We start from the raw sequence: 72,089 nt of genomic DNA on the forward strand, positions 1-72,089 counted from the left end.
ATGGTAACATTCAGATATTTTTATTCCTTGGGGACTGACTGAACTAGATTGTTATCTACAAATGTTACATTTTGTGGTTTGTGGAGTAACAGCTTTAGAATTTGACAACAAAACTTACCAAAACATCATGAGTATCATCACAGCAAAATTGCTGTTTTTGGTGAACCTTTTCTTTTTATGATGGCCTAGACAGTTTTAACTCAACTCACATTCTCTGTTGGTGGGTGAACAATCTGGCCTTGCAATGAAGGAAAGAGGGGCACTGAACACTGAAAGAGCAAAAAGCAATATTGCTTAGAGCACTTGGCTTGATGAACCCAGGCATCCCAGCTTTTAAGGATTGATGTCTTTTTTTGATCCATCTCAGTCAGAAGTAACCTGTCTCTGGCGATAACTTTAAGGAAACAATCAGGAAACAATCAAATTTTGTCCATAACTTCTCCATAACATAGACTTTCAAAAGTAGCAAGGAATGATTTCAATCTCAGAAGCTATGGATCAAGAAACACAAAATAACCTTGAAAAAAGTATTTCTGTAAAAAATGTTTTGTGAAATAATTTATCCAATATGGTACAGACGTATGTAAATAAAGAATTGAGAAGAAGTACTCAGTGTATAAATTGGACATGGGTTGTGTAGAATGATACACACCTGGTATATTTTATATGTTATTCTCTCTATCATTTTACCTGGTTGATAATAAATACTACACAGTTAGGTGTCTATTACAGTTGTTCCTATTGACTATATGCAAATCGGTAACAGCTTTTTGTGCTCTGGAAATGGCTCATCTGAGATATGAGTTCTAGAAGGCTATTGTCAGTATTTTAAAGTAACATTGGCCAGTGACAGTTGAAAATTTATTGTCTAAAATAGATGCTTGGAGATAGTAAGAGTTCTTGGGGTTTGATACCTGCATAGATGAAAGCTTTGAATTTTTCAACTTGGTTTCTTTTTTCACAGGAAGATTTTAAATGCTTCAGACCAATATTTAATTTCAATTCATTGATACGGATACTTTTTAGTGCTCTGTAGTCTTCAGAATTGGCAATTGTACCATCAGAAATATGTTAAACTGAATGAAAATACTTGGGTTGTAATCAGAGCTAGAATAAAAAGATAAAAAATTGATGTTTGAGATACTGAGAAACAATAAAAGAGAAGTAATGTAAACATAATGTATTTTATTGCTAGTTTTATGGTTTTTGTCTAAGTGCAGATCATATCTATTTCATTCAGGTTAGCCCAGTGAGAACTATTGATAATAATTTGTAAATATTTACTATCAAAAATGGTTTTTATGAAGGCTTACATGGTTTATGGATAGTTAATGAGCAGCCTGCTATATTGAGGTGTTCCAGACTGGTGTAGATGTCTGTGTTTACATTTTAGTGAACAAGATTGAAAATGAAGTGACTAGTTTTTTCCTAATAGAGATCATGGAAAGTTGAAATAAAGCTGGAAAAGCTTGTATATAGTTTGTAATAGCTTGTATATAGTTTGTAATAGCTTGTATATAGTTTGTAATAGCTTGTATATAGTTTGTAATAGCGTGTATATAGTGTGTATATAGTTTGTAATAGCTTGTATATAGTTTGTAATAGCGTTTCTATAGTTTGTAATAGCTCGTATATAGTTTGTAATAGCTTTTATATAGTTTGTAATATCTTGTATATAGTTTGTAATAGGTTTGTGGTAATTGTACAAATACTTTTAAATAGCGTACATATTGAGTAAAAAAGATTAATAATAGCGTATAGATAGTTTGTAATAGCTTGTATATAGAGTGAAATTGTTATATTGCATATAGATAGTATATATAATAGTTTGTATATGACTTGTATACAATGCAGAAATAGTTCGCAATTGCTTGTATATAGTTTGTAATAATATAGCTTTGTAATAGTTGTTTAAATAGCATATATATAGAGTAAAAAGATTGTAAGAGTTTGTATATAGCTTTGTAATTATTTATTAATAGCTTGCATAAAATGTAACAAAGTTATAAGTTTATAATAGTTTGTATATAGCATGTATATAGTATGCAACAGTGTGCCAACTTCATGTAAGTTTATGACAATACCTGCTGATAGAAACTGCAGGAAAAGATAATTGAATCATTACTGAGGTATAATATAACAGTTAAAAAATGAGTAGTAAATATTATTGTAAGGAAGTTAATGATATTAAATGATCTTTCACACAATCTGCACCCATTAATCACTTTTAGAATCATTTACCATGCATTCCTTTCTAATACCTTGTAAATAGAGTGCTATTATTCTTCATTCAATGTCTGTCAATCATATTACTTGTCTAAAAACAGCTCATCTCATCTTTTTACCAGGTACACAAGTCACTTCTCCCTTATTTTTTTGGCCAAACTGTAACATTGGTTTACCTAGCTATAGAATAAAAATGAATTCATCCATTCCTAGACTAAATTAACCATGCTTTTAGAGTGCTATTTAGTCATTTTATTTGTCTAAGAATATTTCATCTCATTTCTTTATCAGGTATACAAGTCACTTCTTCCTAAGGGTGCCCATCACACAATAGCAAATCCTGGAAATATCAGTCATTGTACACAAGTCCGTTTTCTCTATTTCTAAACTTGTTATGTGTATAAAGGACACTGATAGCATACATGCTTAAAAATTGAAGAATAACAGACGTCTGATTGAAAATTTAAATAGTTCATATTGATGCTATCTGTAACCTCAAGGATTATCGAATAGTCAATTTCAAGGGTGTACGAGTCACAAACAGTACAACTTTTTGTACCAAGCTCTGGAATGAGAATGACTTACTCGACTGCTAGAGTCATAAGGAGCAAAGGTGCATTGAAATTCAAGTGCAGAGGTCAAAAAGTTACAAAGAATATATGCCTTCTGTATTAGAAAGATGAATTGCACAACTGGTATAGTCATATCAATTTTTATAAAAAATGTTCAAAGGCTGGAATATTCAAGTGCATTAATGTAGCAGAACATTCTTTTTGTGCTTGGGCAGTTGTGAAAGTCATTATTACTTTTACATTGCATATTCATAGACCAGAATTACCTGGTGCAATGGTTTTTACAGTCGATTTTTATAGCCAACAATCATTCAAATCTTAACTTTTGGCAACTGCCATTTTTAAAAATTGGCTTCTCTGATCTGAATTTTGAGAGTCTCTGGAATCAGCCTTCATGAAACAAACTTGTATTGGATCTTATAGAAGATAAGTAGCTGTAGAAGCACTGGCAAAGATCAAGAGATGATTTCATTTGGGTTCACCAACTTCAGCTCTGACATTCTACATTACTTATTTTGAAAATTGTTGTGATTCATGTATGATTAATAATTTGTGACACCTTTAGATGTGATGGCTATTGAACCTTCCATGGTATTCGTCCTACTTGAAACTGAACTTCTCTGAAACAAAATGCCAGTCAAAATACCTTTGAATAGTAAATGGCACCAATAATAATTTATGGCTTCACCTATAGATATAACAACTATTGAATTCTAGAATCCATACATATAGAATCTCATCATATAATTCTGACTTGAAACTTGACCATTGTGAGGTTAATCATACAGACAAATTGATGGTATTTACTGGTCTGAAAACCTCCCACTAGAAGTATTTGGTGTAGAACAAAAGAAAACAGTTCAATAACCTTTTACAATCCATGCATATCAACACAAACATGAGGTTAGACCTGCTGCTGTTAAAGGAACACTACCTCTTAGAATAGACATGAAATTTAAAGTCTCAAACTTGGTGAATAAGAGCATATTTTCATCAGTTGGACTAACAGGTACTATGACTAAAAAATAGTAGTATCTCTATATAACACAATATATCCATTATTTAATTATTGAAAAATACTTCTAAATATGTTTCAAGATTACATTGTTTAATGGATTATAGATGAATTCTCTTGTAATGTCCACTGATGAACAAAGAATTGTTTCAGCCATCCTATCCTAAGAGGTAGTATACCTTTAAGTTTGGTTAGTTTTATCAAAGGTCATCTCCAGCTTATTGTGGTAAAACTTGGTGGTTTGTTAATTTACCTTGCTAAAGTTATCTACATCAGTTAGTCCAATAATTACCTACTTCAATTACATTACATAATTCTTATCAGCAAAATACTTGTGTTACTAGGCACTTGGTGTTTAAGAAAGAATATGTATAAGTTCTAACCAGACCTCATGATATAACATTTTTAAAGTTTATTAACGGGTTTTCGTCAATTCCCATGGTGTGTGTAGGTTTAAAGGTAATTGTAAATGAAATATTAAAACATCATATACCCTGAACTCCAAGTTAATTACATTTATAATGGCTGCTTCACCGAAAGCACAGTGGCCAGTAAAACCACTGCTAGTGTTGAAACTATTAAAACGCAAAAATCCTCAATTTCAGATTTTCAAGTTTTTTCAGATCGTTTTAAGCTATCTGTAACTGTCTGAACAGGGTACATATTTTATTGGTATATGATCATTGTCTGGTTGAGTACATGGTAAAACTAGGTAGATTGTTACAAGGATAATCTAATGTTAAAAGCTTTCTTTTTAATACAGGGTTATCTGTGGCATACATATCACATGGGTAGAAATAATGATGCCAAATCATGTAGCATCAAAGAACAAGGAACTAAACAAGGTTAATGCTGATGTTATATAATATAAAGGTTTAAAGAGACAACTTGAATCTGGAATCTGATTATATTTTAATTGTTGGCATCTGTAAAGTATCAAAAGCCATTTTATAAGTTCATTGATAAAGGTGCTATAGAGAATTTGTAATAGTATAGAAGTTGAGACAAAATACCCAATATGGTTCTATATTGCATTACTCTGAATAAGGTAAAGTCAAAACTGTAACTGAAATGTGGAATTTAATTTCCAAATATGAATGTATATTGACAATGTGTGTAAACTAGAAGATGAGCTCTTGTGACAATCAAACAAACTAGTTGCCAATGATAAATTTCAGTGAGAGTGAAAATGATTTTTGGAAGACATGCATCCAATTCACTTACAATAATAGGGTTGTTTTCAAGCAAAGGACCATCGAAATGTACCCTGAATATATCTGTTTTCTCCCAAAGAGAAAGTTCATCAAGGCTGCTTTTATTATAGAGCAACCCTACCAGCTTTACAAACTGTTAATCTTTACTTTCATTTTATTTTTGCCTCTCTCTACAAACCAGTAAAAGCTAAAGTGTTTGTACCAGATTAGAGTGCAATGTATGTCTGTACTTTTGTACCAATGTAACTTTATACTTTGTTGTCATAATAAAACCATACCACATTTGAAAATCAGAAAGAAAACCACAATAAACTGGTGAGTAAGATGATATAAAAAGTTATGTGTTCTGTGGTTTTTAGATTTTTGTCAGTCTGACTGCTGTTTGAGTTTGTCAGTTCTGTATCAGTTTTGTTACAAGACATTCTGACATGAAAGGAAGGCCAATGAGTTCATCAAACTTCTGATATCTTTAACCTACTGATAATGATTGGTTCTAGATATCCTTTCTTGAATTATCAAGGTTTTTTTATTTTTGGTATTTTTTGCCAATCGTCTGACTTTTCTAAAATTTTTAGATATATGGCAATGATATTTTCAATGACCTTTTTTTAATGCTCCCTGAATTTTTCTCCAAACTTTAGAATGTTGACAATTGGGCTAGATATTTATTACAGCAAGAGGTCTATCAACACTTTTGCACTGAAATGTGAAAGCAGAACATCTGTATCAAAGGACTCTTTTTTGGGGTTGGCTTCTTAATGATTCCTAATCTCACAATGTATCAATGCAACCTGTAAAAGATAGATAAATAGACCAGCCATCACATTTATTACTAGAAAAATGTCCAATGAACTCCAGAAGGTTAACACTAGCACAAGTTTTTATTAACAAGAGATCCAGCAACACAGAATAGTGCATTTATCTCATAATAGTGGAGACAGAACACCACATCATTTCAACCTGTAACAATAAGGAAAATAGATCAGCACCCACATTTATTATTTGGATGGGACAATAAATCAAGGCTCCATGTGTTACAGACTGTTCACGTTAAAGATCCCTCGACACTTGGAAATTGAAAAAGAGCAGGCTAATGCCGTTGTCCTTGCAAAATTTCCCTCATTGTACCCTGCATGGTGTTGCCTGTCTTCATTAGTCGACATGGTGCAAAAAGTTGGACGTAAAACTCTTTTCATTTCATTTCATTCCCACATTTATTACAAGACAAATGCCATGAGTAGAATGTGATAAGACCTGCTTCTTATCAGTAAACAACCTAACTAGCAAATTAATTGTAGGAGTAAAATGGTGGTATCTTGTGGAGTTGAGATCTATTGGTGCCAAGATAACTCAAATATTCCATTAATATTTGGCCTTGAAATAGAGGATGTACACAGCAGGAGACTTGCAAGATGATTTGTTATAGTAGAAAATAAAAGATGTCTGAAGTGGATGAGCAGATTTGGCTGCAGGGAACAATTATTGCTTTTAGTCACTATTCCATCACCATTCAAGATGTCAATGTCCTCTAAGCAGATTTGCATTATGACTGCAAAAGTTTGAAGGTGTCTTCTTTTCTATTAAAAACAAAAAGAAAGATTTGTTGATCTTATTAATGGAGGGAAAGACATTATGAGGGTGTCCTCTATCCAATACTAATCTGTGTCAAAGGTTTCTTGATATCAAGATTGTCAAATCAGTCAACTTCATGGACACTATCTGCTCATCAGAAATCTTGATTTGGACATATTTGATTGGGCAGTACCCAATTCAAACCTTCTGTACCTGCTTGCCTATTAAAGAAAAAATTTACTGGATATTTACGGAGCAATTTTTTCATATCTACTGGTAGCTAGTTGCATTTTCATTAGAAATTTTGCTTTGAAGATATGTAATTGGTTCGTACCTTATTTAAACCTTCTGTACCTGCTTACATTTTCTTAGATTTCGCACCATTTTCCTTGCCCATTTCCTCGCCCTTTTCCTTGCCCATTTCCTTGCCCTTTTCCTCACCCATTTCCTTAACTTTCTTACCCTGACCTTTTTACTTGCTTTCTCGTGGGTGAGAAATTGTAAGTATGTAGTATATTAAAGAACAATTTTACTTGCTGATGGAGCAGTGTCTTTAAGTCTACTAGTAGCAAGCAGTTGAAATATTAATGTGCTTGTTACCATTCTTTATAAAGATTAATGTAAGAGTGAATATACCTAATCAGAGTTATATATTACAATTAGAATACCATTCTGAAGTTAGAGATTACAATGAAATCATTATGCCAATGGTGTTGAAAGGAATTTTTTATAAATAATTGGTAAATCTTGTAATTTGACACAGCTTTCTATAACAGATTGGTAGAATGTGATAAAATAAAAAAGGAAATTTAGATATAGAGGGGTATGTTGGGATTGGGAACTTCCAATATAGACAGCAATGGAACTTATTAATGCACAAAGCTACAACAATTTTAGGTACTGACCAATAACACTAAAATCATCTTACGTTAAGTTTTTCTGGGACAGGTCCCAAGTCCCAGGTAAATATGATGACAGATTCTTATTCTGATATGAACTGCAAAAGTTTCATCTGTGAGAAAATTAGATGGCAACATCCCTTTCAAATTAATTTGAAGTTATTTTAGTTTTTTGACAAAATACCAGTCATATTTGAGTACCTATTTCAGTATTAGAGATATCATACTGGTATTTGAAGTTAAATTAACCTTTACCAAAGTCTACAATGATATCTGGTAAATCATTTACTTTCACTATAGTACATGAAAAAAGTGCTCTTTCATCTCACAACAATTTAAAATGCAATAAGTTATGGCAAATTGGGGTACTTGTTGCCAAAATTGCTCAACTTCATTGGTATCAAAGATGAGTCTTAATTCGTAAAAAAAATGTCAAATTCTTTAAGTCAAGGCCCTGTGTGCTAAAAGCTTTGTACATTAAAGATCCTTTGACAATTAAAAACTAATAAATCATGATGATAGTTCAATAACTTGCAGAAAAAGTATAAACAAAACTAAAAAATGTTCATTTTATTTCTGTGATTCCTAGTAGAACTATGTTTTCTATGCACTATTTTGTCAACTAAATGCTCAAACCATCGAAAAATCATTGAAAATCAAAAGAGTTATTTCACTGAATGGATCAAAGAATTTGATGTGATAACTTGTTTTGTGAAATTATTGAGAAATATGAAGGGACTAAGTGCATTAGAATTATGTTGGTATTTTTGTTTAGATATGGTAGATTGTTCAGTTAATGTTATCAGTGAAGGGTGGTATAATAGACTAAAAAAGGTGTATTATACACGTCTTCAATGGTACATAGTAATAAGTATAATAAACTATAGACAATTGTGTCAGAATTATTAAAAAGATAGCATCTATTACTGGATAATAGAGACTCCATCAACTAGCGCTGGATGATAGAAAATCAACCATGGAGAAAATTACTTATCAATATAGAGTAGATTTTAAAGTGACATAGTCAACAAATTATCTAATGTAATAATAACAATTGACTGCACAATAGGAAAAATTATTGAAAGCTCAATTTTGCTAAATTAAGCAGTCATCACCCTGATTCAGCATCTTGGATTTAATGAAGATGAACCACACTTCAGGTTTCAACTTTGAAAGTTATTCTATCAAATGGTAACATAGATAAAAAGATGACTAGATCCCTTTAACTATACTTTGATCAAATTATGATTATCAAATATTTTCACTGTCTACTAGCTCCAGACTTCCAAAGGAATTTTGCATCAGATATTGCGGGTCCCTTCGGACAAAAATGTTTTCACATCATTGATACTAAAACAGCATAAAGGTATATCTTTGAATTGTAAAATACTAAAAGGTAAACTTGACATCAAAAGTAATTTAAAGAGATCAAATTAGTGAACTTTTTTTTAATGTTTTCTTAAGAATAAAGGGCTCAAATACATGAGAAAGAAAGTGGCTGAATGATTCAAAAATTATTATTTTTGATGTAAAGCATTCAAAGAGAAGATTAATTTTGTATATAATAAATATCTAGAAATTTTGTTATATCAATTTCAATGCTTTTCAGCTCTCAAACAGAATTTTTGTTGTTTATAAGATATATAGAAATAGGAGTAGGTAAAGAAGCACAAGATATATGGATATACTATTTCTGACATTTATTAACTCAAAGTTTCACATGCTCATACAAGAGAATTTTTGTTGCTGATCTCTTGGATTAAATTATCTCATTGCACACTGCATAGCTATACCATTAATAGCTTAGTAATATATAGTCAAATAAAATGAAAAACTCCACCTCATTTCATTAAACATCTTTCAAGGACTCGCGACACAAATGAAATATGACTAATACCCAAATTACTTTTCTACCATTCACAAAAAAAAATGAAGATTGTGAAAAATTATTTCAAAAAAAGGGTCAAGTTGATCTAGCCCTTCCTTTACTCCCCATTTTATTTATTTTATCATTACAGCATATGTTAATAAAATATATAGACAACTCCCCTATCTGGTGAATCAAAACACAGAAAGATAAATATTTTCATTGATTACTATTCATTCAACCAGAAATCATTAAAGAGAGATTACCTTATGCATATTTTATCCAAAAATTTAATTTGTCCATTTGAGATTATTTTATTCAAGATAGGCATAGACGTTGTTGTTAATTTGGCTGTTGAAGCTACAGAATTCTAGACTTAATTTACTGTTTAGGAAACTTAACATGAAAAATAGTTAGTTTATTTGATTATTTCACACATTTATATGAAAAATATGAACAAATCTTTATGTATATCTATGACAAATGTTTCTGTAAACTTTAAATTTAAGTAGTGCTCTAATTCAAAACGTATTCAAACTTAACCTTAAAAGTGTCAAAAAACATTTCAGATTCCGAAGGTAATGATGATTAAAATATCTAATTGGCGCTATACCTTCAATATTACATTAAATTAAAACATTTATTGCACACTTAACCCTTTATAACCCTTTATATTAACCACTCCACCTATTTTAAATATTGATGGTTTTTAAATAATACACCTTTATTTTGTACTCAATATCTCCTATAGATTAGATCAGTTAGTCAATAACAAGTTTTCATTGATAATTTTTTTTACTTTTGGTGAATCATTTTCTCAAAAATGTTTTAATTGCCTCTTAATTTGTTTTAATTTTTTTAAATTTATGTCCTGGTACCAAGATATTTATAGAATGACATATTCATATAAACTTTATTTTCTATATATCATTAGCTTCAAAATGTTTTAACCCTTTGAACCCTGAGTGTAAATGAAATACAACGTCCTATACCCTGAACTTCAAGTAATAAAAGTAAAAGCGTATGACGTTAACGTTGTGTGTAATGGCCAGTATACCGGCTGCCCGTTGTATATTGCGTTAGTGTTTGTCCGTATACTGGCTGCTAGGGTTGAAAGAGTTAATTACAGTTTAATTTATTCTCATTTTCACAAATTTGTCTTGATACCAGGGTGCTGTTTCACAAAACAACTTATAATCAATTTATGGTCGAAGGTATGATATTTATTAATATATAATTCCATACGTCTTATTGTAAGATTTTGTAGGAATGGTGCCTAGAACTCTAGATTATTATTTATCAAACAACAACTCCTACATTACTAATTTACTGTACTTATATAAATAAACACACATGTTCTATTAAATTATTGATGCATTATTGAACAGTGCAAGCTATGAATGAAAAATAGTTAGAGCATGGCAACATTTGGATGCTATAGATTCCAAAATCCTTCAAGGCGAGAACAATTTTTGATGCTACAGCCCATACCAATCATTTGTTCTGCATTGTTATCCTATAACTTGTCTGATGGGACAGTAAATTGAGGCCCCGTGTGCTACAAGCTGTGCATGTTAAAGATCCCTCGACAATTGGACATCCAAAAAGAGCAGGCTTATGCTGCTGTACTGGCAAAATTTCCCTCATTGTACCCTGCATGGTGTTGCCCGTCTTCATTAGCCCACATGGTGCTAAAAAGTAAGATGTAAAACTCCATTCACTTTCTCCACTTCATTTTCATAAGACTTGTTAAAGTGGCTGGAGAATTGGTTAAATTTTTAAATGTATATATATATACATTGATGTAACTCTTTCGTGATTCCATTAAAAATATTTGCTTGAAATCAGTCATCCACAACCCCCTCCCCCCACCTTTTTCAACTCCCCTTAATTACTCTATAATTTACTTAATCTTACCTCCACCCTCTATCAGTCAGTAAACAATGTAAAAATAAAGGAATCACTCAGTTAATGCCAGAAGTGCCGAAAGTTTGCTGACTTTTGATGATGGGAAATGATATGACTTCAATAATATGTCTATCATGTAGTGAAGGTGGTCATTCAGAACGCTAGGTGTTATTGTCTGTGAGGGTGTACCTACTGAACTCCTGTAGAAATACTTCTGCTGTATGGAGAAAAAATAAATAATTCTGCAGACTTGGAGAAACTTCTGATGTTTTTAATATATCCAGACCATTATAAAACACTCTCTTGTGTTGGAGGCTGAAAACTGATACTGGGTCGACTTTCGAAAGAAATTACTGTGGAATCAGAATTAAGAAAATATTCAAAGATTTAACTTTCACATTGAAATCTTCAGCTCAAGCCTTGTATTCTGAAGTATTGAGCAAGTGCTTATATTAGATCCTTTTCATTCAAAAGATTTCAATTTTTTGGACTTCTAAATGACCATAGGAAATGCAATGATTTTTATACAAGTTGAATGGGAAAGGAAAAATGTTAATATTCCATGTTTCCATGTCAAAATATAAATCTGAAGTGTTGAGCAAGATTTGAATTTTTTTCCTCAATGATATGTAAATAACTACAGGAAAGGAAATGATATAAAAACAGGTTGAATGAAGATAGTAATATCTGTTTATTTCCCACCATGTATTTAGTGAGATATTAACCCTAGGCTGTGTTTTATTACTCCTTTATTTCATTTATATTGTTTTATACAGTCATCAGAGTATGCTAATTCTAAACTTAATTATAGTCTGTCATGTTAGGTCAAAGGTTAATTCTGGAACCTGGACGTAAAAGTCCAGAAATCTAGGCTTAGATTTATCTTAGTAGGTGTCAGTGAATACTATATTTTCCCATTGAGATAGAAAATTAAAGTGATACTACGTCTTAGAATGAACATCAAATTTAATTCTCAAGAATGGTCAATATGAGTATATTCATCAGTGAACTTATCTGGTGTCATAAAGTTACAACAGAATCCCTGTAAAATCTAGAGAATTGGAAAATTCATAAAACTAAGTAATTATTGAAAAACGCTTAATCATAATATTTTTTTCAATAGTTAATTGCATTTTTATTAAGGTTTTTGGATTTATGGGATTATATAAGGATCCTGTTATGTTATTTATGACACCAGGTATATCTACTGATGAATATATGCTCTTATTGGCCAAGTTGTTTATTCTAAGATGTAGTATCCCTTTAATCAGGGCAAGAAAAAAGAGGACACCTGTATAATGGTGGTTATTGAGTCATATGAGATCTTCCATCTGAATGAAATTTTCATACTGATAAAGAAAATATAAAAGGACAGTGCTACATCTTAGTGTGCAATTAGGGAAACTTTGTTCCGAACCAGTCACTTCTTAAGAATATTGATTGCAAGCTAAAGCTAAAAGAAAATATGTTCTAAGCTTCTTCAAGAGTTTCAAAATATTAATTGAAAATGAACAAATATAAATTAAATATAAGCCAAAAAGAAACAAGAATTTTTTTTAATTCAATTGTGTTTATAACCTATATTAATTTATAATAAAGTTTTATGTTACAGTTTTTAGAAAGTTATGAAGTTAATTATAATCATATTATATTTCATATATCCAATATTTTTATTAGTTTGAAATTATTACAAGTCGTATTGGTGACTCTGTCGGGTGGAAAAAGCAGGTATTACACTTGAGCAAGCAGGGTAAAGAACATACTTATTATAAAGACTGCCCCCTACTGTTTTATATTAGTCCTTTCAGAGTTTTCATTTATTCTCTGTACCTACTCTAGCTTGTAGATTAGCTCTAAATATTTTGACTTGTAACGTCATTTTCTTAACAACCCGTGAATAATTTGGTTATAATTAAACATTTTTGACACATAACAATTTTCTTTTTTTTTTTAAGTATAATATTGGGGTTAGAAATGAAAACGATTATGGATATACTACTCCTTTCTTTAATTTTTGCAGAAAAAAGTGGTATATTCACAATAGTTTTCTTGTTTAATGTTCTATCTACTTCTAAATGTCACTTAAAGATGGTAGTAATATTGGTGTTCTTTGAATGATGTTCTCTATGCAATGGTGTTGTTTGACTGTGCTCGCCCAACTGACAACTTTTAACATGCACATAGGACACAGGGGCGCGTTATGTTGTACATTCCAAACAACTGCACAACACATTTCTATGTCTGCCCCTATGTTCGGTATCATTGACAGGGGAAACTGGGTTGAAAAAATCTAATGGTAAAAACTTGACCAATGTTGGGATCAAATCCCAAACCCTTAGAGAGTTAGTTAGTATAAACTCAGATGAAAAGGATGAGTTGTATATCTTTTAGTTGGTCAACAGAAGAACAAGACGTTTTTGACCCTTAAATTGATGTTGATCTGCTATTTCTACAGTGAGAGAGGAAAAAAACATATTGAACAATAAAAGAAAATAGAAATAAGTATGTGATAAAACTAACTGACCCTTGACCCCTAAATTTGTATCAGTCTTGATGTCAACCTGCTATTTGTACCTCAACTTCTAAAGTACAGACTGTTTGTACGAGCCTTATTGGGCTAATGAAGAGGGGTAGAGACATTGAACAACAAAAGAACATCAACAGAAGTATGTGATAAAACTAACCGAAGCCCTTGACCCCTAAATTAGTATCTGTGCAGTAAACTTGATAACACTCTGTTGTATCTACTGAAATACTTGAAAAGTGAAAAGTCAATATTTAGGGACTTGTCACAACAGACTACCATTTTAGGGGCATATTCTGGGTGAGGGGCAGAAAGGAAATTGTTTCTTTAATTTTCAGCAAAAATTTGAAATGTTTTGGAAATGCTGAAAGTCACAAAATAAGAAGTAAGGAACTTTTTGACTCCTGTTTAGAGCAATGGCTTTTCAGTACAATTTTTAAGTAAAACTTGATGGTGAAAAAAGGATCAGAAGAGCAAAGTGCTGTGGTAGGCTGGCTTTAACCTCTGAACACCATTTTATGACAAAGACAAAGTTTTTCAAACATTTTCCCCTCCCACAACTTATACCCCTTGCATTTTCATGGTTTCATACTTACAGTTGACCTTTTGTAGAATTTGATGGCCAATAAAACGTGTAATGAGTAGCCATTTTGAATGAAGTGAATGATCTTCTTGACCTTCTCAGTTTCTCTGTCAATTCACCATCAAACCTAATCAAGGCAATTTTAATCTGTAATAAACCATGGTTTCTCATGAGTAAATAAAGTCAGGGGTCCAGCTGAGTCATGGAGTGGTAGTTGATTTCTTCTCACTTGTATGTGAAGGGTTGAATGATGTCAATGATTTGGAGATCATCTCTACCAGGATCGAGCTTGGGTGAAAAGAGTTTAGTTTATTTCAACTCCTATTTAAAGCATTGTCCAAGGTCACAAATAAAAGATCTGCTTCTTAGAAAGTATGGTGGAGTTAGTTTTAGCATAGTTAGTATGCAAAAGTTAGCAAACCTTCATGGCTTATCCATATTTCTTACTTCTGTTGCATGGTTCTTTGAGCAGAGTTCAAAAGGCTGAGCAGTTTTAGTGAGTGAAGATCAGACAACTGAATTACATTTTAAGATGAACAGTGATCTGTTTAAGGAAGCTCAAAAAGTAGTTCTCATCATATCTTGTCAAGTGTTGAGCAGTTTCAGTGCATGAAGATCATGGAGAGGAGCGTAGTTCACAGAATTGAATTTATCATAACTTATCAATGGCTGAGCAGTTTTGCTTTTCCACCTTACATACAGAGAACATTGTGTAGCTGAAGAGTAGTTAGTAAATGAGATTTATCGAGACTGAGTAATTATATTAATTAACAATCATTGTTTAATTACTAGATAACTATCTCACACCTCATTACATTAGTTCTAGTGTACTAATAATCAACTGTGGTATAACAGATCATCTGATAATAATTAATGTTCTTGTTGTAATAGTGAGTGATATCAGAATAAATCATCTAGATTGGTTGTCGTCACATTCCTTCAGATGTCATGTCAATGGTATTAACGATAATTACTATAGGGAATTATATTGCAAGGCTGTAGCACATTCCATGTTATATTGATGCAAGGGGTGATCTAGGTGGACTTAATGATATATTTTAGAGCAACAAGACACTTGTAAAGTTTGGTTCTTGTCAAAAGTGAGGCATTTGGCTTAATTATGATACTGTCTTGCATGTTATCCATGTTATGGCATGAAAAAAGATTTTTCCAAACTCAACTGTTATAGTTGTCGGAATTGGTAGGAATATATATGGCAAGGTTCAGTTTAATACATATTATTTTATGTTTGAATAATAACTGAATGGTCTAAATATTGCCCTGAACTGATCTCACAGGACATTCTCATCTTGCTACGTCCTCTCATTGGTGAGCTGTCAGGGAGTTTCATCACCATCCGGTCTGAAAAGTTTTATTGTTTGGATCATGTATTGATAATCAGTGGCAATCAGTATGATTTTTGCAGTAGATTAATAAGGTTATCTGTCCTCACCATGTGGTGGGAAATCAACATTTCTCTTGCAGCTAACTCATTATTGTTTAAGGGTGACCACAACTCTTTGATATGAGTAAACATCATGTAACATTAATTTCTTTGAGTATACTAATGATTTTATCATTATCTTGATCTGATCTATATCAACCATCAACACATTCCTGTGGTTATGAATGGTACTAATGATAATTACTATAGACAAGGCTTGTCTACCTGAGAACAGACTACAATGTAAATATTGTTCAATTCTTAAATACTGTGTTAATGCTGATTCTTATAAGGAAATTTTGAATTCTATCGCTCGGGAAATCAAGTGATTGTCATTGCAAAAAAATTCAAATCCCTTTAATCTCGTAGATCATGTAATGATGGTTTTTCTATTGATAATTTTATTGAATTGATATTGACAAGATCATAGATCAATTTATAAAGAGTTAATTTGTTTTTTTAGTAGATTTGAAATGCCTTCCAAACCAGGCAGGATTTTCCTTGATGTGGGGAGCACTTTCAAAACTATTTCACTACCTTATCTTATAAGAGATTGGCCGATAATATAAGAATATTTCAGTGATAATTAAAAATTTGAAAGTTTGAAATCCTGGAACTAAAATTTCCCTTGTCGTGGATGATAGGAGGGGTAGGTTGCACTTTCAGGACCCATTCCTCGGTCTAAACCAACGAGTAATATGCTCAGTGGTATAATTCTAAAAGAGGTAGATACTGATAATGAATAACATTAAAAGTTTAAATTTTCAGGCACTTAAATTTCCTTTGCACTTTTCACCTTTCCCACTGTCCCATTGCCTTAACCAACAAGTAATCTGTGTATTGGTCTAGTTCTAAAAGAGAGGTATATCACACATCTAAACCAACGAGTAATAGGCTCAGTTGTATAATTCTAAAAGAGGTAGATACTGATAATGAAAAAAATTGTTAGTTTGAATTTTCAAGTAACGAGTAATCTGCCTAGTGGTCTAGTTCTGAAAGAGTTAGGTATATCACTGATAATAAAAACGTTATATATAACAATAACTAACTCTGATAAGCTTATCTCTATAATCACATAGAAAAAAGGTGAAATTATTTGAAATTGAAGCCAGTAAGTAGCTGTTAATGTAGGAAATTGAAAGTTAAACTGATTATTGTTGCATGGTAAATGTTTCTCGGTACAAACCAATTGATGTTAAATGAGATGGAATCCCTCAAGTTTGAGTTCAATTCCTGTACAAACCTTTCACACTTTCCAAGCAGAACTTTCTTTCACCTCAGATATTTAGGTGCCCTGGGTTCAAATTGGGCTGAGTCTGTACAAGGGCTAAATTTGGTAATTAGGTGTTGTAGGTTAAAATCTCCCTCCCACTTTTTCCTGTACACCCTTTACTTTCCAAGCAGAACTTTCTTTCCAGAGATAATTAGGTGCTGAGGGTTCAAATTCCCCTGAGCCTAATTCCTGTACAAGCCATTCACACCTTACTAGCAGAACTTTCTTTCACCTTTGGTAATTAGGTGCTGTAGGTTCGAATCCTTTCCAAGTGCAATAGTTTGGAATTCCTTCAAGTTTTTAAAAATTGCCTAAGTCATGGCTAACATTATCAAAAATTAATTTGAATTAGATAAGATTTGTTAGACCACAGTGCTCTGATTAATCTCTCCAAGATCACTTATGTAAAAACTCACATTTCGTAAGTTAGTGGAAAAATTATTGTATTTTGTAGGTCTATGAAATTAAGAAAATTGGTGAAATATTGAGAGTTGAAATAATTGAGAGTTTTAATGTCAAACATGGCACATTCATGTTGGTAATCCATCCACCCAATCCATTAGCCTCATTTATATGTCAGAACCAGTCACTGTCTCTATCAGTGATGTTGTTTGAACAGTTTTGCCAGTCATGAGGTAATTTGAAGAATTAAAGACCCAGAGAACTCCATTCTGACAATTTTGAGGTGCCAAAAAAGTATCAAAATCTATATCCTTTTGATTTTGTACGAAGACACTGTAAATGAATCAATCTCTGCTGAACTGAAGGTTTTGCTTGGGCAAGTTCTCACTTGCTGGAACCGAGCACCCACCCTAACGATGAGGCTCAGTAATGTAAAGAAAGGGATGTAGTAATTTTCATTTAAAAACTCACTTTGTACTGGTTTTCAAAATACAAACCTAACTAATTATCTTAATTTAGATCACAAGCAATATATTAATTATTTTACTTGGTGATTTTCAGAATGTGGGTGGTATTTTTTACATCTTAACCGAAAGTAAATTTAACTTCTTACCACAAAACAACTTTATTACCCATGACAATGATAGAGTACACTGATGATTTCTAACTTCTATACAGACTAACACTAGAAATATCAAATTCATGGTGATGATTTTTCACAGAATTTTGGGTGTAAAAATGTGAAGTTTTTTAATCTGTAGTGATGACAGTAGTAACATTTTTAGGTGTAAAGTTGAATTTTTAAAGTGATGTGATATTTGAGTAATTAAATTCTAAAGATTTTGAGAATTTAAAAATTTTACATCAGAAAATGTTGCTTTAGTTTAATGGTGTTCAATACTGACGATGGGCTGACTTTTGGGAGCATTGGCCCTGCAATTAGAATTTTTGTGTTTCAAGTTTGTTTTCCTATGTATTGGTGTCAGATGGTAGAAACCAGCAATGATGACATTAATGTTGCCTCGTGTATCGCTATGTACGAACTCAAACTGTAAGAACATTCATTAGGCCAGAAATCAGACAATCATAAATACAGCACAATTAATCCTGATTATATAAAACATATTTGATAATAAAGTATATTAGATCAAATTAATGACAAGACAGAATATTCCAGATTTTGTTGATAATTTGCCAAAAAAAATTAAATTTCCTACTTGTAAAATTAATTAGAATCTATTATATAAATGTCAAATGATTATTCAATTTGAAGTAAAAAGTGTACGCATTGCCTTTTCACCACGTAATAAAAAATAATGATTTAATATATGTAAATAGATATATGAAAATGCAGCCTCATGTTAAATTGTATTCTAATGGAGTATATGATAATATATTACATGTTATTATGAATGTTAATTATATCAGCAGTATGAATGGGTTAAAAATTTCCTGATATTAAAGAAACACTACCTCTTAGAAGGAACATAAAATGCATTTATGTCTTCTGTTTGCATTCCAATTTTCCGTCAGATGTCTGTGGTTCCTGTTATTATAAAAATGCTTTACTGTGGATTTCCATTTGCACTTGGTGTCTTTAAGGGTTCATCAGTGGATTTACCTGGTGTCATAACTTGATCTAATACCTTAAAGGGTTTAAAGGGGTTCTCTTGTTTTTGTATATATATAGGCAGGACATTTATTGCTTCTATTTGTATCATTCAAATTTTCCGTCAGATGGTTCCTGTCTTTATAGAAATGCTTAACTCTACATTGGGATACTTCCACTTAGTATATGTTATACAAATAAAAAGTTGAAAAGCCTGGTTACAATCCTTTTAAAGGAAGAAATGAGAAGAAGCTTGTGTTACAGTGACGGAAAAAATGTCCTTCTTTATAAGCTCAATCATTTTCATTTGATGGAATGGTGTATCATGGACTATAGATGGACTAGTTTTGACATGTACTGATTATTTAGAAAGCTTGTTAAAGGTAGAAAGTAAATAAACAATGTATATTTTATCAGTTGTATTGTGAGGTGTGTTGAAGGTATGGTATAGCCAAAGTTTCTTCAAGGAGTACAATAGGTACTGGAGACTTTTGGCATCACGTTAAATGTTAACAGTAACATGTGAATTTTAAAAAAATGGAACTTCAACTTCAAGGCATAAGCATAGGAATTCGGACATTGATTGTTAAAGCTCATATACTAACAAAATCAATTAAAGAAACATAAAATGTGTTGGGAACATTCAAGATTGTTGTATTGTCTATAAGGGGCGGAATGGAAGACAGGCCTATTGATTGTATTGTCTATAAGGGGTAGTATGGAAGACAGCCTATCAGTGTGTACTCAACATCTGATCTTAATGCTCATCCATATTGTATGGCCTAATTGTTTTACCCTTTTGTAATAAAGACATTAATTGACACTGCCAGGTGTAATTTCATTACATTTGTACAATTGCGTTTGTGTTTGTTCCATGCTGTGCCGAAGGTCTCTCCTGACAGGTGGAATAATAAGAGTAACCACATGTAATCTTACTGTAGACTGTTGATGAACATTTCAACAGGTTTCATTATAAATTACCTGTATTCAATATAACCATCTTTTTTCTTAAATTAATTGGGAATGCAATCAGTTTAATAAAAATTCTAAGAGCTTGTCATTAGATATTTTGACTCTCTGAAAATTTTCCTCTCTAACCAGCCTTTGAAAAGGACTTTGGACAATTATTGGACTTGTGCAGGTGCCCAGGTGGGCAAAATTCTAAGATTTTGTTAATAGAAACTGAAACTCGCTAACTGTTTGACAGAGACTATTGCAAGTTACGCGTGTGTAGCCAGAAGTTTCTGTTTCCCAGTCTCTGATTTATACTTTAGATGATTATTGGCTTTGTAGAGTCAACAACTCTGTTTTGATTCAAAAAACAGATTTATCTATGGGGAAAATAATGAAAACCAACATACATCTGACTCTCACAAGCGCTGGCCTAGGATCTCAGAATGAAAGGTATAGTGTTTCAATGAACATTAGCTGGAATGTAAATTTTACTTCAATTGTTTATATACTTCTTCAACAAAGTGACTCTGGTACCGTCTGTATGGTTGTTCTGAAATAAGGACTGAATGTTGAACAGGACCATGTCACATTGGTCGGAATTAGATCCATAACCATTAAACTAATCTTATTACATGTTTTCAGAGCAGCAGCTCTCCCATTTTCAAATTTGTTCAGCCATTTACCTAAGGAAGGTGTATTAATAAAACCACATGGAAAGCTGTATGGGTGTGTTTTGTACTATAGAATCACCCAGGGATCTAATATGTGTTTTATGCACACATGAACATCATAAAGTTACATTATATTCATTTATCAGAAGGATGAAATATCAACTTCATTATTTACATATCAATAGAAAAACCTGTAAGATATTCCCTATAGTGACTATTAGACTGATCTGCACATTAGATATTCTAGGTGTACTTTACGATGATTTTAGAAAACCAAGCAGCAGAAGGCAGTCTGAATGTAATGAAAGCATGTCCATAATTTATAAGTTTGTCATATTTCATATATCTTCAACATGTTCCTATTTTATTTACTAGTAATTATTAATAATTACTAGATTGATTTGTCAATTCTCTGGAATACTTTGAAGATTGAGGACTGCCTAGGAGAATTTGTAATAATAAGTTTCTGACAACAGAACTCGACTAGCTAGAGGGCAGTCTGGTTCTAATTGTAGCAACATCTCAGAGTTAAAGTTAGGATAGTCTGATGTGTTGTGTTTTAAGCGAAAGGCTTTCTTACTTACAGGGTAGGGTTCTAGAAACAGGCCTTAACCAGCTAGAGGGCAGCAACATCCCTAGTTAAATTAATATGCATTTGGTAAAATCGCATTGATATTCAACAATAAGTCTATGTAAAAATCTAGACACACTTATATCTGGATACTCTGGCAACAGGCCCCGACTAGCAAGAGAGCAGTCTGGTTTCAATTCCAGTAATATCCCCCTGTTAAATTAATATGCATACCGCAGTGTAAGGTTTTATAAGAAATGCTCTCTTATAGAAACATTGGCGTAGGTCACAAGTAGAGACTATGGCCTATTAGTGATATTCACCAATTTGTCATAGTTGAGTGTATCTTAAATAGTATGTTTTTGGCAACAGGCCCTGTCTAGAGGGCAGTCTGGTTCTAATTCTAGCAACATCCCCAAGTTAAATACCCATCATTTAATATGCATATCAAAAAATCTCATATCAACTGATAGATACAGCTTGTGAAAGATTGCAGAAAACATATGATTACCAGACATAGAGTCAGATCTGCAGGGGATATGAAAATCAATTAGATATTTTGGAACGATTTCACGAAGCTGTCAGTGTTATTTTCTGGATAAGTTAAAGAGATATAACTGTTGGTAATATTTAATCTTTTAAAAATCATCTAATACGCTAAATTACGCGTGTAATGTATTTATAGGTAGGCATTATGATGTAATTTTTCTCTAAATATTCAATTTAAGATTGAGTTAAGTTTTTTTTCAGCCACCCAGAACACACTGATATCAACTGTTATGTGAATTATGAAATTGAGAATCATGATATGATGCAATGAGTTTAAGAATCTTCCGCTGAGTTTTTTCAGTTCACCAGCTGATAGACCTCACTTATGCTATGTACATAGGCAAATCCAGTGAGCAGAGAGGAATTCTGCAATGAGCCATTTGCACTGGCATTGAGTTGTAACGTCTTGGTTAATGTATTGGTTAATGTATTTTTCGTAGAAGACTATATTATACTACATAGCAAACAAAAACCATTCTTGTGCCCTTAACATAAAGGTCTACTAGAATAAGTTTTGTTTTAATAACCATGATATTTACTATAATAGCAGTGCTTATCATGACATCCTCTACAGATAGTCTGCTATGCTAATAAACCTTGATAGTCCACAGTAATACACAGTACTTTTTGATAGTCCACATAGTTAATAACCATACTTTTTTGGTAGTTTTTTGTGTTTTTACCTACTTATATATTTACATCATTCTCAGTAATAGACAAATTAATTGTACTTGTCACATTTTATCCTAAAACACGATCCGACAAATGGGTTACTTTACTGATAACTAATGTTTTATGCCTATTATTTTTTACTGAATTATACAGATCTCATTAATACTATACATATTGATTGAAAGGACAAGGAAATGGGTTGAGTTTTTAAAACAGGATGGGTTAGGGCAAAGTCCAAGAAATTTAGCATACGACATGCAGTTGCTTGCAGGTACCCCTGATCTAGTCCAAAAGTTTGCTGTACAAAAAAAAAAATACCGAGATGATTTGGATTTGGACAAAATAAGAATCAACAAGTTATGTCCTCAGAAAATTTGATATTTCAACTATTATTCTAATAAAATGACTTGTATTTTATTTTTATACAAATATTTATTTTATGATATTTAAGTGTACATATTTCAAACACGTGTTTCTGAATTGTTTTTATCCAATCTAAAGTGTGTTTTATAAATTCCACATATATAAGACATTGTTATATTGACTTTAAAGAAGTGAAGTTTTGTGTTCATCTAATTTTGATGAAAATTCTGTCTAACAATTCTAAATTTACAATTTCTAATTTAACTTTAGCCAGTCTTTTCGAAGTGATCAACAAATTTGCAATTTCTTAGACATTTTTGGTATATTGCCCCATACTGTGTACAGATAGTTTATTTTTATGCTATTAATTGAAATTCTTAGACAAATGGTCTTCTACCTCTCATGAATCAAAGGATGACCAATCTTAATTATCATAACTTTGTAAGTTTTATCTGGGATGTGTCTCGCTGAAAAGCAAATAATGACCAATTGTGATGAGTGTAACTTCGAATTTTTCGTTTGGGATGTTACATGATGAGAAGCAATACTTATACAGGTGTACCTTTCTTATCAATTTCACTGAACGATTGCCTTCCTTGACAAACTGTAACAAATTTTCATCTGGGATGCATGCTTTGTGATGAAAAGCAAATAATGACCACTTGTGATGATTGTAACTTTGAATTTTTCATTTGAGATGCTACATGATGAGAAGCAATAGTTTTACAGGTGTACCTTATAGTGTCAATAACACTGTTACACAAACATTGAATTGAATTGAAAAGTTTCAGTTTGATCAAACTCTGTAGATGTTGACAAGTACAGAAGATTGAAAAGTTAACAATGAAATAATAGCTAAGTGGTGTTAGTTGAAGTTAATATGTTGATATAGCTGGTTTAACATTAGGTATGTTAGAATTGGACATTATTAGCACACACGAGTCTTCGTGACAGAACCTATTTATTCTTCATCCTCATCTTTTTGTGTAATTCAAAGGGATGGTAAAGGGGTTTTCTAGCTTTTTTACGTGTATCGGGAACATTTATAGCTTCTGTTGCACAATGGTGCCGTATTCTGTTTTCTTGTCCTGATACTTAAAAGGGATTGTGAAGAGGTTTTCAAGATATTTTATGTGTTTCAGGGACACTGATAGCAGCGGTTTGCATCATTCCAATCATCCATCAGATATCTGTGGTTTCTGTAATGATAGAAATGCATAACCATATATGATGTCACTATTGCAAAAAAATGCTAATGATAACTCAAAGCCTTTGCTATAGAAACGTCATAAAATGAAAAGTTTTAATGGAATTGCAAGAGCGACAGACATCAGCTGACTGAAAATTGGAATGAGTCCCAAATAATAATAAAAGTTAAAAAAAAATTCTTTACAATCCCTTTAAAGGTAGATTATTTGAGTATGGTATTGTTACAAGTAACCTAAGATATAAAGATCAGTGGTTAGTCAGGATTAGTTTTCCTGTCCTCTCTACACCTTTACTGTTGTAATATTAGATCTAATCATCCTGTATTCTTATCTCTTATTATAGTATTGACCATGTGAGTTGTAGACACTAGGGTGTAGGAGGGGCGTGTATTAACATCCCCAACTCTATCCCTCACTATTCTCCTCCACAACTTTCTATCTCGAATCAGCCCCCTCTATCCTCCCAGCCAATTCTTAGGAGGAAGGTTGTCGAAACATAATTCTACTTTCAGCATATCATAATGGTCCCCTCCCTACATCTACATTATGATTAAGTTTTGGCCATTGTTCTAAATCATTTGTCAATGTTTCTACAGTTGTGATATAAGATTTTGTTTATTATGAATGAAATGTTGTTAAATTGGCTATATTGTATTGATCAGTCTGATTTAAACATAAAAATATAGCACTTCATTTTTGCTATTGTGTTTATTTTGTTAAGAAATATTACTACAGCCACATTATTTCACAAAAAACACTAATCATATCTCATAGCGGAGTGTCTGTTTTAAACCATTATATATTCTATGAGAGAGAGTATTGTTATAAAGTAATGTATTAGAATAGTGTTTTAGTAAAAGGTACTGATGTGACGTCAAAGTTGTCAGAAACATACTTACATCTATTTGGTATCTAATGAAGTGCAAATTCTAAGGACTTTTGGGTCTCGGAATTCTCAAAATAGACAAGCTAGTAGCTACAAGAGACCATTCATTTTGACTTGGGCATAGTGATTAATGTCAGAAAGTTATAAAAGATTCAACAAGTTGCAAATACAGATCCTTTAAGGGATTGTAAAGAGGTTTTGTATATATTATATCAGGGACACTGATAACATCTATCTACATCATTACATTCCCAGATACACATACAAAATTTGAAAAACTCTTTACAATCCCTTTTACTGTTATAATCAGTATTAAAGTCTTCATAATGGTCAGCAATATTAAAACATGCAAGATGGTCATTGTTGAAAGTAAAACAAATTTAAGACTTGAGTTTTTCTAGCTCTTTGATAGCTGACAACTATCAACTCAGTATATATTTTGGAATACATTCTAACAGCTTTCAGACAGCAATGGTCAATGTTGTCAGTTTGTTTCGGACTAAGGTCATTGTTGACAGTAGTAAGTGACACACTTGACATGTGGACTCAACATACTAACAGCAAAACAACTACTACTATACCTAATCTCTATGTAAATTAAACCACCATTCTTGTCATGTCGGTCAAACTTTTCATTAATTTTCTCCCATATTTACATACTTTGACTTGGCCAGGGTCTCTTTGACTTTTGTACGTTAAATACCAATTTTTTTCACAAGGATAATAAGGTTAAGCCCTACTGGTCACATTTACTCTTTAATGTTGACATTAAGAACATGGAGTTCACAAATAGACTGTAGTACGTCTACTTTGAAATGGACACGAGTTATTTTAGGGTGGCTTGTCTGAAAATGGAAATAACCAAATTTAACCATATTTTATATGGATCAGAATGAACTGTTCTGAGAATGGATAACGTTTACACTACGAAATTTTATTTGTTCTGCTCTGAGAACTGTTCTGAAACGACCTCGCCTCGATGGTCTGGAATTGAAACAGTTCTTAGAACTCTTGACCGTTTACATTACAAGTTTTTCATCTGTTCCTTTCTTGCAACTGCTCTTCTAACATATGATTCTATATAATGTGAACAGGGCTTAAGTGTAATTTATGAAATCTGTTGTTGCAAATTATAAATCTTTAAACAGTCTAGTTTTCACAGAGAACCTCTTTAATCCATCTGTCAAGAATCCGAAATGAAATATTATTATTACCATTCAGGGTGGCAGAGGTGAGATTTTTCCCTCTAACAAATATCCAATTTGATAACAATTAAGACAAATATTCTACATAACCCTGAGTTTAAATGTCTACTGTAAACAAGAAATGGCATTTAATAGGAGGTTTTCTACAAAAGATAAAGGTGTAAAGTTGAAGTCTGCATCTCATTGTAATGATGAAGATTGTTTCTATGATGATAGTAAAAGGGTGGTACCATCAAACTTAGTCCGAGGCTAGATTTGTTAACTTGGCTGTATTTACCAGATTTAAGTTTCAAAATATACAGTGTACTCTATGATATCCGACATCTGAGTATTCCGACATTCTGCGTATATATCATTTTCTGGTACCAATTGATTTCCTTTCTTAGGCTAGTATAAAGAAAAACTCTGAGTACTCAGACACACTGTGTATTCTGAATTACGAATTAATCAGTGGTCCCATCACTCAAAAAAAATCTGTAAAATCCAACATGTCATCTTAATCACTTATCGCCAAGTAGATAATCGCTTATTTTATTGATAATCCAGATCAAATCACATGAAAACAACTAAATTCTGCTGATTAATCACCGCCAATGACCTCGCTTCAAGATCAAGGTCATTGCCTTTAGATCAACTGGCATAGGTACTCGTATCATTCATTACATCGTATAGAACAGATATATGCAACTTGTCCAATCTATGTTTCTCGTTTTATCAAAATTCTCTAGCTAGCAATTACTGTTCTTTTGATCTCAGAGACATTCAATTATAATCAGTTATAATGTGCCAGTTTTTGTACATTATTCATGCTGAAAGAAAATAACTGTTAAGACTATTAAAATACAATAAATTTCCAATAAAACTTAGTCTACGTTTTCTACTTTCAATTTTAAGATGTATCTACTGGAAGTCAAAATATTCAGATTTTGGACTAAATCCTCAATTCAAATTCAAATCATAATTTGAAGATATAGGTTGAATATTTTTTCAAAAAAATAATTTTTCAAGACTGATTTTTGTTTATTAATAGCTCGGTCAACACAGATACCGTGGGGTTCAATAATAATATTTCGGACTATATCATACACAATGAGTATCTGGTAGATATAAGAATATATAAAATACTCAGGAGAGTAAAAGAAAGATAATTGGTAGTTATTATCTGTTAAATAAAATATCAATTTATAACAACTGTTGTCTATATCTGACTGCAGGTCGGAAACTTTTATCACCAGGAGAAAACTCATACACAACAGATTAAGAAGTGTAGGCAGACTAGCACAATATCTAATATAGCCTATGTTAGAACAGGTCAGGAAAAAAAATCTGGAGATTTGCATATATTATATAGGACTCAAAAATGGACCTTTTATCACAAGGAGAAAAGTGATAAACATATTGTTTAAAAGTATCCTTGTAGGAATATACGTAGATAGCTTATTGAACAATGAACACTTTTCCATGAGGAAAATCTTGAGCTGACACATTGTGCTCCTTTGTCTTGTCTTTAATTTTCCATTTTTTTGTTCGAGATATTTTTCATATTGCAATGCTTTCTTGAATTCTTGTTTATACTTTCGTATACATGTAAAGAAACGGGATAAAAGGGGGTTATTGTTATGGTTTGAATCAATCATCAGTTCTAGTGATAATGGTGTTCTAAGATGAATCTCCATGAAAGCACTGGCCGAGGTCACAGAGCAATAGATAAGCTTATTAATTATGTGAAAATTAGTTAGTTATTAGTGTGATTTTAGTTTAAAAGACACGCACACAAACATACACGCACTCTGACATATAATATACTGTATATAGCCATGGCACCAGTCCTGAAATAAGTATTCCCTGAAATCTATCTTAGAAATCTAGTGTTATATAGTGTTAATAGTTAGATAACACTTAACACTTCTCTAACTAGGTGTTAACTATCCCAGTGTTATTATAGTGTTTAATATTCAATATATTATAATCAATTCCAGTAAATATAGAGGGTTAATATTATGGTTTGGATCCATCAACAGTTCTAGTGTTACATAGTGTTAATAGTCATATAACACTTAACATTTCTCTAACTAGGTGTTAACTATCCCAGTGTTATTATAGTGTTTAATATTCAATATATTTCTATTTGTCATCTAATTTTACAATAATTAGTTCTATTATGACACATATATTTTGCATAATGACCAATTATATACATTTAATATACAAAGGTTTATAAATTATCATGTTTCACATTTTTACTTACTCCAATATTTTAAAATTCTATCCATCCATGACAATTATTAATTAACCTACCTATTAAAAAAACCTACAACTATTTTTCCAATCTTCATACATTATCATATACATACCTGATTTCATACTACTACATATTCCAAGTGCTTCCTGAAATCGGATCATCTCCTAAACTATTGTTACACAAATACAAACATATAATCTGATTTAAATAATGTAATTGAATGAACTTTGTGGAACTAGCTTACAATATGAAGATTTACACAGATAACGTTGTTTATTTTGCTTATTTCCATATTTGCAAACATTAATGCACTTAAATTTCACAAGAGGATTTTTAAATACAAGTTTTGGAGAAATTTCTATTGATATAGCAATTGATTGAAAATCATGGAACTAGCTCCTGATAGCCTGTCTCATATTTGCATATTATTTGGGTAATAAATTGATACCAAGACCCTAAATTTTTTTAGAAAAAGTGCCTTAATTCAGTATGATTAAATTCTCCTGTTTATATTTTCAGGACCTCCTGGTAATAAAGGTGATGCTGGTCCTAGTGTAAGTATCCACAATTAATCATTTTTTAGATTATTCTTTAACGATAATTAAGTTAATGAAGCTTTTATTTTTCAAAATTAGACATGTCACTCACAGTTCTCTTTCGTTCAAACAGATGTTTCTTCTAATTCAAGTGCACAGTTAAGGTTTAGTTTATCATCAGATTGCTAAAATTTCTTTTGAAAACTTATTTTTAAGAATTTGTTTCTCATCACATTTAGTTTTTTTTTTTATAACTATTCATATTCATGTGTGACCCACTGCTACAAAGGAAGGCATATGGACAAATTTCTGAAGACACAGATGTGGCCCCATTTTTCTCCAATCTTCTGTGTTCACTTCTTCAGTCAAAAACTGGGGCCTGTTGCACAAAAACTAAACATTGGATGACTCCATTGTTCCAGTCATCTGATTAGTCAATCACTGAAATAGAGAAGTTTACAGTTATCAGCCAGTCATATTACTGTATAAATTTTTGGAAACAGGCCCCTGGCCCATTTGTCTATTTCTAAGTGCAGGATAATAACTTATGAAATGGGATATTATCGAATCATTTTGTATAATCAATTAATGCAGCTATAGGGCAGAAGGTGAAGGAAGGTGCATGAGCTGTTGGTGTATATAATGTATATAAATGTAAAAGGCCCAATGTAAAATCCCTGTATTATTGTATATCATACGTCCCTCTCTAGTTTCCATAGTAATCCAAATTCCTGTAAATGTTGGAGCTTGAAATTATCTTCAAGGGCAGAACATATCTGCTCGAATATTTTTATATTCCTCTCCTTAGTACCCAAATTCTTGAAAATGTGTTTACCCGTATTTAATGGAGCTTGAAATGGCTCACAAGGGCAGAGCAGAAAAGAATTGATCTTTTGATTTGTGGGTCTTAAAATGCACCTCACATATTCTATACCTGTACATTTATGTGTTGATCTCCCTCCCTCTCTCCCTCTTGATTGTTTCTATGGAATAAGAAGTGTATAGCACAATATCAAAACTAGTATATGTAAATACACTGAAGAATACCACTCTGTTTGAAATCCTTTGTGTACATGAAACAAACGAAACAAATGGTGGCTTAAATAAGTCACCTACCTACACTCATAATTCCAGTCAACCCAAATGGGTATGGATAATCCTGGAAAGATCCATGCCAAGTACAGCGGGTAGAAAGGATCCTTTGTGAACCTAAGTTGTTATCCTTGTAATATGTAGATGTTTCTTTTCTTTTTCTCTCTTTATGCAGCGCCAATTGTCATGAGTAATTCGTTGTTTGTATGTAATTCCCAGTTAGTCCATTAGTTTATTGTATATATGTTGTATTACAGGGTCCAAAAGGAGAAAATGGTTTCCCGGTACCAATTTTTATTATAACTTCTCTTTTCTCCTGATTCTTATAAACTGTTTTTCCCTTGTGATATAGATCTCCAATCGTTATGCTTATCTTTGATCTTAATTTTCCAGAGTCTTCTTTATATATCTATGTATATATTCTGTTGCTTCTCAGAACTAAATACACAATATTATAGTACAGAAATATCTTGAAAAAATGAATAACCATAATGGTATAAATGAAGAGCCGTTTGTCAGGATATTTTGAGTAATGCTTTATGTGATGTTTCAAAATTAGAGAATATAGGCAATATTAATATTGTGCATTTAGCTTCTTCATTTCTAAAGTATTTTCATTTCTAATCTAAGCCTATTTCATATATATGAGCTTAAGCTTTTAATATAACTATCAAGCTTCTTAATAATGTAGATAGTTAAACATATAATACTGTAATATATCTCAAACTAACCTCTTACAATATAATATAAAGTGCTTCCAATCATATCAAAAGATATGGTTTATTCAGGAGAGGATCTGAGATATCTTCGTTTATGTTAATTTGTTTGATGATGTCATTGTTTTAGGGTCCAATAGGATTACCAGGATGGCCGGGAGCAAAGGTAAGAAATCTGTTTTCATAATTTTTGTTAGTTTTCGTAAAAACCCATTTCTGTAAAAGGAGATTTGAAGCCACATCATACTGGCAGTGATTTCCAAATGCTCCATTTGGTGATATCTGCATTTGAGAATTCAGTTATTATTGAGATGTCTATTATGTTCCTTTAAGTAGAGTTAGTTCCAATGAGTTTATTTGCTTTATATATTTTGCTGTTGCCCTATCTACTGTTGGTGTACATTACCTTGGCTGACAAGGATTGTTGAAACTATTAAATTTGAATTCTTTAAGCAACCATGCATTTAAATACTTTCAACAACTCTCTAAAATTAAAAAGATATTAAAATAACAAACACTAGGGGTTTTAAAGTTAAAATACCTGCTTAACCAATTAAAATTCCAAACATATAAAATGTGATATCTGTAGTAAATCTTTAAATTGTAAGACTTAATTGAAATAAGGTAGATTACACTGTACAGTTCATAAACCATTGTTAAAATAACTATCAAATCAGATGTAGGATACATCAACAAGATGTTTTACACTTTTAACAGCATGTAAATTATTCTAGTCTTTAGATGTTTGAGACTGGAGGATGTTTTTATTGGGTGTACTGTCAATCAAGCGTAGTACTCTAAGATATAAACAGTATAAGTATAATAATAGGTTGAATACCTGTTAATACAATATATCGTCAGTGGTTTTCAGTACATAAGAGAGTAGGGTGCAATTTATCTTTTACTTTTTGCATATTATGAGGTATAGAGTTTAATTTTATAGCCTGCAGACTCATTGAATTATTTAGCAATATGGCAAGAATTTGTGAAATTTTCAACTAACTTATTTGACGAAAATGGTCCATAGTATTGCAAATACCTACCTATACTTTAAAAGTGACAATTTCAATTGATCATAATTGGCAAATATTGTAAGAACAACATCCCTGCTCCATAACTCAGTCTTCAAATATCAGTCAATGGGTACAGATTAAATATTGTTTAACTAACCATAATATAGGTAATAGCTTATTTAAATCATATCATTCATAAAAAAAACTGAATAATGGACCGATTTCCCCCATTCACCAAGTTTTCGTTTAAAATTTGTATTATCTTATTAAAGAAATGTTTGTATATTCAGTATTATCCAGTGTAAAGTGTTTTGATATTAGAATTGAATAATAAAAATGTATTATTTGTGAAGTGATATAGTGATAATATAGGTATTGAGATGATAGTTCATAAACTATGTGCTTGACTAATATTTCTCTATCAACATTACCTTAGCTTGTTTAGTCCGAAATCAGAATTTTGTCAGCACCAAATATCATGGATTATATCTATTCTTCAGCACAAAAATTTGTGGATATTTGCCAAAGTTGGATTTGGTAATATATCAAAATTCTTGAATTTTTCGTCTAATCTTTCTTGTGTTAGTTGGTATGACTATTACTTTTTAAATCTCTCCAAATGTAAAAGTTCCTCAATTTGAGAAAATACTCCTAATTCTGCATCCAAATACTTCCACTAAAAAAACTGATAAAACTTTAAATAAGGATCAGTATTTCGGTTTAATCATTCTTATTCTTAAAACCATGCTCTCTTTTCAAAAATAGATGAGCCCCTGGTTCACTTTAACAAAGTAGCTTCGAGGTGTTGTCAATGATGGTATTATATGTATGTTTCGGACTTATAAAATATATGAATGAAAGTATAAGTTGGTTACCATCAATTGAAAATAGGAAATCATCATGAACTATAAACTAAATTATTTCTCATAAAACTTCCTTTCAACTGGTATAAACTACCGTAAAGATTCACTCAACCACTTAGTTTTATCTCAGTTACAAATTAATTTCAAGTTTTAGTACCTGTACAGTCTATCAAGCTATTACCTTGAAGGGATGCTGTCATCTAATTTTCTCTTTACCAGCTGAGAGAGAGTAATTTCTAGTTATCAGGGTGCTATTTGATTTTTAAATAACGGAATCTTAAAGTCAGTTTTCTGCATGGGAGACTGATCAATTAATTAAACCCCTTTAAAATCTTGTGTTTTTTGATCAATAAACTTGTTATATTTCTTAAAATCTTGATTTGATCTAAGTCAAAATTCTGTAAAACATGCCTGTAAATTTAGGCTTTCGTTACTTCTGTTGGTTCGAGCTGTACCTTGTCATTATATTGTTAGTGAACTTGTTGTCTCCTTTCATTCTGAAAAGTGAAAAGATAAGCTTGGTGAAATTGAGTTCTCTAAGCTAGTCAAACAAATATTGATGACTGTATCACTTTAACTTCCCAATTTCTTGCTTGTATACCAACTACAAAGTGAAGAAATATAGGTGTAAGGAATTCTTATAGAATGATGGTGATGAATAAACGCATGCCTTGTGACCGTTGAGGTCCATAAAATTTAATCTTGTGGTTTCGTGCCTGAATTCACAAAATCACTGAATCTTTTAAAAAAAATTCATTGATTATTCTTGATATTTATTATTGAAAAAATGAATAAATGAATTTGTCTTATTATGAAGAGAAGTGGAGTGGAGAAATACTGATGGCAATAAGTTCTATTCTAAATTTCAGTCAGACGTTTTATTAGTAGCTTTTTGCATTTGTGACATCATCATAACACTTAGTTTTAGTGGAATATCTAGAACCACAGACGTCTAAATCAAAATTGAAATGGCGCAATATTTTATTGTGTTTTCACTGACCTGGCAAAATTTCTCTCATTGCACACTGCATGGCGTTGCCTGTTTTTTTTGCCTGTTAGGTCTGGAAAGTAGGACGTAAAATTCCATTCATTTCATTTTTTTTCTGATTTCAGGGTACCTCAGTAGATATAAATTTTATAACTAATTTTTTAAAAAATGTGGACCTACCCCGTGGGCCCATTGGTCCCCCAGGGGCTGAGGGTCAGAAAGGTGAACCTGGTATTACAGGGTTGAGAGGTCTTCCAGGATTCCAGGTATCTAGTCTTTCATCTTTTCTCTTTCAGAGAGTCAACGTAGTTAATATCACCAAACTGGCCTTAAACTTTGTTTATTTATCATCACATTTTGAGAGTCCACATAGTTTTGAACATAAATAGTTCTAGTGAGTCATGGGTTTTTCCCTGGGCTATCAAAAGATTAAGAGTGAGCCTTTTGTTCTTAAAAATACCTAGAGAATACTATTTGTAGGTTTCCAAATTATTTTAACATCAGTCCAGTCATATTCTGTACAGGGAAAACAACGCTAGGGTACATATACTCAAATGTCTTTTAAAATCTTTAAAGTGGAAATTTTCAAAAATATCATGGAACATTTTATATTTCGCGAAACTTACCCATACTTACATATTGCGATGGTATTTTACAGGGAGTGTCTGGAGAACGTGGGTACCCAGGGTTTCCGGTGTGTTTCTATTTTTAACCCCTCTCTTTCCCTTCCCTCGTTTGTTTTTGATCATGATGATTTGTATTTTATATTGTTTTGGATGATTTGTTTGTTTTTAAGCATCCTCTATTCAGATCATGTTTTATTTATATTCATGATTATTGTGAGTTTTTGTTAAATTCTTTCCAAATAAGGAAATGTCAAGCAGAATTCTATATTTTTAAACAGTGAAAAGACAAGGTCCATATTGACTTCTGAACTTGGCAAGTAGAAGTCAGCACACTGTAAATGTTTTTACTAAATTTATGTCCAGGCTATAACCATTCGCATTTTTTCTGGTTAGTGTCTAGATGTTCTATAATTATCTACCCATGATTCAAGGCAAAAAAAGAAATACATAGAATATAGAACATAGAACATAGAATTGGTATCCAAAAATGTAGAATTTGTCTTGGCATTATCCTTACTAATCCCCACCTTTAGTTGAGTAAGGAAATTTATGTGCATCCAGGTTCTAATCAAAAACATAAACATGATCAGTCTATTTTTTTTTAGGTAGAACATATAGTAATTGAAAGTATATAAGCCACACTTATTGTGTTTTTACTACTTTAACTACCTAAAGATTAAGTGGACTGGTCATGTTTATGTTTGAATCAATCCTGGATTTACATACATAACTTGGCCCACTTAACCACAAGTCCATTCCTTTTTTGTTTATTGAATCACGTTTTGATTTGTATGCTGATTGATTATTCTGATTGATTTTTTTCAGCACTGAGTTTGTGTGATGTCATGTTTTAAAAATGGCAACTGTATTTTATCACTGTTTGATTTTGATATGTTTGGAAGCACTTGTTTTACAATGTTGAATTTTTAATCATCTGTTGCATGTTGCAAGATATTACGGCACTTGTTCAATGGCGCCGTTATACTTGCACAACTCTCTTTGAATTTTTGATTATCCATTGCATGTCGCAGGAGATAACGACAACGGCTCAATGGCGCCGTGACAATTCTACAATTGTCTTTTAATCAAAGAAATTTCCAAGAAAATTAAACATTTATAGCCAAACTTTTTTTTCTAGTCGTCTCATTTGGAGAAGTGAGTATGATTCAACAATGCCCAACACAAATTGCTAAATGTTGTTGTGACAAACACATTATTATTTTATCGGACAATTTTAAATTTCATGCACAGTTTTAATTTCTTATGATTTGCTTTTTCTTTTTAAAGCTTTTATTTCTTCAACTTCTTCTGGATTTTTTTTGTGATACTTTTTTCACTAATTTTTTATTAATATGTTCTGCTATAGTTTTTCTGTTATTTCTTTGCATTTATATTGTTTTTTCTGTTTGAAAAACTGTACTGAAATTAAGTTGAAAATTTGATCATTCAGATACCAGAAAAGTTATCATTTGCTATCAATTTTTACAATGACCTGAGATTTTTGATATTTATAAATTATTTTCAAGTGTTGTGGAATTTGATTACCAGTAGTTGCTATTAGCTTGTATATTTCCTTTGGTTTATTTGCAACAGTATTAGAAGAACATGAATTAAGTCTGAAATGTAATATACAGATATTTGAAACTCAGTTATTATTGAATTACAAAAACAGTTTTAATAACATGTTAGATTTACCTTGATCTGTTATATACACTCATATTAGCAATATTCACTTGTTATTTTTCACTCAAAAATTATTTTCTTTGCACATAAACCATACGTTTTCAAAACAAAATTAGAGAAAAAAGTAAAAGAAAATATAACGTCCATGTTTATATGTAATAGTGCACCTGATATATGGCTGATGTGTTTAAAACTGAATGAAAATTACTCATTATGAAATGTCGAGGGTAGCAAGCACCTGTTAAATGAAACTTTATAACGTTTTGACTTTTGATAAATCTGCTACACTCAATGACATTATTTTAACGGAGATTTTTTATTTCATATTTTTGACGTATAATAATGTATTTTCTGTCAAATTAAACTCAAATTTATGCTAACTGTTACAAATTGATGCAAATTTAAGCTTACGGTCATCATGACAAAACCAGTGCTGTAGAACATGGTATAGTAGACCTTCTCTCAAGTTGAAATTGAGATCAAATTTCACAGGTTGTTGAAAAATGTCCGACTGACAAAAAAATAAAACAACCGCAATAACTTTAAGCTCAATATTGCGTGTTTAACCTTGTTGTTGCAAATTTAAGCTTACTGTGACAAGTAGAACAATGGGAAATTAAAATTTTAAGATTTTCTTTCAAGGTTTTAACGAATCAAAATCCACAGGCATTTGATTGAATTTTCCCATTTTCCTCGCTCATTTCAAAATCTGTTTCAGTAGATTTCCACCAAGTACATTGCATGCTTGTCCGCTTTTATTAGATGCTTATTGAATGTTATTTTTTTGGCTTCAGGGTCCGATTGGTCCACCGGGTAAAAGTGGCTTGCCTGTGAGTTATAGATTTATTTAGTTATTTTTCACGCAGACTAACTTTAAAACTTCAATGTTAGGGGTCAATTTCTCAGAAACTTAAGTTTTCTGATCACCTGATTGGTCAAGTACTAAAATTTTTGTCCAATCAGATAGATGTAATTTGTGAATTTGACCCCTGTGCTTATATTTTATGTTGCGTTATTTTGCATGTGAACACCTCAGCAGCTATCAAATAGCACCACACACACTGCATGCTATGTAGGAGTTTCACATTTTGCACATCCACAGATATTTCCTAGCATAGCCTGGGAAAAGTACACTTTATTTTGGGGTAAAATTGTAGAGTCAATTACTTCTTGTTCTACCCCATCAACATAGTGAACTCTTCTGATGTATGTATGAAAGTGTTTCTGGATGTGCTTAAATAACTGTGACCTACTTACATCACTGAATGTATTTGTAATGATAATGATTTAACACCTGGTATATTTATTTTCTTTCCAGGGGTCACCAGGTTTAAAAGGAGAAAGAGGAGAAAAGGTCTGTGTTGTGTTTTTTTCAAATAATTCACCGTTTAAGCTATTCATAGGGTTGAACTGCATTTTCTTGGTCAAATTTGACACTTTCCAGGAGATTGAATGTTTCATGGATACTTTTAAGCTGGACTTGTATACACAAAAATATATTTCTTAGTTGGCTCAGATACACCTTCAGACTTTTGACCCCAGTATTACCCTGTCAGTGATACAGGTTGGGAGTAGCTGACAGAAAAAGCGGAAAGTTGTTAGAAAAGACAATATACTTAGGCCCAATGTGCTTCAGGTTTTGCAGTGATGCTTTAAACAGATGAAATAAAAAACTAGAATAAACTAAATGTTATATTATAGGGTGAACAAGGAACAAAAGGAGACAAAGGAGCAGTTGGATTACCAGGATTTGATGGCATCAGAGGAGATAAGGTACAGACAAATTTAGATCATCATTTTTCTTTTGATTGGCAAAGGGACATTATTCAAATGTCCATTAAATTTTGTAAACAGTAGGCCTACATATTATATACCTATAGAAAACAGTAAGATAAAAATTGTGTTCATACTTAATACGTAATCACAATAAATATTTTCCATTGCTTCTATTTAAATTTTCTCCTTAAAGGGACAGGTGCGCCATTCTTTTTGATCAATCATGCTCTAGTCTAAGAAACGTCATATTAAGATATTCTGTGAATATAGCATAATAGAATATAGAAAAAGTAAGCAAAATTCCTAGTTTGAGATACTTTTGAAGGAATTATTGATTTTGGTACATTTCTAGTAATTCTGAAGACTATTTACATATTTTCAACACTCAAATCAACTCCCCAAAATGGCACACAATACTGATATTCTGTGAAATAGATGAAATGATTTCAATATTCCAACAAAATGATTTATTTTTCCTTTTTAGTCACATTATTTATTTCAGATCTTTGTTTATAAAATGAACAATTTACTAATATCTATCCTTATCATTGCAGGGTATTAAAAGATCAATTAAATTAGGTGGTCAAAGTAGTTTTAGAGAAATTGTTTCTTTAAAGGTAGCAAATTATCTCCCTTGACACAATATTACCTCCCTTTAATCACAATTGTAACTTACTATATTAGTATGATATACATTTTTGTGGTAGAGATTCTAGCGAAATCCCTAAAGGATATTCAAACAAATAATCTTGAAATTGAGCTCCATCCAAATTAGTAGAGTGCAGGGTTTCTTGAAATACTGAATATGCAATTGTTTGCTTGGGGTTGTCATTTTGTTTTCCCAAAATTGAGCTCAATTAAAATAACAACTGTGTATTGCCATTGTTGGCTTCCCATATCAATACTTCCACTAGCTACTAAGTAATTCATGCATTTCTCTGAAACAATTTTGATATCCATTAATGAGAAATAACTAATATTTTTGTTTTGTTTTGAATAGGGAACGTCTTATGAAGTTATTACAATTAAGGTTTGTTTTTCAGCATTAGCATGGCATGTTTTTATTTTTGATATGATCGCCTATGTTTTGTTATTTTTGTAACAGGGATTGAGTTTTGTGTTGAATTCTATGTGTGTCTTTTAAGAGATGAAAGGATTTCTACCTTTTAGAATGAATTATTTTGGAGTGCTTAAAATTTTAAATACTTAACTTGGTTTTATAGATTTATTAGATAATACAGGGATTTTGTTGTATAATTATGACACCACTGATGAATATATTATACTTGTATTGACCAAATTTTGAAAATTTGAATATTATGCTCATTCTAAGAGGTAGAATTCCTTTAATAATGTGTTGTTGCTTTCATATTGCACCATGCTATTTTGAATGTTTGCTAGCTCTGTTGAAATTGCATGAACACCTAAAGTAATTGGTATCTAATGGTATTGAATGTTGGTTTTTAGTGTTTTGTGTTATTATTTAAGTTGCTAGTATGCTTTTATTTTAAAATTATTAATTTTGCATCCTGGCTGTTGCTGCATTTTTATTTCAGATGGTTTTTTGGTTACGTATTTTTATTGTTCATTTTATAACACAAGTATATTATTTTTGCATTTCACTATATTCACAATGTCAAGCTTCTAATACCTTGACATCATGAACTACCTTTCTTGTACCACAGAATTTGATAAATTCAGCGATTTGTACGCTAGGGAATACAGTCTATCAGAGCCCTCGAATGAAAACGTGTAAACAATAAGCCATTATGTATACAGAATTTTTGTCGATGGCTCTAATTAGCTGTATTTACTGGCATATAATCCAATAGAATTGGTCCGTTCCTTGACACAAGAAAAGTGACTAATGATGTCAAGGTATAAGACACTGTTCAGAATAGCTTGACATTGTGAGGATGTATTTGTCCATGCATGTCAATAATTTTACCATATTTGGTCATGCATGTCAATGTTTTGCACCATATTTGGTCATGCATGTCAATGTTTGTTTATATTTTGCATGTGCATGTAGGGTGATATCGGTCCACCTGGATTACCTGGTCCATTAAAACTAGAAGATTGGGAAACAAGGGTCATAGAGTTGAAGGTAGGGTGAAACTAACACGGAATTGGCAATCCTTGAACGATTTCAGCTCCCATCTGTTAGACCTTATTTTATCTACAGAAATGTAAATGATGGATCCTAAATAGTAACTTGGTGTAAAGATGTGTGGTTTGCATCCATTCCAAGAACTTTCATGGCTTGATTTGGTTAATTGCAATCTTATTTGTCAGCCTGTAAATACAAGATTGTTAAGAACATTTGACCAGTGGATTAATTTTAATATGGGTTCTTGTTGTAGGGTGAACCAGGTGAAGGTGGCCCACCAGGTCCACCAGGTGAATTAGGACCATCAGGATTACCAGGATTTGATGGGGTACCTGGACCTCCAGGTGATGTGGTAAGTCCGAATGATTTATTATCCCTATCTGAATAATTTCAATCGTTTTGTTGTATGAAAATGAAATATAGTATTTATGAGTGTAATGGAGTGAAGAAGACAGACAATGTGAGGCCACAGGCATTTGTATTTCTTTCCTCTTTCTGTGCTCTTTTTAGATCTGAAAATTTATTAAATCATAATACTGAAGATCAGGTAGATCAAACATTGCAATTATATCATGGATCCTCAGAAAAAGAGAATTTTATATTGTTATATCTTTCATTTCAGGGACCTTCAGGACCAATTGGACCACCTGTAAGTAAATTTACCAGACTTTTTTAGGACGATAATGTTGGTTAATTAAGGCTGTTTATCTACTGCATCATTTGATGCCTCTTTACAACTGGGTTTGTCACGTGGCATCTTTTTCAAAGGTCCACAGCCCTACAAGTTCCTCGGTTGTGACATACCGATGTGATTTCCTCATGATTAGGGAAAAACACACATATATCACTTTTTGGGATTTGATTTGTTGATCCTGATCCATTTTTGGATTACTAGTTTTTGAGAAAGCTGCCATGACAACCTAATTTGGCACGTGTCAGAAAATGTTGTGCTACAGTCTACAGTCCACATAAGTAATAATGTATATTGGTATATTTAATATACCGGTACACAGTATACTCTGCATAATCTGACATACACTCGGATTGCAAAACAATGTCGGATTAGAGTGTCACTTTTTTAACATGTGGCATGTGTTACTATTTATATATTTGTATTAGCAAATAATCTGTTATTTTTCATCACAGGGTCCAGCAGGGAAGGATGGTTTACCTGGAGAGCCAGTAAGTATTAATTCTCCTTCATCTTTATTACCATGTTATTGAAGGACAATTTCACAAAAACGGAAATAGCAACATTGTTGTAATGTAATGTAGTGCACAACATACACAATTATCAAAAATAGTAATAGTAATGTCATGTAAGCACAGACAGGGGTATGAAAATAACCTTGGCTCTGTTCATTTGATTGGCCAAGCACTGAAATTGAGTTGTAATTTTATATTATCAACCAATTAGAATTTGAATTTTATTTAGTTTTTGTGAAATATGGCCTTGCTCTTTAAAGTAAAGATTAGAAGATTTTCCTTTACTGCCATGACTGGAAGATTTTCCTTTCTTCATTGAGCACAAATATTGTTTATATTTAAAATTCTCGCCATTTTTTCTCTATCTCTCAGCCATTTACAAATGCATAATGAAGTAGATTATAAGGATCTCGTAGCAAAAGTAGATTTTCTTCAAGAACAATTTGCTACATTGGCAGTTCTTTTAGCAATTGCAGGAATTATTTGCATAAGGAACTATTTCAGGGATTCTGGGGTCTTTAAATGATAATTGTTTGCCCTGTTGTCTTGTCGCATTTTAGCCATGAATTATTTCTTCAAAAATTTCTAGATTTAATGATGAATGAACATAAAAGAAATGTTTTTGATAAATTTATACCATTTATTTAGCTTATCTATTTCTTGTACATTGATATGGATACAAGATAAACTCTCTTGGTCCATGAGGATATATTAAATATACTCTTGCCAAACTTTTGGGAAAATAAAAATCAAGCTCAGTACCATTCTAGTTCTCTGGATTTTAGAAATCCAGTTATTCAGAGAATTCAGAAATGATTGTGCCCGCTTTTTCTTTGATTTCTGGAAAAAATTAGAAAAATTTTACAAATATGGAATAAAGATTGGCATTTCTTCATTTTCTATAAATCTTAAACTTCTTGTTAGAAATGATTCATGATTATAATTAATGTAGCTGTATTATCAATATGACCATGTTATAAAAATAGTGAACAATGTATAATTTGACAGTCTCTGCTTTTAGTTTTCACTGCTTACAGTTATAACAGTAATGTTAGACTTGGTTAGATAGTGAACTAACATGTACAGTCTTATAACTATCATCTATCCCATAATTATAATGTATATGTAACACTGTGAAATCATTAGATTTCATGAACATCAAACTTTTTTGTGGAGTTTGCGTTTTTGTTTGGGCTCCAAGCTCTTTTAATTTGTATTCATGAGAACTTTACTTGGCGGATTGATACTTTTTCAAAATGTTATCATATACTTTTAATTACCATCAAAGTTTTTGTGGATTTATCCTCAGAGTGATGTACCTGTATAATACTTTTCCAGTTTTACAATTTGACCCTTTGACCCATGGTCTCCAAATTTTGTGGATTTGTCTTCAGAAACATATTCTTTGGCTTATATCTATGTTCAAAAGTGTGTTTGTATACTTTTTCGGGGATTTTCCTTTTACGTTATGTGTATAATTTTGAACTGTTCCACTCTTTAACAATTGATCCTACATGAATAATGATGATTTCACAGTGTATATGTCAGGGTTGGTTTTCCCAAAAAATCTTAAGGTAAGGATTTGTCTTAAAGGGATTGTAAAGAGGTTTTATAAGTTATTATGTGTATCAACGACACTGATAGCATCAATTTCCACCATTCTAATTTTCAATCAGAATTCTGTGGTTCCTGCAGTTCCACTAGAACCAAGTATTTGATGACATCACTTATAACAGAGGGTCTTGTGTGATTCAAGCATATTTTGCAATTAGTGATGTCAGCAAACATATATTTTGTGAAATTGCAGGAACCACATACGTCTGACTGAAAATTGAAATAGTGCAAATTGTTGCCATTAGTTTCGCATATACACATATACAATTTAGTAAACCTCTTTACAATGTGGAATTTTACAGTGTGATATACCATCGCGACAAAACTGATCTTAAGATTTTTGTGAAAGGGGGCCCTGATGTCTGAAAACATAATATATGATACAATATGTACATGTCAGTACACTATAGAACTCCACTCATTCTGTTTCTTTGATACATCTAGTATTATTATGGATATATTGGATATATCTTGTACACTGGAAATAGTTTGTGTAGGAAAAATTAGGACTAAAAATGATTATAAACTCAATATTTTGTCATAGCCTATAATGTTCACACCCAGTTTGGCAATCCCTTTTCATGATAAATACTGCACTATACACAAAAATATACAGAAACTTTTTACTTCAAACCTTGGCTCAAGTTTTGGTTAGCCTTGATCTTGCAAGCCAAATGGTTGATCCACATGACACATTTTTCTTCAGATTTTATTTATAAGTCATATTCATCAACCATTTGGCTTGCAAGATCAAGGTTTACCACAACATGAGCCAACGTTTGAAGTATGCATATCGATACTTTGCTTCATGGATTAAAAATTTAATTGAAAAAGGATACAAGTTTCATTTAAACTTTGTCTCTTTTACCAGTATATCCAAGTAGTCCACTGTCTAATCAAACAATCAAACTTCTGTTTCTTTTATCTGTTATCTTCTGTCTTATATTCTGTTCTGTATATTTTGAAATGTGAAAAAATATTGGTAAAAAATCTCATATTTGGTCTGTCTCTGTATACTTTATGAATGGCCCAATTGCATGTTCCTGCTCTTTCAATAATGAATTTTCTAGCATAACAATAACACTTGGCTTTGAATGAGCACAAACTACCGGTGGCTGCATGTTGGCTGATTTTCAGGTAAGGTAACAGTAGCACGCTAGTAGATCTATATGCTTGTGTTACAGGGTCAAAAAGGTGAAAGGGGGGGCCGTGGGGTTGGGTATGACCCTGACGGAAATTTTCCAGCTGGATTCATCCAGGGCCCTCCAGGTCCACCGGGCTTGCCTGGAAAAAAGGTAATGTATGGTAAAAGATGAAGGTGCTTTGTTTTCAAACTCGACATCTTGTTTGATGTATATATGAATATGTTGATGGATGCTATTATATCTTCATCAGCATGCCTTCTACTAACATAGACATTTCATATATTGTTATCATTTATTTTATATTATATAGAAACCAGTGTTTCTGTTTGAAACAGTGATTTCTTTAATGCCTTTTTTTCAGATTTTTATTTTTTGCTTTAAGGTTACCTTTTGCTGCAGTCACCTAGATTTCTGATTTTGGACATTTTCATCATTTTTACTCAATATTTCAGACATATTATTTTTTTATAATAATGATAAAATTTGGGGAACTAAATTTTCCAAAAAACAAAAAAAACTGCAACAAAAGGTGCTTTTAATATTGTAAAGTGACTGCAGCAAATGTTAAATTATGCCCAACGTGTTTCAAAACATTAAAATTGGCGTTGTTCTATTAGAATTGTGGGTCTGGTAAACGGCGCCGAACATGCCGCATGGAAGTACGAAACATTGGTTCCGTTAAGAAGAAGAATAAGAGAAAGAACCGTAGGAGTCGCATGCCACGTAACCTCGAAGAGCTGATCAAGGGTTCCAAGATGGAGGTATTCCTAACCCCTAGCTCTGTAGAAACAGTCTCTCTTCTATTTTAACATTTGCTGATCAAGTCACTTTGTAGTATTTTCTGGTGGTGGGATCTTCCGATATTCAGACTTTTTGGAAGGATTTGAATTAAGATTACCATGTAGATTCTGGTCAGAAAGCATTTAAAATCTTTATATGGCGTTATTTGCAAGATAAAGTTGAACAAATGGTGATCAAGGGTTCCAATCTCAGTCGGCATATGAAAATCCTCTGACTTTGAATAAGTCATCTTTCCCCATTATTCAACTCAACCCAGCTGTAAATGGGAATAAATAATCTGAGAAAGATGAAGAGGATTGGTCAAGGACCAGCTGGTAGACCAGATCATTGTGAACCCAAGGTCTCATCCTACAAAAAATCAACATCATTAGATTCGAATTTAATGTAATGCGAATAAACAAGCCAGATTTTGAGATGAATACACTTGCAATCTTTTCCTGAAAAGTCTGAATATTTTGAATCTAAATTTTTATTAAAACATTTTAATTGTAAAATCATTATCTTTATTAGTCTGAATCTGAAATATTTATTGAGAATTAAGCAACGTCTATCACAATTTTTGTAAGAACAAATAAATTTTAAAACATTAATTTAAGACTAATATTGGTAATATTGATGCTTTTAAAAACTGCCAAATTCCATGAAATCAAATGATAATTGTATTGAGCATAAAATGGAACTTTTTGGAGATTTTGCCAGGACATAAGCATTATCCTAATCTTTCCCAATTTCCAACTGACAAAGAATCTACGATTAGAAGAGAATGCAAGATGAAAATGAAGTTCTCGGCTGAGGTCACAAGTCAATCGCAATCTGAAAGGAGAGATGATATGGAATAAGTAAGGAATTAGAAGACAGAGTAAATTATAATGTAAAACTAAGAATGGTGTTTATGGAATTTGGCAGTTAGATTGCAAAGAATAGCTTGTTTAAGAAAATTATTTGGAAAAGAAAATGAAAAAGCGAAATAAAAGTTAGTATGAAATTTAAAGAATACATTAAAAAGTTTGCTTAACAGGCTATCTGGGCAATAATTCAGGGAAACATCTGGCTTATAGTTAAATGTCACAGCAAGTTAATAGAAGATAGTTAATTTTGTTCATAGAATATAGTATTATACTGTCTTCATCAATATTTGAATTTTTCATTAAATTAGTTTATAACTGGTGTTTAAAATTTGATATTTATTTAGGTAAAGCCAGGTGTAGCCCTTCTTCAGTATATTATTTCTTTTTTCTCAATATATAAGTCAGCTTTACGTTATATCAGCAGTCTTTTAAACTTTTGACTTTCGATAATTTCTTCGCTAAATTAAAAAAAAAAGTAACCGACATTTTTCGTCAAAACATTTCAAATTTAACTGTCTAATGTAGCCTAATTTAAGTTTTAATGAACTTTCTGCGATCTTCAAACTTTGACTAAGTAAAGCTTATTAAATAAAACTTTAATTGTATATTATCTGATAAACCAAATCAAAGGGATACAATCATCTAAAAATTAAGGGTTGGTAAAACAAATATCACATGTCACAAATCTGTTTTCACATAAGATAGACTATTGTAAATGATTAATGCTTCAACTATCAATTTTGATTTTCATTCTAATATTCTGTTCTGTCAGATTTTAAAGTGAATAGTTACAGGACTGTATCCCTTTAATCTAAGAAATTCTAAGCAGCAGGACACAATGCCTTTAAAAATCAAGCATAATTCTTACTATAGTTGCTTTGATTTACGATTTCACTGCAAAATTTTTCTTAAATTTACTAACAAGTTTTCTTTCGGTGGTGGGATATATTGAAATTTTGTCAATCATAATTTTTGAAAAATAAAAATTGAAAGTTTAAAATGAAAAATCATATAAAATTAAATTTATTGTTTTGAATATTGAAGATGCATTATTTTGTGGTATATTGGCAGCCAAGTATGTTATTTTTGTTATTTTGTTATACTTAGTATAAACCTGTAAGTTATTGTTAAATTTTGTTATAATATTTGTTATTATTAGTTAGTGAACATTGCACCTTATTGTTATTATATGTTATGATTTGTTATTGTAAAATGCACCATATTTTGTTAATATATATTTGAAAGCATTGTATTTAGTTGTGATTGATTGAAATACAGCTCTAGATATTTTGTTTATTTTATATTTTGTGGGTAAAGTCACTCATTCTAGAGCCGTGTTTTAATTAATGAAATACATCTCTAGAAATTTTATATTCTGTGGGTTAATTGCCTCATTCTAGAGCTGTGTTTTATTTAGATTGTTTATTCATAAATGTATTGTAAATTCACATTGCACACAAAATTGCACAAATTGTTTAAATTTCAGAGCATTGCTTGGTGAAATTGGAGGGCCCTGGACCAAAAATTATTCTGTGTATGGGTCTTTTTTTTCTATCATCTGTACCACTCTAGTAGATTTTGGTGATGGGTTTTATATGTTTGATATTTTATAAATGATATACCAGAAATTTTCAAGTATGAAATATTTCCAGGACCCTCCTATGTTTTAAGAAGGGGGCCCTGAATAATTTTGAGCTCTAATTAGTGTAATGTAAATGATAAATGTTGTACAAAGTTAATGTTTATTAATGAAATTATTTTTTATCATTAATTTTCTTCAGTTTGGATTTTGTAATCAGTTATAGGCATTCATAATTCATGCATTTTTTCTTTATTTTGTTTTTTAGCATTATGTTTTTAGCATGTTTTATTTTTTTCTTTCTTTTATCTTCTGCCGTCTATAGGGTGATATTGGTTTACCAGGCATAGCTGGGCCCAAGGGCGAATCTGGGGACAAGGGCAAAAGGGGAAAACGGGTAAATACACAATCAGTTTGCATGCGATTTTAAAATAAGTTAGTAATTCCATTCCAAAAAAAAAGCAATGCATGATTCAAAATATGTTAGGTTTAGATTTATTTCCTATCACCATTAGATTGTTTTTAGACCATTATACCTGCATCTAATGTCATTTCCTCATCAAATATTCCTTCCATTTACCATATGAATGTGATAATGTTATATTATGTTCATACAATCCATTATCCATTAATTAGCTATGGGCTATTTGCCAAGTTCTTTAGGTCGCTTTATGCATGATAGAAGTCCATGTTTCTTATTCAGAATTTATTTTGTTCAATTTCAAATTTACAACTACTACTAATATTCCTGAATATTCCATGAAATTTCCCTCAGTATATAGTTGTAAACATCAGTTCATTTGGAAAACCTGCATGCATTTTTTGTGATTATTTTTTTAAGATTTCAATGGTATTCCACAAATCATAAAAAAAATTTAAGAAAGATAATTTAATTTTTTGAAATTTCTTATCAAATAATTTTAAGATTGCTTTAATTTTTCAAAATGCATATTGATTTTATAAGTTTAATGAAGAAATATGTGCAAGATTTAAGAGCATGTGTTCCATTCTGTCATTTAAATATTAGGGGCGTAGAGGTCATAAAGGTGAACACGGTCCCGAGGGTCGCGTAGGGTTCCCTGGACCCCAAGGTCCACCTGGAGAGAAGGGAGATAATGGAGGAAAAGGCAGTATTGGGTTACCAGGACAACAGGTTAGTTTGAATTTGAAATGATGTATGCAGAATGATTATTTGAAGCAAGATGGCATCTGTTCTTTATGGAGAAATAGTTCTTGATGTGGACATATGTAACCATGTAACCTGGATTTTTAAGTGACTTCGTCAATGAAATAGATGTCCAGCAGATAGTCATGGATTAACATCTGATTGGTTGATATATGAAAATGAGAAAAATTTACAAATTAAACAGTAAAAAACGATCAGTTAATATTGGTATTGATGTATATTTACTGTATTTAGGGTATTCAAGGTTATACGGGTAGAAATGGTATGGATGGTAGACCAGGAGAACCAGGCCCTCAGGTAATCACTCTTGCTTATCTCCCTTGCTAACCTGGAATGGCACTGATTGCTGAGTTCTGCTCATTCTGGATACAAAGAATCAACAGGACATGCATTAAAACAAGTTGAAACAGAGTTCAGAATGTGTTCTACTTGTGTCAAAAAACAAGGAGTAGAAAGAATTTGATATGGTAATAAAAGGAATAGAAGGGTATATGTTGAATGTAACCAGTTTGATTTCCACCTGAAATTGGAACAGAGAGAACCTGTTCAGAACTCACTTATCAAGTGTCAGTTCACAGTGTCAAATGAGCTATTGATGGTTGATATGCAAAATATGAGTAACATAATGCAGAAAAGTTTAAAACTTCAAAATGTGTTTCCATTTCTTGAGGCTGGATTTCGGTGACCTTGACCAGTGCTTATGTTCTCAACACCATCTAAAACTGCCTGAGCATCATACTATATTGATGTTTTTCTTTGTCTATTTCAGCTAGCAATATAAAGGTTAAGCCCTGAAAAATTCACCTAAATATTCCTTTTAAATTCAAGTTTCTTTTGCATTTTAATTTTTCTCTATATTTTATTGCTTCAGATTGTTTTTATTTTATTTTTTTTTTTTAAGATTGGCATGTTTTGGTATTTTATTATTATTATAATCCTTGCATTTTTTAAATTACTTAAATTGTATCAAATTTTGTTTGATATTTAAAGTTTGAAAATATATTTTGTAGGGAGACAAAGGTGAAAAGGGCAATAATGGGGATTCTGGTCCCCCAGGGTTATCTGGTATGATTGGTCCCCCTGGATTACCAGGCCCACCGGTGAGTGTTTCACATTGAAATTCTTTTTCAATGTTTGGTATGTTTCATCTAAAAAAAATGGTGGACTCAAAGCTTGTTTGGTGTGTGACCCAACTGTAAATAATATTGTAAATATTTCTGTTAATACGAGAACCAAAATTTTTGTCCAGGAACCAGCAAGTAGATAAGAATCTTAAGAGCATCAAGAAGTGAACTATAATTGTCTTATTATATATTGCAGGGTGAACCAGGATCGTCTCTAGATGGTATTGTTGGCAGTGGTGAAGGGGTGAGTTCTCATTAGATTCTGGGCTCAATTTTTTCTAATGAATTTCAAAATCCCATTGTTATTTACTAAAGAAATACACAACAAGATGTTTTTGGTGGCTCAGTGAGTGAGACACTTGCTCACTAACCTTGGGGACTAGTTGGAAATTCACAAAGAGTAGGCAAATGAGGCTGCCCTGGCAAATTAAAATTACACACCATATAGCATTGCCTAATCAAGTGAAGAAAAGTAGGGCGTAAAACTCCATTCATTTCATTTCATTTCATTTCTGCTTTCAGTTACCAGGACCACCAGGGCCTCCTGGACCAATGGTAAGTTTAATTACTCTGGTCTTTAATAAAGTAAAAAACTTCAGACTTTATTTTTTTCAAAATTTTGTGATGTTCAAAATCAAGATTACAATTAATTGTTTCAGAAGGATTGATAATTTACATTCATTTCAATTGATTTATATTCATACTTAAACCTAAAGTCTTTAATTGTGACCTAGGCCAGTGCTTCTATAGTAGAGTATCATCTATAACTATATATTAAATAAATAAGAAGACTATTATAGATATTCTACTCCTTTCTTTAATTTCTGCAACGTTTCAATTCACATACAGAAATCTTTATCAAGCACAATTATTATTTTGTGCTTGATAAAGATTCCTGTATGTGAATTGAAACACTCTAGAAACTAAAGCAAGGAGTATTATATCTATATATAGTGTTCTTATGTTTTTAATATAAATATTAATTGATGTATGAAATGAATGGTATTTAGGAGACACAGAGAGATAAAGATACATCATTAAAGAAAGGAGTAGTATATGAATAATCGTGTTCTTATTTATTTAATGTTCTATCTACTTCTAAATGTCATTTAAAGATTATATAACTATATTATTTATTATTATTATTTGTTTTGTTTTTTAGGGACCAATTGGTTTACAAGGCCCACCAGGTACAAAGGTATAGCTAATCAGTATCATGTCCTATTATCTTATGTTTTACATTGACTACTTTATACAAATACACCTAAGCCATATGTAATTATAAATATTGAAATAAAATTGAAATTGAAAAATGGAACGAATCAATTATTAATAAAAAATGTTATGTAGATTATTCCGTATAAAATACATCCCATAAAATTATATGATAGATAATGTATTGTTTATTATTAGGGTGATAGAGGATATCCAGGACCAAAAGGAGATCTCGTAAGTTTACATTTATTCTCATATTTTAGAAAACAGTTATGCCGTCAAGGGAGATAATTTTAAACAAAAATTCCAAATTATCAATAGTTTTCCTATTTTTATTGTAAATAATTTGTATAAAATAATAGAACATGCATATATGTAAAGATTTCAATAAGCTGTTAGCTTTTATTATGCATTTACTTCTAGGAAATCAGATCAAATGGACAGTGAAAGTGTGTCAAGGGAGGTAACTCCAGTTTATACTTGTTTGTTTGTTGATTGTAGGGACCTAAAGGACCAGCTGGTGAAAGAGGAATATTCGGCCTGCCAGTAAGTTGGAGACTGCATGCTGTATATATTTTGGTGTGGTCACATCTGCATGTTACACCAGTTTTAAGAAATCCAAGTTTAGAAATAAAATATTATTTATTTAAGAGTATAGGCTGGGCTTACTTTGTGACTTTCAAATTGGTTCTGATTGAAATGGAACACTGAATTATAGTATATCTGAGTTGAATATTAAATATTTAGTAATACAGTTTTATGTAGAAATTTTAGAACCATTTGAAAGTTAAAGCCTATGCCTAAAATATTGGCTTTGTCTCATGTTTAAAAATATTATGGGTCATTGGTTACACAATTTGGACTAGTTGTCTGAGCTTTCATAACTTCTAAAGGGTACAATGAAATTTTTCAAGAAATCTGATTAGTTGATATTTGGTTATAGTATTAATATCAACCAATCAGAAATCTGCAAATATTTAATATAAGTTATGACGATTTAGACAACAAGTGCCCAAATATACATAAAATATATTTTTGGTGTTGGTAGCATGGGTTAAGGATAGGGTATCACGATGTTGTCTTCACCAAATGTAGCACAAAACTAGCTCCAGATAGTGTGTGTGTGTGGGTTGCTGCACATTGCACCAATATAAAGTAGCACCTATTTCCCTGTCCACACAGCAATAGACACAGTATATGATATAAAACTCTTATAAACTTTAGTTCATGGTTAGATGATTTTAAAGTCACTCTCTTCATATTTTTAAGATTCTTCAATTTTCAGACTTGAATAGCCAAAACTCATATTTTGGGTTAATTGTCATTTAGAAATGTCTCTGTTTTATAGTATGTCAATCAAGTAATGAAAATCAAAAGCTGAAAAATTTTGATAAACATAACAAAAAAAACAACCAGTGAATTTGAAGCCCCAAAAGCTTTAGTTTTGGCATGAGTGCAGCTCAAAAACCTAACAATTTGCTTAGAACTGAAGTTTGAATAATAATGTAGAGGGTGACTTGATAATGAAATTGCTGTATTCACCTACTACTAGTGTGATTTTATCAATATTATCATCAACAATTGTTTGTAAGGCTGTTAGCACTGCTCTGCACTTGTTATATATGTAGGGTTCAATTGGTGTCCAAGGCCCTCCAGGTCTACAAGGGCCCCCAGGGGCAAAGGGGGACATTGGTGGCCCCGGCCCTGTGGTGAGTGTTGTCCTGATGTTAAGAATGTGCATGCTGAAGCCTCGCATGTTCTAGGGAAGCATGGCCTAATTCCCGGTTTGCATTGCCAAATTCTTCGTTCGAAGAAAACAATTTTTTTATTTGCTGAGTTATTTTTCTCAAATTTCCAAACTTTTGCAATGCATAGTTTTTTACTTTAAATCTGTCAATATTCGTTTTTTAAGAAGTTAAGCATGATAACTAATTTTTGTTTTTAGTTTTGCCCTACCCCCATTTTAAGTTTATTCTTATTTCGTTCTCTTTTTAGCTTCTCTTTTTCAGAATAATTTGATGTAGCCTTCTTTTAGTAGATTTTAATTTTTTTAATTTTTGAAGATTGTTTATAATTTGTTTATGAATTATTGCAATTAGGTTTAAAGGGATACAGTCAAATAATCAATTATGTTACAAGCTGATTGATTCTCAATTTCACTTCCCTTTATCTCCTTTCAAAACAAACATTGAGTTCATCTGCGATTGCATAAAAAAAAAGGGCTGAGATCACATTTTAATTTACTGTTTTAATGACATGTAGAACAAAGCCAAGATAAAGAAGCTTGCTCCTTCACATTTTAATTGTTCTCAATGTTGCATATCTATCAGCTGATAAAACCAATTAATTTAGACGACTGTATCACTTTAATGAATTTATTTTTTTATGCATGTTATAAAACAATTATTTTGTTTCATTTTTTATTCTGATGTTTTGATTTTTAATTTTTTTTTTTTTTAATTTTAAATTTCATGATTATCATTATTGTTTTAATTTCATCATTATAATTTAATCATAAAAAGATATCATACATTTTCGTATCCAAATATATTCAAAATATGCATCTTCAATATTTTAAGTATATGTATATTATCATTTTGATCTGAATATAGAAATATTAATATGAATATATTATGAATTGCTTAAGGTATGTCATGCATCATGTTCAGGGCTATAGTCCATGTATGTATGTGACTCACTACCACAAAATCAGTCAAAGGGCTCAGTGTGCTCTTATATTTTTGAAAACAGATTATGTGCTTACAAGACATTTAATAGTATACTTTGTGAGCCCTACATCTTTAAAATGGATATAATTTATATCCTGCAGCACACATCTTTGTCGAGCCAAGTGACTGGTTTTGAGGCAGAGAGCCACCTTTGATGGCAAAGGCTACTCATTGATTTTGAAACTCAACTAATTAATGGTGTGTATTTAATTCTATATGTCTAATTTAAAGGGTCCCCCAGGTCCAGCAGGTAAAGGCATGGCAGGAAATGGTACCTGTAATTGTGAGAAAGGGGACAGAGGAGAAAAAGGCTCATTAGTAAGTATCAGATTTCAAAACTGTAGATATATTTCTCCTATAATCAATACTCAATCTGTTTGATAGTCTGATGACCTTGAATAAGTCATCTTCACTCATCATTCCAGTCGACCCAGCTGTAAATGAGTACAGAATTAAAGATCAATGTCAAGAGGTTTGGCCTAGAACCAGCTGGTAGAAATGATCCTTCACTGTGAACCTAAGTTGTTATCCTTGTAAAATATAGTTGTTTCTTTTCTTTTCTTTTCTTTTTTACTTGTCAAATAAACTGAAGGCACATTAGCTTGAGTCTTCCAAAATACAAGAATAAAAATAGAGATCCTTTGGCATAGTCTTGTCTGAAGATGAAGAGATAAAGAGGCAATCCAAAAATGATCTAAAAATTGTCATATCAATTTGCAAATAGTTAGGCTTAAATCGGTTGAAATTTTGGATTTGTCTCCCTTCAATGAGCTGATAATAGATTTTCTTTTTGCATGAAACTATCTTACACCTTTGTTTATATAGGGTCAGAGGGGACGACGTGGTAAAAAAGGTCCAAAAGGAGCTAAAGGAGACCAGGTGTGTTAATCTTGCTGATTTATTTCAGAATTATTTCAACCAGTTTGTAATGTGTTCCAGCATGGTGATGATCCAGCATGGTGTTCAACCAAACTTCTTTAATTTTCAGACAATTCTAACGCGAGTGTTCACCAATTGTGCATACTAGGGCTGGGTATCGCTTACAAAATTGTGATTGATTATCGAAGGCAGACTACCGATCAATAATCGATTAACAATCGAAATAATTTAAAGGAGAAACCCTGTAAATACTTAATTAAAAAAAAAACAAAATTCTTAATTTCATGGGTTATTTTTGCGTTGTAGAAGTATATTATTGCTTTGATCGGTAATTATAGTTTATTGTGGATAAGTTATGTGCTGAAGGGAGAAAATGTAACTTTAGCATATAATTGATTATGAAATTTGATAATCGATAATCAAAATTATACATTCGTAACGACGCTAATCGATTATTTTGATCATTTTACCCAGCCCTAGTGCATACTCCAATGTGAGTCAACTGATTGTGTTAAACAACCCTGAATTTGCCACTCCCCCAGTCCAGAAACATGAAAAGAACAGAATCACTCCTTTTGTCCACAAAAAAAACCACACCCAAATTTTTTTTTTTTTAAATTTGACTATTTTGACTTGAAAATATAAGCTCTATGATGTTCCACCTCGCAATTCTTACATGTGATGAAAAAAGATTCTGCATCTTTGTGATTCTGTCTTCAAAAATTTCAAATATAATACTATTTCAGCCTATAATTCAGCCTAGCCCCTCCCTTAATAACCCCTTCTCCACCCCAGCCAGATTTTTGGTGTGCTGATATTAATGGCATGGTGCATGTTTTGTTTGTAGGGTCGAAGAGGTAGAAGGGGCAAGAGAGGTCCTAAGGGAGAAAAAGGAGATCAGGTGGGTTAACTTTCCTTGGATTAATATTCTAGAACTACAAAGGTAGTAAAACAAAATTAAATTTTGGGGGTTTTTTGCACAGTTTATTACCAGTAAATTACTGTCAAAATATTTCTGTTCTTTGTTTTTTGTCATATATCTCCATTTTGACGGCTATTGGAATTCTTGAATACATATTTGAAGTTGTCGGTCTCTGGTACTGTTAATTGCAATTCTAAAATACATATGTTTGGGGTTTTTTTGTTAGCTATCAAAGTTAGTAGAAAATTCTTGTTCTTTTGGTATTTTGACCAAAAAAGGGGGATTCCTGCCATTCTATCAAAAACGAACAGCAATATTGGGATTTGAAAAAGGGAGGTAATCATGTAGAGTATTGGCAAATAGCTTAACTACGTCTTGTAAGATTTTTATCAATGGAATAGTTGAAGATCAAGGGAGAAGTGTTGTAATTTGAGATCCATGTGTTGTGTTTGTGTGTATTTGTGTGTATGAAAACCATCCATAGTACTGTTCTATGATATCTTTCTGCTCTACAGTATGTGTCATCCAAAAGGGAATATTTGTGTCCCGTGGTCAAATATATCTATGCATGTCTGAGAACTGAAAAAGACCTGGGCCATTTGTCAAAGAAGTCTTTTGATCAAACTGTAACTTCATTAAGTGGAATTTAGTAATTGGGCAATAAATAACTGGACCCAATTATATGGATAACAATTAAAATACGTTTATCTTGCGTCTTTATCAACAAAGGTGGAAGAACCTTCGTTGAAACGTCGCAAGGTATTTTATTAAGTAACTGTTGTCCATATAATTGTGTCCAGTTATTTCTGACTCTCTCATACTGTCTATGTTATGTTTTGGAGTCCCAGACGGTATAGAAATACTTGACCATGTGACTTTGTGATTGTAGTGTGATTTGTACTGTCTTCTTTAAATTTCTATGTGTTTTCAGTTGCATGGTGTAAGGAATAATATTTCAAAAATTCAATGATACTAAAATCTTAAGGAAATAAATGTTATATTGGCCCATTTGCATCAAATAATATTATGACTAATGTAATTTTATTGCAAGTTACTGTTAATATTTGTAACATAAGTGACAAAAGGGATAAGATTAGGTAAAGTTTATTTGATGCAAATGGGCCAATTTTTTTTGTTTTTTTTTTGAGTGCAGTGTGATTTCAGCAGCTCAACTAATGATCTATTTGATTTAAACACTGAACCCAGCTTTTCAAATAAATTCCCTCAAGATATACAAGGATTTACCTAAAGAATACCTAGAGATTCTAAATATTTATCTCAAAATCTTGATAAAATGAGATCGTAGATTTGTTCACTTTCTATACAGACCCGTAGATAGAGGGGAGCTAGGACTGGCCAGGCCCCCCTGAAAAATTTAGATGACTTAAATGACTTGTGGAGTAGCTAAAGTTGAGCTCCCCTTCTGAGACCCTGGGCTAGCTACAGGCCTGTTTCTATATCTGACTTGATTCTGATGGCATTGATTCAACACTGTAGTACGATGCAAGTTAAAATGAAGCAAAAGGGAGTTTGGGTGGATTGGAAATTGATAACTAGACTCTTCTAAAATTTTCCTAAAATTAGATTTCCACCTTTAGATTTATTCAGTAAAGTTTAAATAAAGCAAACACAATTTAGAGTCTCAAAAATAATCTTCCAAATTTATCTAAAATGAGCTTTCCCCCTCCATCATGCTTTAATGCTTTTTTTCAACTAACCTCCTAGGGAAGTCCAGGATTGGATGCACCATGTCCAATCGGAGCAGACGGATTACCATTACCAGGGTGTGGGTGGAGGGGTCCAACTCAGGTAAACTTTGTTACTAAGCATGGTGTTACAACACTGTTACTTTGCTTGCTACAAAGTTTTACGTTTTTTACGTTCTGAGTTTCAATTTTTATTTTGTTTTGGGCATGATTTTTATTTTGGTTTGATTTTTTTATCCAATTTGTAAAAGATACAGCTTTAGATGTTTTATTTATTTTCTGTGGGTTATCTCACTCATTCAAGAAGAAAACAAGACAAATTATGTGAAGCTGTATTTTGATCCATAAAAGAATTCATTTGTTACTTTTTTTTTTAAATGCATGCATCAATTCAACGTTGAATGACAAAGTAACTTTGATATAATGAAGTGTTTTTCCTAAATCAAACACCGAAAAAAGTGTAAGTTACTAAATGTTAGGTATGTTTTACGTCAATGTGGTAATACATGCTAATTGATAAAGATGATATTGTTTGTATATTGTCCTTTGTAAATTGTGATGACATATATATATATATGTTTACTGACGTCATTGTCATGGTGTTGTTTACTAACGTCTGACTGATAAAAAAAAAATTAAAATACGAAATTTCATGTCTGAATTTTTAAAAAAATGAAATCTTTGTTTGAATAACATGTAATGCTGTATAGAATTGTAAGTACGCAACGTGTTAAAAATGCACAATACATGTACTTCTGTTTGTCACGCTTTTTCAACCACAATATCAGTTGCAGCTGATGGGTCAAGTTGTAAAAATGGAAAAATTTGACAGTCCTAACAGACTGGGGAGGCTTTCTTTCATTTTTGAAAAGCCAAGCTTATGTAAGCATTGTCCTTCCAATGGATGTATCCTAATTTGAATCAAAACTATAATTCAGCCTGCCAACCTATTAAGTTGCTACTATGAGCTTGTGGTGTAATATTTTTAAAAATTCTGATTCTGTGATGAAGGGTGACATCGTAAGAGAAATAAAGATTAGGTTGTTGTGACTTCTCTTCAGGGAAAATGTAATATCAGATATAGCATGGCGATATCAATCAATACAAGTATATGTTGTACAATATAACAACTATATATGATATAATATAATATCGGAATAGTGTTTAAAAAAAAATATTCATGAATATGTTCTTATGAATGGAGCAATCCATTGTCAAATAAAGTTTGTGTTCTTTAGTAAACAATGAATACACTTGCTATTTCAAAATGATGTTTGTTTTTAAATACTAATTGTCAACAAAAGATGAGGTAAACACTAAAATAAGAAATGATTTCGCAAATAGTTGGAAGATTTAGCATCTTTTAAGCTTTAGAACTCTAAGATTAAAGGGTTATTCCGCTTGTTTGTAAAAAGTTTTCATTATCAAAAACGTAAATTATACCTGAAAATATTTCTAAAGTATCTACTTGATCAAACTGAATTTATTTTAAAAGGGTTGATCAAAAACTGAGAGTACTAATTGTTAATTAAGCAGTTAGACCTAGTTTTTTAATTGAACCTTTAAAATACATAGGAGACATAATTCTCTTCAAGGTCACATTTCTCTAGATTTTGGTTTAAAATTTTCACAAATACGAGCAAAAAATATTTTTTACCTACAAAATAAGCAGAATGTCCCTTTAAACAAAAATATAATTGATAAACAGGTCAGTCTGAAGATGACTTAATTATTTTTCTCATTAAGAATTAAAAATATTTTGTGTACATTTGATTTGTGTCCCCGATAGATTTTTAGATATTCCAAAAAGTTCAGGAAGAGTTTTGATTGACCTTCACCTTGTGCAATATTTAAATTTTTTATGAATTTATTTTTGATTTGATTTTTCAATCCTTTTCACCATGCACCTTTAAGCACATTGAAATGTTTTTGTCCACACATGAATTTGATGCACCATGTTTTTAAGCATGCTTGTGTTTTTAGGGATTACCAGGACTCGATGCACCATGTCCTGTAGGGGAAGATGGTCTTCCTATTAAAGGATGTGGAATTACCCCCCTTCCTTCACGGTCTAGAGTACGACGAGTCAGACACCATCGTCGAAAAGATTCTCCATAATTTAGCAGCAGGTAGGTACATTTTGCTTGATAAAAAACAGGAAATGGAAAACAAGGGTAAGAATGTATGTTAAAGGGATGAAGTCATCAACTGATAGAGCTTAAAGTAATACAGTTGTCTTATTTACTACTCAGCTTTATTCAGCTATCTATATCATTTTTCAGAATTGCGATTCCAACATCAGGTTCTCATGCAATTCAAGAAACAAACTGTGAAGGCTGAGAACATGTTCACTTTCAGAACATTACTAACACTGTAACTTGCAGTATCAATGATATCATGTCATTATTCATAACTGCTCCTAAGAATTATAATAATTGTCTGGAAAATGTTATAGATATTGATATTGAGCTTTATCAGCTATATTATAAAGCAAATAATAAGATGACCCAAAAATCATTCTACAGACTTTATATAAAAGCAGTGGCGGCGCCAGCCTTCTGAGACTGTGGGTACAAATAGGGGTCGGACTGACTCCATGGGGGGGACAACTGCTGATGCTGAATTCACATTTTGGCTACTCTGCAGTGGTGTCAAGCCTCTCAGAGAGCGTCTTAGAGAAAAATGAAAAAATGAATTGATTTCGTGCATTCTGACACATATTTTGGAGAAAAAAAGGTAGACATTTAGATTTGTTGAAAATAAAGTGGGGGTACAATTGGGGGTGCAAACCACTTTACTAGGGAGGCAAATGCCCCCCTGTACCCCCACTGGTGCCGCCACCTTATAAAGGACAAAAGTGAAGTAAATATGGTACCTTGAACTTTATCAAATGGTTACGTGTCAAACTGTGCATATTTCATTGCTGTATGTTGATTTGTGTTAATAAATGCTATTAGTCATGGTGCAAGCTGTCCACTGTCCTATTTAACTGGTTCACTATTACTGTAAATTGAGTAATGTAATAATATGGGTTAACAAATTCTATATTTTTAAGAAACCGTGCATTTATGAGAATTTTCATGTGGTAATGAGTTTTATTGAAAAAATTATAATATTGCTATTAACTTACTTACCACTAATAAGTATGACTTATGTCATATTATTGTAGTGCTGGGTATCGTCAATCATGATATGATACGATACAATATGTATCGAGATACAAGAGTCATGATATATGATACGATACAATACTTATCGGAATACACGACTCACGATATGATACATATCGCAATATGGGGTAATGAGATAAAAATTAACATTTAATCTTCAAAGTTTCTATATATATTAATTTATAACTTTATAACTGTGATATTTGGTGCTATATTTGATAGAAGTGCTAAGCATCCACTGTCTTATAAAAAGTTTCTAACAATTTCAGTGAAAAAACTTGTTATATCATAAACCAACTTATAAAAATCTGCACTTTTTTATGGGATGAAAGGTATTGCCAAGTATCGATACACGACGTCGCGATACGATATGCGTATCGTGGCATGTGGTATCACGATACATCAATTCAACTATATGTCATGCCAGCACTATATCATTGAACTATCAGATTGTTATTTTTGGAACTTTGTTTACGAAACTTGGTGCTTAGATAATGGTTGACAAATCAAGTATTTTAAAAAAAACAGATAGTGCATTCTGTAATAAATATCACATGATATTTTAGTGCTTCTTGTACTCCAATTTCAACTTTCAAAAGCAAATTAATTGAATTTAAAGTGTGGTAATATTGAAATTTTGATAATGAAATTTCATCCTTGATATTGTGTAACAAATTATTTTTTAAGAAAATATATAAACAACTTTCACGTGATATTGTTTTAAACTGGTACTTAGCGCTTAATTATCAATCATCAGAAGTGAGTGAAACGAATTAAAAACATCTAAAATATCATTAAAGTATCAGATTTATAATATGAAATGTTTATTGAAATCCAATGCTGTTATTATGACATATTACTTATGAAAGAGGACACCAAGACATGACAGATAAAGGATTAAGAATGAAATGTTATTGAACTGTTTTATAATGTCAAGGAAAGGTAATGACTTCATAATCATCAATTTTAATATCTTGTCTGATAGTATTCAAAACAAGTAACAAGATATACTTTATATGGTTGTCAATCTCAAGGATTTAGCTTTAACCGAGATATACTTTTTGGTAATAAATATATATATGTGTATTGAGACGAGTCCTCCACCTCCTAAAAAAGAGTTCCGTTTTGAATCAGACAGAAATGTGCATGGATATCTTTGCTCGATTCAGCATAACAATGCTACTGTAACCTTATAAAAATTTTAACACAAGTCATCTGGTGTTTATTTGTGATCTGTGGGGATAAAATTGTTGTTGTTTTACTGTCGCGTATCATTTAACGATACTTAAACATGAACAATGAGAGTCAATTAAATGTTATAGTGGTCTCTGCCAAGGGCGAGATGATTTTCGTAGTCAATAACAAACGGATGTACAGTTGACATGAGAGAACAATATTATTTTAACATTTAACGTCAGTTTACACATGACATTCTGTAAGGTGTCAACTCTCTTAACAATCAGTAACAAAATTTGCAACTTAGTTTGATTGCTATAAGACCATTATAAGCTATATGAAACCTTAATATGTAATCTATAACTGCAACATGTTGCACCATTTCTAGTAAAATGCAATACATAAAAATAACAAGCATAAGCACATAGGCACTTATAATGCATGATAAAAGATATAAAACCTGACAAAGTGAAAAATATGTCTGTTTGTGTTTTCAAAAATTCATAACCACAACACCTCAGCTGCATATATAAGTCATAGCATTTATTTCTAAACACTAAATAGTCATTTTGCGAGAATTTTCTCAATCTTTAACTTTCATCGAACTGTTCTACTTCTTTACATAAGATGAAATACATTCATGTCAATAGTGACCTTTATCAATGAGGCTTAAGTAGCAAGGTCAATATTTGGTAAAAACAAACTGGATTTGACATGTATCTTTATTCAGGTATAATATTTTTATAAGACATATAGAAATGATAGGATATTGTTTCAGTGAAGTATATTATGGTTTACATATATATTAATGTTTACTGTATAATTGTGAATATAATCCTCACTTTTTTTACACTCACATAAATTTTGAAGTCCATAAACTTGATAGATTTGAGCTCCACTACAATAATACCTACCAAGTTTCACAATCAAGGTATAGAATGCTTAAGCAAGTTAGACAATCAAGGTATAAAATTCTCAGAACACCTGTAGTCTGTCTTCAACATTGTCAAAAAACTTCAGGAGAAACAAAATACAAATACGATAGAGGTACATTTTCAATTTGATGTCTTAAAGAGTAAGCATACTCTGACTGTCTGTCTAAAACACATCAATGTTAATCACAAATGTAAATTTTTAGTTCATAATGTAAGGCTTATGCAAAGTTTTATGTTAATTTTTTATGAAGCATAGGCATTTATGACCTGTTTTGACCAGTTAATAGAGCTGAATTTCAGCTACTCATATCACTTTCTAAAATGGAAATTTGACGTCTAGTTTGTCTGCAATCAGATAAAACTAATTCTAACTAAGTTTAGACAGATCATGAATATTCATTCTGAAATTGTAGCTAAAATTAAGTATTTTGAGTTGGTGAAGCTAATAATTAGATGGGCATTATCCACAAGATTTATTATAATAAAGGAAGATCAGATATGAAGGCTAGAAAATATAATTGGGAGATCAGATAAAGTAGGATAGGGATAAATAATATAATGGATCTAATTATATAAAGACTGTTTTCAATTCAATAGTCTTTCCTTATTTTGATCTAGCCTCAGATAACATACAGGTGAGCTTAACAGAGGCAGACTGAAGGGTCAGAGGCCCTAAGACTCTGAATACAAAAATATTTATTAATGAATATTTTCTTTTTGTTGATTTGAATTCTTTGAAAAATGTATTAGCCTTAATCTGATGAGAAAATGTATCATGAGGTATCTATGATGAGGGCAAGGAAAAAGATGTGCAGTTGGGTTTCAGCCTCAGGAAATACATTGCTCGCTCCCAGGGCCCAGAGCTGCTCATTCTCCCCAGGAACTAAATACAGGTAGATACAGGTATATTTAAATTAGTATTTAAATAGGTATAATCCAGGTAGATTAAGATTAGGATCACCTTGAATTAAGAATTTGAATAAATAAATAACAACTCTCAAGTTCATACTTGAAAGCTAAACCCCACACAATGATTAATCGGTAGAATTTTAGGTTGTAACATTCTGGATAAGTAAAGTTACGAAAGCACAGGCACTGGCATGTAGGCATAACCTCAAGTGAGGGCGCATGTTTGTGTAGTTATTTGAATAATATAATATAATTTCAATAAATGAAAATCAATAATCTTCAGAATCTGAAAATAGAAGAATAATGTTGTTTCCAACAGGAACATCAGTTGGGCTGTACTTAAAAATAAATAACATGTTGGAATGGCTATAACTTCAAAAGTATCCTGTAACTTACAAAATAATGGAATTTATCTTCAAACTATATTGTATGCAACTGTCTATATATTTTTTGTCTTTTGTTTCTTTAAAGAAACTTTGATCAGTGGACAATCAAATAGATTGATTCAAAAATATTAAATCAACTGACAAACCAGTTTGTTCATCCTTTTTGAATATTTGAATGCATTTCATTTTGTTTCCAGTCTGCCACAGGCAAAAACAATCATTCTTTTGATCCTTAACAAGTATGTACATTATAAAAGGATTGCCTCTAGGTTTTTGTACTTTAAGTAGAAGGGTGTATCGAGATGCCGATCTAGTAAGAGATTTTAGTGCAAATTTCACAAAAGCATATCCTAAAACTCAGTAGATACATAAGAGCATTTGATATCGTTGTTTTTACCAGTTATATCTGAAGAGCCCAGATGTTTTATTTTCTATAGGAGTTTTTTTTTAAGAGTGTTTCTTCATACATATATAATATCAAAAATAGCTTAAAATTACAAATTAAATGCCTTGAAGATATACCAGTAACAACCTAGAATTCTATTAAAACTACATTGTACAATAATTATTTCTTTTGACGTATTTACCTTCTGATCTTGAAGATATTTAAGTAACAATGTATATGTAGGTATTCTATAAAGAATAAAAATCTGATTAATGTTCTTGTCCATGGTAGATTAGATCCCCTTTCATTTACTCCCTGAAACAATTGCTTTGCATTTCTGAATTATTTGTTTATCTTGTAAATCTCTCCAGAAGTAGGTAGTTTTCTATCAAATTGATGTATTCCAATGTTGAAATCCATAGTCCCTACTTGTCACCTAGGCCAGTGCTTCTATAAGAGAATTTCTCTTATAAAACCTTATACCAAGTATTTTAGATATCTATAAAACTTACAGTACTATTAAAGATGTAACCTGGTCTGTATAGCCTCTAATCAGACCTGACAGTTATGGCTATAGAAATAAAAGACTGGTATCTTGTATCCAGATAATGATAGTTGAATGGGAATAATTAGTAAGATTTATAGCTCTTTATCAGGTGCCAGTAGTGGTTGATAGTGAAATGTATCTCTCACTGGACACAGCCTGCACTTTGACATATTGTGAGATGTATTGCATTTCTATTGAACTTAGCACCCTCAGGGTTAGGGGGTGAAATGTTGGCCTTATCCATGTCATTATTTAAGCTCCAACTTTTTTAAGTAAGCCTGTTAGGACTTACAAAAGACAAACCCAATAGAAAGTAACATCCATGTCCAGGATCCCAATGTTATGAGGTGTGTTTTATTTCCATTGAACTTAACACCCTCAGGGTAAGGTGGTTAACTGTTGGCTTTAATAGATGACAATATGGTTAAAAACCAACTTTATCAGCTCTATGGACTCTCCAAAATGGATGAGTCAAATGGGAATATTGATGTCTAGGTGAAATGTACCTTTAATCGAATGAACTCATCACCATCAGGATGAGGGAGTTTTGGCCTTATCCCTGTCCATGTCATTCTGTATAAAACACAAACTATATGAGCAATACAGACTCTCCAAAATGGATACTGGGTTGAAAAATCCTTGAATCATGAATTTTGTCGGCATGGAAAATAGAGAAGACCAACATGTGAGCTTTGTCAGGACTATGAGGCATAGTAATTTTTATCAGTAAAAACATTAAAAATCAATCTTCTCCAACTTCTTCTTCTGCAGAAAGAGAAAAGCTTGCAGACCAACATTTCAAAGATATCAAAGTTTCCAGTCTGAACAATGAGTTTCAACATGTTTGACAGCAGGCAAAGCTAGTAGACTAACATTTGAAAGTGAAAAGTGTCTTATCTGTACACGTGAGCTTTGCTACACAATGTCTAACCATGACACGTGAAAGTTGTCAGCCATGAGATAAACAGGCCTATTATAAGAAATTCAATCAGGTAACAGTTATTGTTAAGTAATGTTATTAACCTCTGTGCACATCCTAAAGATAATTTGTATTATTTAAAACTTCATTCATTATCAACTCCTTATTAAGTAAAGATAATCGGTTCAGTATGATATATGACCGAACATTGACGTCAATTGAAAAACGTGACTGCAACCATAAACTTGACATTCGAAATGATTGGTGATAGGACCTTATCTCAAACAAACTGCATGAACTAAGTTTATGTAATAGAGAACCACTACTATCTTATGTGGAGTGTTCGTAAAGGATGCAGTTTTGACCAACTGGCTTGCGTAGTTGCACTGTGTTTTTCAGTTGGAGAAGCTAGCTAGTAATACTAAGTTCACTAAGTTGAGTGGTCCAGGGTAACATAATGATTCTTCAATCCATAGCTAGAAGCATGGAGATGCCCAATCCCCCAAAGATTTGGCAACTAATGTTCCTGAGTTGTCTTCTTATATTTAGTGTAGGATTAATTGTTTTTGGACTGGTGATCTAGGATAACAAATTGATCCTTCAGACGGTAGCTAAAAGCAAGGTCACACTCAATCCCCTGAAGATTAGGCAACTAATGTTCCTGAGTCTCTAGCTTAGCATCAGTTGTTCTTCTGATGCCCAGTACTATAACAGTACCTCCGGCCATTATATGCAACATTCAGGGTATATTGTGTATATCCTAATAATCTATCAGTCACCCCTCTCCAATATTCTTTTGCTTTATTTGGCAATTCATGGATACTGTGACACAAAGTGTTACAAATAGATTTCACAAGAACTTATAAAACAGATATTATAAAACAGTAAGGACAGAATGAAACATTACCATTAATACAACTGCTTTTCACCATTTTTTCCCATTTATCTTCTCATTTTGAAGTCAAAACTTTTTTGATGAAATGTGTATTAAAGGATGGTTTTATTATTTATTATACAGAGAATTAAATGAGTGTAGATCCAACTGACATTATCTGTATTTTAATTATTTTTCTATAGGTTCAATTATTAATGGCTACATGATCAAATCTCTCACATCTTCATTGATCAAAGATAAATAATTAAACAGTAAAGTGCTGAGTGGACAGTAAACCTCGTGGTTACATAACTCAACCACTGGTCACAAGTGATGGCCTTTTATTTCTCTCCGGCCACTCAGCCAGCCTGACCACAAGTGTTAATGGTTTGTTGGTTTTGTTGAACTGATACAAGGGGTCTGTCCCCTCTAATGATATAATGTGAGGGGTCAATAGATAAGGGTAGGGGTCAACTGTCTTGTTGGTTGTTACCAGGGGAAAATTTTAGCTGAGTCGTCAATTTTCCATTAGTGAACCATTCATGTTTGACCATAATACCCGAGCCTTATCAGTTGTAGTGCATGCCCTGAAGAGCTCTAACAGGCTTTTTAAGGGGAAGCTCTTGAAACTGTCAACACATAATTTTTTTTTGTTAAGTGGTTTTTTTATAGCCTTCATTTTAGGGATTTTAATGGGCAAATTCTTTTAAGCTTTTAATATTAAAGTGTTCAGCTTGCAATATATGAAAATATAAATACCTTTTCTAAGAAGATTTGAAAGGCATTATACTTAAGGGCATTAAGCTGCCCTATTTGAATGTAAGTGATCAGACTACTATGGAGAATTTCAAAAGGGGATTAAGGCAAAAAAACTTAAGCTTGCTAAGGGCCTATATGATACATGAAAGGCTTATTTTGTTTTAATGGAATTGCAAAAATCACAGACATATGACTGAAAATTGGAATGATGCAAATCAATGCTATCAAAAAGATACACATAAAAAGTTAAAAAAAAAAACTCTTTTACATTCCTTTAATGGGTTGCTTTGTAGTTACAAGCTATTAGTTCATTTCCGCCTTGTATCTTTGCTTTCACGCAAACTGTCTCTTGAGGATCATATTAAAAACCTACATGAGACCATATTCTCACTTTATCTAGAAAATCATGTGCTTTCATAGATTGGTCCCTAATCCCAAGCTACAATATTTGTTTTCCATTAGCAAACAAATAGATAATAGAAGATGTAAAATGTCAAAATGATAAATAGCCTGGTGAAATAACCGGCTAAAAAAATAATTTCAGATTGATATGGTATTTAACTCAATGTGGACTGTTGGGCAAATTATAAACATAATTATTATTGTGGTTAAGGCTTGACCTAGCTTTCCAATGTAGAAACATTTTTGTTTTATCTATGGCTGAAAGTTTATTCTTGAAGGGTTTATGAGAAATTTTGGGTTATTCTCAAAAATTGAAAGTATACACTGGTTGGTTTAACACCAATGAAAATTACAAATATATATATAAAATAAACTTTATGCACAATATTCACATTTTCTATGTATTGAAGCTAAGATTCCATATACGTGTCATGCAGACATAAATGGCCCTTGCGGATCCGTCATGCTTCAAATATGATTCCATATGTGCGTTAAACGTATGCGTTATCTTTCTTTTGACGCACAGACTTCTAGACAGATGGATGCTTTGGTGCATAAAAAAAACAAGGAATCCCCACAAAATATGTCACATTTGAGAGATCTCCGCGTGGAAAGGTGTTTCCAGATGCGTCAAAAATCATTACACCCGGCGTTTTTTTTTTGACGCATGACGAAGATGATGTGACAGATATCGCTTGCGCATATATGGAATCATACCCTCTTAAACCAACCATTTCGATATTTAACGGATGATGCATGACGGATCCGCATGACGCGTAAATGGAATCTTAGCTGAATGGTATCCATTTTAGAGATACATAGCATACATAACACGTATTAAAAATTATACATGAAAACGCATTGATACCATGTTAACAAGTTATTTTGTCATCATATCATGTTTTCATATCTACTATGAACAAGGAACCAAAAATTTATCATATGATGCAAAAACCTATGGTATTGTGACTAATAATTAATCTCAATCAGGCTGATAAATCAGCAGAAATTCAGTCAATTTTGTCATATGATGCATAAACCTATGGTTTTATTATACTCTTTCTGATAATTAACCTAGAATCAAGTCAGTATAATCGTAATAACAATATCAGGTGATAATTATCAAAACTAAGTTAATACATTGTTATTCTGAAATTTTAATCTCAAACTTCCAGAAACATCATCCTATTGACTGCTATGTTTTATCAGTTAAGGCAGAGTTGTTTTCTTGAAATTCAACATAGAGTATCCTTTATATGGCAGTGCTTTATCAGTTTTGTTTTGCTAAAGTTTTAATCTTAAAGTTTGGAAAACATCATCCTATTTACTTCTATGTTTTATCAATTTAGGCAGAGTTGTTTCTTTGAAATTTATATCTTGAAATTCGGAAAACATCCTATTTACTGTTATCTTTTTACAGTTTTGTTCAAAGTGTTTTCTAAAATTTTATACTTAAAGTTTTTGTAAAACTTGCTATTTACTGCTACGTTTTATCAGTTTTGTTTTCCTGAAATTTAAATCTTTAAGTTTGAAAAACATCGTCCTATATACTGGCAATGCTTTATCAGTTGCGTCAAAGTTGTTTTGCTAAAATTTTAATCTCAAAGTTCGGAAAAACATCGTGACATTATATCAGGATGAGTTGTTTTGCTGATTTACTAATATCTTTTATCTGTATGTAGTGTTGTTTTGTTAAAAGCCGAGTCGAGAAAGAAAAAGGTTATCACCCAGGGTTCACCTGTATGTTTTATCTGATATGTAATTTTGTGGTCGTGATCAGCTGATTGTGATAACATTATATCTAATGGTCTCCATTCTGACACCTGTCTAACTAGTAAAGGGATTTAGGTCTCTAATTACTTATACAAATTTTGTTCCTCAAAAAATCTTACTATCCATTTTGTAATTCTTAATTTAGTGATTTCACTAAGGTTACTGATGTAATCAAACACTTAGTTTAGTGGAATTGCAGGAATCACAGACATCTGATTGATGATTGGAATGGTGAAAATTGCTATCAGTGTTTCCTATACACATAAAAAATTTAGAAAACATCTTTTCAATCCCTTAAGATGGTAGGCCCTACATATTTCTTGATGTAAATTTCAGACTTATCATAAGACTTTTTTGAGAAATAGTTCCCAGGGTATTATTGTATTTTATGTTTTTTGGTGCATACGTTTTAAATATATTTTCTATTTCTAAATCGGCTTTCCAAAAATAAATTTTATATCTGAAGCAACATATTGAAATCAGATTATGAGCTCTTTTCAATTCGTTATACAGACCATATTTCACGATGCAAATCTAATTGTAGATGAACTGCATGTCAAATTTTGTTTCTAAATATTGATATAGGTTGCTGAAAAATAGTTCTATCTGCTTGTTAAGTAATGATCAAATGACCATATCACTTAAATGCAACTCGATTTATCTATTTCTACTTATGACTCTCCTTTGTCCTCACAATAAAATCTTATTGGCTAGCAGTCTTACAAATATTGAGTTCTAACGGCTGCCATCAGTTGTGAAGTGGATAATCAAACGACCATATCACTTTAATGCTATAAAACTTATCTTTATCTTCTTTATAACTCATCCTGACCTTCACCTCTGTTTGCCCTCTCACCATGTTGATTTGGCCGGCCTTGCCAATGGTATACATTATTTATATAGCCTATAGTCTGTTAATTATCTTATACTGACCATTTACTCAAACTTTTTATCAAAAAAAGATGAACTTGCAAAAGGTGAACTAACAGTTTATATCTAAAATATTCACTATAAAAACATTTACCATCTCCATGCTAAAAGCTACAAGGTTTTATTAGTGATATTATAGCATAAGGTGCTAATTGCATTTAAATATTATATACTTTCTAGGAACTTAGTCATCTAGCATAATGAAAATATTGTGCTAATGTACTGATGCAAATCTCATTTCAAAGGGATTAACAGACTTGGAGACCTTTTCTTACTGCACAATTCCCTTTCTGGATACCAACAGTAACTAATTATTCTTCAAAGACCTGCATTGAGGATGATCTCATCTATCTTCATATCCTGTGCAGTTCCTTTTTGCTGATTTCACAATTCCTATTGAAACTCTTCCAAAACTTGGAGTGAAGATGAAATTGATTTCATTAGGGGCCACTGTGACACTTGAGAGATTTAGTTATCTTTATGTCCATTGCTTTTCTTTTTTACTATTTGCTCAATTTCTTTTTTGATAGCATTTGAAACTCTCCGAAAACATGGAGTGAAGATGAAACTTTGACTTTTCACCAATCCCTTTAAGTAAAGTAATGAGATTAGGCACTCTTTGCTAATTGCACAATTAACATTCTACAAAAACAAGAACCATTGACACAAAGTGGATTCACAAATGTCACTGTAACTCTTCACCAATCTCTTTAAGTGTCTGGAAATGAGATATAGGTCTATCTTATCTAATTAACATACAATATCACCATGCCCTATCACTCTGTGACACAATTAGCCTACATTTTATATAACCGGGTAGATACCCATGAGGAGCTACTTTAGATTCAAAGCCGGTTGCTGTGTAATTGGTTGTATTGAAGCCTGAAGATAGTCCTGTGCTTGTTAAAGAAACCATGAAATGAGTAATGTGTCTCCCACCAATTTCTGTTATCATTAAACAAGGGTTTCAGATATGAAATCAGGGCCATAACTAGGATCTTTTTTTCATGATAATACAAAATCCTGTTGTCTTCAAAGTCAGTTATATATCTTTCATTGTAAAACTTTCGGTAGACTCCAACTTCAAACGGAAACTACCTTAACTGTAGTCATAAAATAAGCGATATACTTAGAAGATATCATATTTATATTTAAATTTCAATTTTTTTTGGGTCAAATTTGGCATCAGGCATTCGCCGAGATATAGTTACAGCCCTGGCTGTGTATTCTCGAAATGATCTTAGCGCTAGGATGTCCATGATACTTACCTTCTGACGTTTCTAAGATATCCTAGTGCTAAGATTCTTTTGAGAATAGGTAGCCTGGATATGCTCATCATATTCTGAAAAACTAATAAATTTCAATATCCAGATGTGAATATATGAGTAAGCAAACTCATAAACTTCACTAAGAAGTTATAAAAAAGTTTTTGATGAAATTGGTGAAAAGATGATCATCGTTATTTTTAAACAAATGAATCTTTTGTTTAACTGACAGGTCAAGTGAACTATATGATTTGTCTGTGACTACTAGTGCATGAGGTATAAATAGTATCCATGAATAACTTGAATCATGCCTATGTCAATGACCATTTCAAATCAAAGAGAACTATTGTTTTAAGCCAACACAAAATACCATTTATTACTTTGGTGAATACTTATTGCATGGTTGAGTTTGACTAGGTTTTTGTTAGTCACAGTAACTGAAAAGGAAATAGTCCATTATATAGCTGCTGAACTCTCTGATCAAACCCAAAATTTGTGGCTGATAATTTGGCTATCTTCACTGGTCAACTTAGATTTCGAGACTGAGCATGTGAACAAAAATTATAAAATGATTTGTAAACTTAGTCATAAGATTAAGGTGGTTGAAAAGTACTTTATACTGGATATATGGGAGGGTTCAAGACTGATTGATTTTCTTACCATGTGATGTCACGTTAACATCATATGCTATATTACTTCAAGTTCGGGGTATATGACGTTTAATTTCATTTCCTCAAAGGGTTGAGCAATTTTAGATTTTGTAAAATATGATGCAGTTCTTCTTTTTTTTTTTTTGCATGTGAACAGATTTCTCACTATGCATGTGGTTGATATTTGAAATTGTATTGAATGCAGTATATCAATTGAATAATG

The 72,089-nt window shown here is 31.8% G+C and overlaps 1 protein-coding gene across 1 annotated transcript; it reads left to right on the plus strand.

Annotated features, from left to right (window-relative positions):
- Positions 1 to 26,308: 26,308 nt before the first annotated feature.
- LOTGIDRAFT_230280 (hypothetical protein) lies at positions 26,309 to 56,854 on the plus strand (the record flags this gene model as incomplete). Its single annotated transcript, XM_009047256.1, has 30 exons — positions 26,309 to 26,402; positions 28,949 to 28,983; positions 30,315 to 30,341; positions 30,904 to 30,939; positions 33,763 to 33,903; positions 36,741 to 36,776; positions 37,265 to 37,300; positions 37,648 to 37,719; positions 38,277 to 38,339; positions 38,723 to 38,752; positions 39,755 to 39,829; positions 40,086 to 40,184; positions 40,455 to 40,481; positions 40,979 to 41,014; positions 43,837 to 43,947; positions 44,415 to 44,558; positions 47,351 to 47,422; positions 48,053 to 48,178; positions 48,446 to 48,508; positions 49,222 to 49,311; positions 49,532 to 49,579; positions 49,858 to 49,890; positions 50,498 to 50,533; positions 50,749 to 50,784; positions 51,052 to 51,096; positions 52,179 to 52,259; positions 53,511 to 53,597; positions 54,105 to 54,158; positions 55,006 to 55,059; positions 56,806 to 56,854. Coding segments are annotated over 30 exons (1,935 nt in total), but the record flags the coding sequence as incomplete, so codon positions are not given.
- Between the last annotated feature and the right edge of the window lie 15,235 nt (positions 56,855 to 72,089).

The sequence above is a fragment of the Lottia gigantea genome (genome assembly GCF_000327385.1).
Source record: "Lottia gigantea unplaced genomic scaffold LOTGIsca_11, whole genome shotgun sequence".
In the NCBI taxonomy this organism is placed as follows: Eukaryota; Metazoa; Mollusca; class Gastropoda; family Lottiidae; genus Lottia; species Lottia gigantea.